This window comes from Mesoplodon bidens (genome assembly GCF_964165515.1).
Source record: "Mesoplodon bidens genome assembly, contig: HAP1_SCAFFOLD_152, whole genome shotgun sequence".
NCBI classification, from domain to species: Eukaryota; Metazoa; Chordata; class Mammalia; order Artiodactyla; family Ziphiidae; genus Mesoplodon; species Mesoplodon bidens.
In genome coordinates this window covers 624,606-696,694 of record NW_027672569.1, presented here as the reverse complement: position 1 = coordinate 696,694, position 72,089 = coordinate 624,606, and the positions used below count along the sequence as shown (strand labels likewise).

The window sequence follows — 72,089 nt, the reverse complement described above, 5'->3', positions numbered from 1 at the left end:
GCAGCCTGTGGGATCTTCCCGGACCAGGGCTCAAACCCGTGTCTCCTGCACTGGCAGACGGACTCTTAACCACTGCCCCACCAGTTATTGTTTTTTGAAAAAACTATTTCCTCTTTTGTTTTTATGTGATGATGCCTTTATTTATTTATTTTTATTATTGTTTATATTTGGCTGTGTTGGGTCTTTGTTGCTGCGCGCGGGCTTTCCCTGGTTGGGGCAAGTGGGGGCTACGCTCTGTTGTGGTGCGTGGACTGCTGATTGTTGTGGTTTCTCTTGTTGCGGAGCACGGGCTCTAAGTGTGCGGGCTTCAGTAATTGCAGCAGCTGGGCTCAGTAGTTGCGGCACACAGGCCCTAGAGTGAGTGGGCTTCAGTAGGTGCGGCGTGTGGCCTCAGCAGTTGTGGCTCGCGGGCTCTAGAGCGCAGGCTCAGTAGTTGTGACGTACCGGCTTAGTTGCTCTGCGGCATGTGGGATCTTCCCAGACCAGGGCTGGAACCCGTGTCCCCTGCATTGGCAGACGGATTCTTAACCACTGCACCACCAGGAAAGTCCCAGACTTTCCTTTTCTTAATGACAATTTTGAAGAGTCCTCGTTCACGTATTTCATAGACTGTCCCTCAGCTTGGGTTTGTGTGAGGTTCTCCTCGTGACTGGAAGGGAGTTAGGGTTTTGGGGAAGGAGATGTACATTTAATATTTTGTTTCATCTCTATCTCTTGGCTTTTTATATAAGATATTCAATGCATTTAGATATATATTTAAAAAAGCAGGCTTGTAGACTTTTATTTTATAATCTGCTTGCTATTTTGTAGTCTGCTTGGGATGATGGTGGTATGCTTTTTCTTTTTTCGGTACATGGGCCTCTCACTCTTGTGGCCTCTCCCGTTGTGGAGCACAGGCTCCGGACACGCAGGCTCAGCGGCCATGGCTCAGAGGCCTAGCCGCTCCGCGGCATGTGGGATCTTCCCGGACCGGGGCACGAAGCCGTGTCCCCTGCATCGGCAGGCAGGCTCTCAACCCCTGCTCCACCACGGAAGCACGGTACACTTTTGTTTTATTTATGCAGTTGGCTCTCTTGCATTGATTTACATTTTATTGATAAAGCTCAACTGCTTTGGATTATGATGTGTTTACAAGGCTACACAGATCATCTGGAAGGGAAAATGAAGAAATACAAATGACAGAAAATGTTTTATAATAATAAAATTTTCTTGGCAAGCAGCAACCTTTTCTCAAAGTCAGTGCTTTAATATAATTTGCTTGCTTCATAAATATGGTTTTTTTGTTTTTTCATATCTTTATTGATTAGTAAGCATGTTAAATGACTTGGGAGGAATCTCACTCTCTTCAAGAAATAATTTGGAATTCTTGATCTAGAATGCTGACAATTCTCAAAAATGGGTCAGGAAAATCAAAGTAATAGATGGAAAAAAATCTCAATTTAGCGTTGATATAACTTTTCTTAAATTTAGGGGATTTTTTTATAATTGAAGTTACTAAAACAGATGGTGGAAGGTCCATCAAGATATTTATTTTATGTAATGAAAGCATTTTACTTTGCTGTATTGAATTCCATTCATTCTGGAATTTAGAAGCATTTACCTCTTTATGAAAGAGATGATTCAAAGTACAAAATGATTGATGACCTTCGCCTCCAGTTTTCTTCTCAATAGACTTACTCTCTTCTTATGCTTCTTGCATACTCAGTAATTGTATAAGTTTTAGAGAAACTGCAGGTCTGGCTGTAAATTAAGCACAGTACGATAAATAAAGCTTTTTGACTTTGCAGAATATTTTACACGTGTGTCCCATAGATTCATCAGAGATTCTCGTTTTGGATAAAGGCAAGTACATTTCAAGACAATACAACATCCCTGTGTATGACATTGGCATTGAAACGAGAAGTGAATTTGGTTCAGGACGGTTCTTGGAATGCTTGGCATTTACGTTATTTTAGGTCAACTCTTTGGGAAATTCAATTAGAGTATTTATTGAATGGTTTTAGTGAGCTGAATGGTTTTCATGTCATGTCATAGATGGTCTAAAACATGACTCTTATTTCTAAAAGAGTTGTGTTGGTTAGATAAGGCATCTTACATGATGTATTGAATCCAAGATAATGATGGATGAGTAAGAGGCAGATCATTCTCGAGGAAGTAATTTTGGTTTTGAGAGAGGCATTCTTAGGGAAATAGGCCTTGGTGTGTTCATTTAGAGCTGGGCAGGATTGAGGTCCGAGAGAGGAGGGAAAGGATATTTGGGTAGAGGGAAGGGCATTGGCAGAGCCTCAGAGGCCTGACAGTTCCTGGGGCCTTTGTGGGAATGGTGGGAAAGTTGGGTTGCAGTCAGCCTGTGGGTAGCCTGGACGTTGGGTAATGAGCGTCGCCATCAGTTTATGGGTGCCCTCTCTAGAGTGGTCTGTAACTTGCTTCCTCCCTGAGGAAGTGTGACACGCTTCTGCTAGCTGCAGTGTCTTCCCCACAGCTGTGCTGTCCATTGAGGAGAAGGGGGCCTGCTCTGCCATGGCTTCCTTACTCCTCAGGGTATGGCGTGTGAGTTATTTTAATAATGTATCAACCTGCCTTTTCTTTCTTTTGTCACGATGCATTTGCTTTCTAAAGTGGTCTTGTTTTCAGGATAATAATTGGGTTTCCACAGGGAAAATCATAATGTATGAGGCAAATTACTGACTAAAGGCAAATTCCTGACTTAAAAAATGAATCTCTAACTTTTTTCTAGTAGTTCTTCTTTTGTTTCAATTTTTGTTTTGTTAGTTATGTAAAGAAACTTATGGATAGTAATTTCTGCTCAGGTGGATAGTGGTAGTGTTTAGCACAGCTCATTGGTCTTATGAAATTTTACAAATGCAGTCTGATTCATTCCAGCCAAGTTAATTATGAGGTACATAATTTTTTTCCCCAATGGAGACAAATGTAAAAGATAGAGATACAGAAATCATCTTCAGTTTAGATTGAAGAAATTTTAGTTACTACTGTTTGTTCCTGGTATTTGATCACAGTTTATTTTTATTTTTTGAAGCCTGTCTCTAATCAAATAAGATTTAATGTTTTAGAAGTAATAGAGGACCATGACTAAACTGATAAGAAAAGTTAATTTAAGGACAAGAATTGATTTTTAAAAATATAAAAGTACATTTCATGACTTGATTTCAAGATGATCTGGTACTGTTGCAGAAGGAAGTCCACAGTGGGACGAGAATGATGCTTATAAATCAGCACCCTTATTATCTATTACTGAACATGTCTTAGTCCAGGCCTGTCTGCCTACCACCTCTGTGGTACACTATTGATTTCATTTTTCTTCCAGTATTTACTTTTGATTCTGGACCAATTATCTAGCTGTGATGGGATTCTTCATAAGTATCCTACATTTTGTACTTAGTGAACTAGTGATTGTCCTGTTTGCAGACATTCTCTCTGAGGCTCCACTCTTCCCTCAAAAACCTACATTTGCTGAAAGGGAAATGTATAGGTTTTCCTTTTAAATGTATTTATTTTTATTTATTTTTTATTTATTTTTGGCTGTGTTGGGTCTCCGTTTCTGTGCGAGGGCCTTCTGTAGTTGCGGCGAGCGTGGGCCACTCTTCATCGTGGTGCGTGGGCCTGTCACTGCCGTGGACCCTGTTGTTGCAGAGCACAGCCTCCAGACACGCATGCTCAATGTTTGTGGTCCCGGCCCATGTTGCCCCGTGGCCCGTGGTATCCTTCCAGACCAGGTCTCGAACCCGTTTACCCCCCGTCGGCAGGCAGACTCTCAACCACTGCACCACCAGGGAAGCCCAGGTTTTCCTTTTATTAACAAACTTTTCCTTCGTTATTTCTTTCCAGTTTTTAATAACCGTGTCCATTGTGACATTGAGTTTCATATTTAAAAATAATTTTAAAATTTTATTCTTAAAATTATCGTACGGTAAAACTACCTTTTTTCTTTTTTTCTGTTAATTTAGCACGTGTAGTTTGTGCAACCATCACTTCAGTCAGAATACAGAATAATGTCACCCCGCAGAATTCCCTGATCCTATCCTTTTATAGTTAACTGTCCCCATCCTATAACCTCTGCAACCACTGACCTTTTCTCCATCCCTATATTTTTGTCTTTTTGGGAATGTTCTATAAATGGAATCATACATGTAACCTTTTGAGACTGGGTTCTTTTACTGTGTTTTTGAGATTCATCTACGTTATTGCATGTATTTTAAGTTTATTCCTTTTTATTACTGAGTAGTTTTCCATTGTCACTCCTTAAAGGACATATGGGTTGTTTCCTATTTTTAGCATTTAGGAATAGAGACGCTGTAAACACTTGTGTACAGACTTTTGTGCAAACATAGTTTTCATTTCTCTATATCTAGGGTAGCTGTCTCTGGGGAGAGGGGATTGCTGGGTGATATAGTGAGTATATTTTTAACTTTATGAGAAACTGTCAACCCTTTTTCCAGAGTGTCTGTACCATTTTTTATTCTCCCACTAGCAATGTATGAGAATTACACCTGTTCCACATCACTGACACTATCAGTGATTTTAATTTAGCCATTCTAATAGGTATGTGGTAATATCTTATCATGGTTTTAATTTGCATTTCTCTGATGACTAATGCCATTGGACATCTTTTCATGTGCTTATTTGCCATCATTAGGTCCTCTTAGTGAAGTGCCGTTGAAATCTTTTGTGCAGCTTTTAATTGGGTTGTTTTCCTACTGTTGAGTTTTGAGAATTCTTTATGTATTTGGATACAAATCCTTTTTCAGGTATGTGATTTGCAGTTGGTTTTTTCTCAGTCTTTAGCTTGGCTTCGTATCCTTCTAACATAATAATGTCTTTCAAAGAGGAAAAAGGTTTAATTTTGAGAAAGTCCAATGCATAAATTTTTTTCTTTTTTTGTATTATACTAAGATGGGTAGATTTTAAAATAAGTTTCTGTTCTATAAAAGTGGTGAAATGTAACTTAGTGATGGGAATGTCCTCATAAAGTTGACTTTGTGGAAGGTGCAAATGTTATTTTCTGGAAAGGTAATACTAATTAATATACCTCTTAGTCTTGGGAACATCTAGGACTTTTGTTTAACCAAAGGATGCAATTGGTTGAGGTTTGTGAGGGTTTTCACACTTTTTAAAAAAATGATAATCACTAATGTGGTTAAATATGTATACTTTCATAATGGAGAACTATGTAGGAATTAGTCCTTAAGACTCTTCCAGGGTTAAAATAGTGGTATATTACATTCCCATTTGATGCTTTGGGGAGTGCCTGAGTTTGAGTTTCTGCTTCACTGGAACAGCATTAGAACTCTGAGTGTAGGTTCAGATTCAGTGTCATGGCTAAAAGCACGAGCTGCATCAAAATGTCTGCATTTGAATCCTGCCTTTTATTTACAGTGTAACTGTTGGGTGAGTAAGTTAACTTGTCTGTGCTTCAGTTTCCTTATCTGTTAGTGGGAATGATAATAATAACATCCACCTTGTAAGGTCATTATGAGGACTCAAGCAGATTACATAATATAGTCATTTCAAGGGCCTCTGGCCCACAGGAAGCATTCAGCAAATGGCTCTTGTTATTATTCTTATTATTATTGCTGAAATAGCTTTATGATAAAATTGTTTAAACAAATGTTTTGGAATATTTTCAAGAGTCAGAATAACCACATATCACACTAAGTCATTCCTCTCCCATGCCCACTTTTTTCTCTTTGCACTTGTTATTATTAATCAATACCTGTGACCAGTGTTTTTAATAATCATGTATATATACACTGTTTTACAAGGCAGCTATCAGTTCATTGCATTTTTCACATCCTGTGAGGTACTAACCAGATATACACATATACATCAGTTTGCTTCAGCTGCCTGAAATATCAACCTAAATTGGCTTAAGCTGGAAAGAAATTTGAGTTAGGCTCACCTAACTGCAAAGTCAGGCACAGCTAGCTGGATTCAGGGCTCAAGTAAAGTCATCAGGACTCAGGTTCTCCCCACGAGTCAACTCTGCCTTTTCCTGTATGGACTTCAGTTGTAGGAACTGTATGTTAGAAAATTGGCTGTAGCATATTCACCCCCTGTAGCCTGTCAGCGTTTAGATTCAGCCGGAAAGAGCGCCTGTCTCTTTCGCAGAAGCCTCAGGAAAGGTCTCATGATGTCTCATTGGCTCTTATGGTGTCACATGTCTGACCTGGAGCCAATCGCTGTTTGAGGCTGTGAGACTGGGATTGGCCAGTTCTGGTCACGTGGCACCCGTGGCTCTTTGGCGGAGTCGATCCTACCGTAGCCACGCTGACTGAGAGGTGGGGAGAGGTGCCTACTCTGAGGAAATGTGTGGGCTTTTATTACCAGAAAAAGGGATGGATGCTGGCTGGTCAAACGACTAATGTGCTGTTAGGCTCTTTTTGTAGATCGGCAACGGATCACAGGGGTTAATGGATTTGAATTAGACCGGATTTGAATTAGAACCTTGGTTACTGATTCCAGCTTTTTTGTGTGTGGAGTTACATCCTCCAGTAATGCCGTTCCCCACAGGGGCAGGAGTTTGCAGAAAGTTAGTGTTGTGTATTCTTTTGGTGAAAGTTGGATAATTTTTAACAGGAAGAGAAAGAGTCAAGGCAAATAGGGGTGGCCTTCTCAATGGGTGGACGTGGTGCTTCTTCCCACACTGGTGGGTTTAAGCGACTCAGCGCCCTTCTCCGGGCCTTTCTGTCCCCATGGCAGAGGCTGTACAAGACCCAGCTTGGTCAGTGTCTGTCCGCCACATGGCAGGGTTGCGTGCTGTAGACACGGGTGTACCCGTGTATCCTGGCCAAGAGTGTCGGCTACATGGTGAGGTGTGTCTGGGAGCTGGTGTCGTGTAGAGGTAGTTTCTAGATCTCTGTGTTTTTTATAGTCCATTTTAGCGTGGCTTGAGACATTGTCTCACTTTGACTTCGGCTGGCAGTTTTTATTTTATGTTTTTCCAGAAGACGCTTGAAATTCTTCAGGAGTATGTGTAGCCAGGTCATGCTGTTTTCTGAAGAACCAGGGAAGACAGTTACCAGAGACCTGCCTTGTATGGAGAGCTACGCTACAGAAGTACCCGCAGTGAGGTTCAGGGAGACCGCAGTTAGAAATGAACTGTTGGGACCTGATTAATTGTGGTAGGCATCTTCATATCCAGTGCTGAGGTGGGCACCTGAGCCTACATATCAGAGACATTAACTCTTGAAATTAAGTCACTTCCCCCCATAGATCCTGGAGTTAGTAATTCTGTCCCTAATCTCTACTTCTGTGTTACTTTTATTGAGATGTCCCTGGCTAATATGTTTGGTGATTAATGCTGATGGTAGGCTTTGTGATCTCCCCTCAGAGCCAGTTTTAGGGGTTACCTTGTCTTTGTCAGCGACGTACAAGTACACTTGTTTCTCCAGTGGCTATTGGAGAGCATAATCATTATTATGATTGCATAATGATAACCATTATTATTTTACCGAGATGGTGAAAATGGGTGAAAATAATTCCTCTGTCAAGTAGATAAAGTAGTTACATAGCATGATATTTTATTTTCTAAAAATAGGGTGTTGTATGTTGAAATCTGTAAAGTGATTTCCACTTTGTATAAATTGAAAATATGGAATTTTAGTGAAATAACAATAGCTAACACTTACTGAGCACTTACTGTATGCCAGGCATTCCTTTAAGCACTTTACACATATTATTTCGCTTAATTCTTAAGTGAAAATAAATAACCATAGGAGGTAGGTATTAGTTGTCTCCTTGCCACTTTAGAGGTGAGCAAGTTGAGATACTTGAGGCTAAGTCATTTGCTCCAGGTCACACAGCTGGTGAGTGACACAGTTGGTGAGTGACAGCTGGTGAGTTCTGAATGTAAGTCCTCTGGCTCCAAGTCTGTGCTTTGGATCACTGTGCTGTGTTCTGTCCCTAGTAAAGATTTTAGCTCATGTGTTGTTAGTTTTTCTTTTCATTTTGCTTCCTTTTGTAATATTTTCTAGATGTGGGCTAGGAGTTGTATAGAGAAGATTTGCTAATTCTAGGACCTTTGGAATCCATGGATTTATCCATCTTCTGTTGCTGTTATTTGGCAAGCAAACACTATATGCTTGTTTATATCAGTAGGTGTCAACCAGGAATGATTTTGCCCCCCAGGGGACATTTGCTGATGTCTGGAGACAGACATCTTTAGTTGTCGTAAGTCAGGAGACGTGCTCCTGGCACCTAGTGGTCGGAGGCCGGGATGCTGCTGAAAGATTTATGAGGCACAGGACAGCCTTCCGCAACAAAGAACTGTTCAGCCCAAAGTGTCAATAGCATCAACTCTGGCCTATAGAATAAGTCACTGATGATCTTGTAATGCCATTCTGATCTCTAATGGGCAAAGTCACATTAGTAATGTAGAAATGATTACTTTTGATGTTTGTTTGATAATTGATTTCCCCAAATTAATGCATGTTTGTATAAGGGACATAAACACCAACCATAACTTAAATATTGAAGTTCCCTTAAAGTAAACTGGGAATTATAGCCCACTGAGGGAGAGCTGATGAAGTTTAAAGGGAGGCCATGTAATGCCTGAGGATACAATACTCTAAATATTTGTTGGATTACCTTGTGAATTACACAATTAGATTTCATTTTTTGTGTTGTGTTAACTTGTCAAATGTATAAACATTTTAAATATCCTGTAATTTTCAAAACCGTGTTTTGGTATATTTTTAATTAAAAATTTCATACTGAGAAAAGTGGAGAATATTACATTGTACCCCGTGTATGTACCACCCATATTTAACAAATGCTAACAAATACTGAAGTGCATTTTGAGCTCTTTCTCATCCCATCCCTTAGGTGTTTCGACATTTTTTGTTATACCAAACATCTCAAAAGTTGAAGGGGCCTGGAACTCTTCCGATGTCTGTCACCAGGCCTCACTCACTGCTGCTGCCTTTTGTCTGCCTGTCAGCTTCTCCCCTCATCTTTCACTGCAGTATATAGGCGGTAGAGGGCGGAGCCAGGTTGTCTTTTCAAAGCTGGAAAGGCCAGGCCGAGAGTGGATGCGTAGGCTGGAGGGAGGCGGGAGGACAATAAGTATGGGTTTCCCCTAATGACTGAAAGCAAAGCGTTCCCATGAAACCTTTCATAAGCCGAAGTGGTGTAAAGTGAAGAAGCAGTGACCATAGGACACATCTTGCTAACGGATGCACAAAATAAATTGAGCTAAAGTACAGAAGCTCAGTGACAGTTCAAAGCTATGGTGGCTTGACGCTGAGGTACTGAGTGTGGTTCCCGGGAAGGAGCTGGGTGGTGCCCCTTGCACCCGCTTTTGCAGCGCACAGTGCGAGTTGCCTCTGTATGGGCTGCTGCACAACACATGCCAGACACTGTCCTCATTTTCCCCCCTTTTTTGTGTAAATAGATACCTCTTTGGATTTCTTTTGGTTAGGAAAACAGGCGCTAATGTGGGTCATTCTTAAAAGCGAAGTGGCATAAATTGAGCTTTGGAAGGATGGAGGAGACCTGTACCTTGGGGCCGTTTGGTGAGGTAGAAAGTGGGGAGAGTGAGCGAGGGTGGGAACAGGCAAGAAGAGCAGTCTCGGAACCGACAGAGATGGTGGTGGGAGGTCTGCAAGCGTGGTCCGCCGGAGCAGTGTTGTGACTGTCAGGTCAGAGGATCTTAGGTCTTCTTTGCCCAGGATTGCTGCTCCCTGCATCATGAGTGGTATAGCTCAGGAGAGGCTGCGCTTGAATTCTCAATCTCTATTACTTGGACTGCTTAGTGGTCTGTTATTAATGGCAATGCCTGCTTATCACCAGTTGTTCACAGGAGTTCTACATGATAGGTTCCTTCTTTTTTTTTTTTTGACCACACCCTGTTGCCTGCGGGATCTTAGTTCCCCGACCAGGGATCAAACCCTCCCCCCACCCCTTTCCGCCATGGAGGAAGCGCGGAGTCCCAACCACTGGACTGCCCGATAGGTCCCTTCTTTATTTAAACACCTCCCATCATGCTCCATTGCTATGGAATAAATTCCTCACTTCTTTTGGCATTGGAGGGCATTCTTAGCTCCTTTCCCTCCTTCTCTGACACACCTGGAGTGTATCACGTGCTTTCTCTTGTCTTGGTGACTTCTTGTGCATTCTCTCTGAAAAACTCCCCTGTGCTCTCCCTATCATCTCTGCACAGTGAACTTGTGTTCTTCTGTTGAGGGCAGCTCATGCCTTTTGGCAGATGGAAGGTATTTCTTGTTATTTTTCACTAGTGCTTTGCCTGTCTTGCTAGAATCTGAGTTTCTTGAAAGCAGTGATGGCATGCTTCCTCTTTGAGTTTAGTGCTTCTAACACAGGGCCTGGCCTCAGGAAATGTTTGCTGAACTGAATTAATAGCCAGTTCGAACTTGCCCTTGAGGCAGTGTTTTGTACTGGTGGGAAAAATCCTACACGGTGTGGACTTTGATTCTCTGCAGTGTCAGTTATAGGATTGTAAGATGGAAGATAGGAGGCTGGGATAGGAAACAGTTTTGCACCTTCTGGGTTTTTTTTTTTTTTTTTTTTTTTTTTTTTGCAGTACGCGGGCCTCTCACTGTTGTGGCCTCTCCTGTTGCGGAGCACAGACTCCGGATGCTCAGGCACAGCAGCCATGTCTCACGGGCCCAGCTGCTCCGTGGCATGTGGGATCTTCCTGAACCAGGGCACGAACCCGTGTCCCCTGCATTGGCAGGCAGATTCTCAGGCACTGCGCCACCAGGGAAGACCTAGATTTCTTTATTTAATTTTCGAGCCTTAGTTTACTACCCACACCCCCGAAATTGTTACCTACTTTAATTATATGTTCTTTTTAAATTTTAAATTTGTTGCACCGGGTCTTAGTTGCAGCAGGCGGGCCGCTTTGGTGCGGCTCATGGGCTCCCCAGTTGCGGCATGTGGGCTCCCCAGTTGCAGCAGGCAGGCTCCTTTAGTTGTGGCTCTCAGGTTCCTTAACTGTGGCGTGAGAACTCTTAGTTGCAGCATGCATGTGAGACCTAGTTCCCTGACCAGGGATTGAACCTAGGCCCCCTGCATTGGGAGAATGGAGTCTTAACCACTGCACCAGCAGGGAAGTTCCAATTATGTGTTATTTTATTCATTGGCAGGTATACATACTTCTTATCTTTTTTCCCCTGTATTTTTTATAAATACAGAAAAGAGAATAACAACTTAAAATAAAATGAAGGAAAGGCCTAATGTATCTGAGTTTTTCTCAGTAGCACGAAGGGAAATGTTTGCCAGCAAGAACTGTGGCAAGGTTATCCCAGATGTCAACTGTCTCGTAGCAGGGGCTCAGAGCCCTTCTGAAGCTTCCTAATTGTCCGGGACAGCTCCATTATGACTCACCGTACAGGGCCTAGCCTCTCATGCGACACTCAACATTTAAAAATTAGTCTTCATTTCTCCTTCCCAGCAGGCAGCTTCAGTTGGAGAAAGTAATTTCATTTTCTTATGTACTCATTCATTCACTCAGTCAGCAGACCATCACTCGTCTCTTATATGCCAAGATCTATGCTTGCGTCTGGTAACAAGGAAAGAATAACATATGGTTCCTTCAAGCACTTAAGGGGCTCATAAACTAGTGACAGAGGAAGATGCACAAACCAATCAATAAAGAATTAACAATGCTTTGACTTTATTTGTATTATTTGAATTTTTATGACTATATTTATATACTACACCCTGTTCAAAGTGGAAATAGATATTTAAGAAAGAACTAGTGATGTAAAAAATCCACAGTAATATGTAAGTTATTTAGAGAGTTAAGACTGGAAATATTTGCACTCTCAAAGAAGCTTGTTAATGCAGATGAACCCCTAATTCTTTTGGTTGCTTTATTTACATTTATAGAGGTATAGGTATTCCCTCTTCTAACAGGGGTTAGTAACTTGGGGAGGGGGTGCTACAGAGTAAGGTCCTGATTCAGTGGCAGGTCCATCTTACCTCCTCTTCAGGTCATATTCTCAAGCAGGAGCTACAGGATGAGACGAGTAAAACAGTTCACTTCCTTTGCTTACCCCCAGCCCCATGATAGGCTTCTGCTGGGCTTCCTTGGTTGCTTTCATCATCACTTTCACCACCATAGGTAAGGGAACCTTCCAGTTAATCAGGGGACCTGGAAATGATGCAGAAAAGTCCTGACTTAAAAATAATAAATAACATTTATTTAGGGCTGACTGTGAGCTCATTGCTTAAAATGTCCTACTTAATCTTCACAACCACTCTATGAAATTGGTATTGATAAATCTCAGGTATATCCAAAATAAGTCTCTTATGTAGGATTGTGATGTTTTTCGGTCTTTTATGTCTTTAGGTTCGTCTCGGCACCAGACATAAGGCGGTTCAACATAATACGCTGGCCCTAAACAGCTCCAGATGCCAAGAATTGGCAAATCACTACTTTGGTTTCAGTGGGTGGTCAAAAAGGATCATCAAGGTAAACTCTGTAGATTTTCTTTGACTAACCAGACTCCTTTCAACATTGAACTCCTAGACTTTAGAGAGAAGAATAGAACAGGGCTATGGGGAGGAGGTGTGAGAGCCTTCCACATGGAAGTATCTGAGCATTGGCCTGCCACCTAGAATTAGTGATAATCTCAATGACTTGGATGGCGGTGTCCATAATTTTCTCCAGTATTTGTATGGTATATAATAAAAAATATTTGTCCATATCTAGTCATTCATTTGCAAGTCTCACTTGATTTTGAAGCTATTGCATACCTAAACTTTTACCTGGGATTGCTGGAGTTTAGTTTTTATTTCTAACAAGAGGATACTTTGAAGTCTAGCCTTTAATTCATAATCCTAACAGCTTCAGGATCTTTCTAACCTTAAAGAAAGGGAAAATGAAGATATTGTGACACCACTTCAGAAGCAAAGCCTGAAGTTCTTCTGTGCTTTAGAGGTGGTGTTGCCCTCCCACGAGTGCAGGAGTCCCAGAGTTGTCATGGCTGAGGAACCTTTGGATAAGTTGGAGGAAGGTCTGTTTTCCAGTATGTTTGTGTGTGGGGAGGTGAGGGAGTGGGATTTCTCTTTTTTCCTTTCTTTCTGAAACTCACCTTTTCAGATACATCATCACTTTTCTAAGCCACTAAAGCCCTGGGCAGATTTTTTTCTGCCTGACAATATAGATTTTTATCTTAGGCAATACCTGACAGCACCTTAAACTTTAGAATTTTAGAACTGACCGCCTGCCAAGAAGCTTAGGAGGAGGGAAAATGAGTTAGTTTTTTTTGTTGTTGTTGTTAATGATTTGTTATGTGCTAAAATATTCCTTCAAATACAGATGTCTTCTGGCCTTCAGTTATCCCAAGAAAATCATTGTCTAAAGATTGAAATAAACTCTTGTGTAAATATTCAGTCCTTTGCCTCCTATAGAAGGGCCTGAGCAGAAAAAGTAAATGTAGATCCCTGGAAAGGGGATTCCGATTGGTACTGAGTTTTTTCCTAGAATCCATGGCACTTGGGCTTAGGGTTTTAACTCAGAGGCAGGGCTGTTAGCGAATGGAGTGGAGGAGGCTCCACCATCCACCTGAGTGGGTGATGGTTGAGGAGAGGCCAGATCATCTGCACTACCGCCAAATCTATCTCACTGTATGAATCCAGCCCTTTACGCACAGGAGAGCAGGGTCTGTAGCAGTGCAGCCTCAGCTTGTCCATTTGAAATCTGTGAGTAGTATGAGATTTGTGCCACGTTCTTGGTTTGCATTTCCCATCGAGTGTTTTAGGAACTTCCAGAATAGATCTGAGTAGTAAAAATGTGCCATGCCAGGCTATACCTACAACAGAGACATTCACCCGTACCCCAGTGTTGTGCCTGCCCTTAATCACTAAGATAATGATCTAAGAATCACAGATGCATTTTTAGTTTTACACACATAACCTAGAAATCAGTTATGCAGACAGGCATTTTAAACTCATCTGTTTTGGTTGGATTTAGGGTCATTATCATTCCTTATGGAAAGGAAGGTAACCCAGAAGCTTGCTATTCAGAAGGCTATGACAGACGCATTCCAGAAACTGCTGATTGTGGCCTTAGGTAAGACCTTTTTGATTGTCCTTGAAGTACTTCAGTTTCAGTGAGCAAATAAAGTTACTTGAAAAGTTAATTGGATGAAAATAATGGTTGTCTAAAACATTACATATTCTTTCGTTCACCAGATGCTTTCACAGCAGCAGTCTTAAATGTGTTCTCTGTGGCATTTATGAGAAAAATGACAGCAAATATTATTGTCCCCAGTGTTTAGATGTAGAGTGACTTGCCACAGTTCATACAGAAAGTGTTTGATCCAGTTCTTCCCCAATTGCTTGCTTATCTTACAGAATAGTGCAGTGATTATAAGCCTTGGGCACCTGTGTTTGAGTCCTAACTTTGTCTCTTAGATTTTGTTGTTGTTGTTGTTGTTGCAATTTTAGGTTTTTCTAGCCAGAGACATTTGAAGGTATTTAATATCTCTAAGCTGCAATTTCTTTATCTGCAAATAGGATTAGTAATACAGCTTATCACCTAATGGAGGATATTGTAAGAGTAAATGAGATGATGAATGTAAAAAGCTTAGAACTATGCCTGAAACATAGTAAGCAGAGAAAATATACTGACTATTATTATTATCGTTTTTTTCTTGTTGAAGAGTTTATTAGATTATGTTTTTGAAATCAGTTTAATTTCAGTTTTCATTTCTGATATATTGGGTGAATATGATTCTTATATAATAATTGGCTACGTTTTTGTGGGCCTTGAAAGTGTTCATGCTATTGAATAGTGTTGATTGTGTTCCCTATCGAGTTATACAGCGGTGAGAATGTCACAGCCTGTGCCCAAAGGAAACTTCATGATGAGTAGATTCCCGGAACAGAATTGCTCCCCTGCTTCACAGCCCTTCAGGCTTAGAGAAAATCCGAGCTAAGTTGTCAGAGACCTTATTTGCTTGTAAGAGTTGACCCTGGATTGGTCTTGGCCTTCCAGCCTGGGCAGTCCTTCCAGTGAAGTTTGACTTCCCTGGTCATCAGGCAGAATCTCCATCAGCTGTCAACTCTGGGTAACAACCTTTAAGAACCAAACTAAATGTCTGGGTTGTTTGTTCCTAATAATGCCAAGGTATTCCTTATATGTACTCCAAACTCCTTAGACAAAAAGCCTGGTGGCTCTAGCTTGCCTTGAGGAAAGCTGTATTGTCCAAAAGGTACACGGGCCAGTTTCTGCCAGTAGAGTGTTCAAATGCTGTCTCTCTCTGTCTCTGTCTCCAAAGCTTTGTTCACTGTATCTGGTAGAAGTTTGGTCCCAAGGAGTAGGCCCTTGCCTTGCTTCTAATATGAAGTATCTATTATAGTCCAGTGGTATCTCTCCAGGTTTGAACTCATTTTGACCCCCACCTAATGCCTTCCTATTTCATTGTATTGTGATTGAACATTTTTGTTTCCACAGCTTTTAATTTCTATGTCATTATTCCTTAGTTCTTATTTCTAAGATCATAAAGGTTTTTGAACCAAAGTTGATACTTCTTATATATTTTTTCACAAATAATTATGATAAAAACTGGAGTGTCAGATGAGGGAACTTCTAGGAAAATGCTCTTATTTTCTGCTTTTAGAAATCAAAAGAATGTCTAATTATTGGGTGCTACCATTGTATACAGGAAGTTTTAGAACAAGAAAACTTCTGAATTGATCCTTGTTAACTTTATTTCAGAAAGTGGTAAAATAGCTGTGGCCTATAAACCCTGTGAAGAGGTCACAGATGCTAGAACTGAAGAGGAACTACAGGATTTAATTCAAGTATATGGAGATACAAACTCAACACAGCCAGTGTAGCCATAATTCAAAACAAGCAGCAGGATTTGGAAGACTTTGGCATGTCTACTCAGCTCTGTCTTCCTTAGGAAAATGTGAAACTCTGAAACTGCTTTTGAGGCAGGGAATTTCTAGGACTTTTCCAAGTCCCGAGCCTTGCCTCTGGCCCGTTATTTGAAGTTTGGAGAGCAGGATTGAGGGCCATCAGTGTACGTCTACAGTTGTGGACACAGGAGAAGACACAGGCCTTTTAGAACTCCCCTCAAATAGAATTGCAGGGATTTGGGAACAAAGTAACTATGGCCTTAAGTGTGATTATGCTACAGTGTTTTAAAACTATTCATGCCTTTCAAGTAAGGTATATTACCCAGATCTCAGCATATATCTTGTGTTAAATATTTTGCTGAAGAACCTTTCTGTAAACCAGTTATATGGATGCCTCGAATTAGGGATTAAGTTGTCAACTTAATTTCTAAAAGAAAACATTAATGTACTGTATATAGGATTTTTATTTAAAAGGAGCAAAAAAATGTGTTTCATGTCATTGAGAGCTTATTTTGGGGCTAGTTTTCTGATTATTTAACTCACCCCAACGTTGCAAAATTTGTTTTGAAGGGAAGAAAGTAGAGAAAGGAAAGGTGGTTATGTTCTGAAAAATGTAAAAATTTTGAAAGTTTTTCCTGTACGAAATAATTATTTTAATTCAATTTAAATCAGTCAAGGAAACTTCAAACGTATCCATGTTTTGGACTTTAAGAAGTCTAGCTTCCTGTGAAACGTGAGAGGAAAGGACTCCGTATTGATAGTAAAGATTTCGGAAACCTGATTATAACAACAGATCCATTCCTAAATGAGGCCAATCTTGGAATCAGTTCCATTGAGAAACCATTATGTGCTAGGCACTGGAAATAAGATGAAGCTCCTTCTCTCTTGGATTTTAGGTGTTACAGGTGTACCAGACAATTAAAAAGGACTAAAATTAAATAGAATATGAAAAGGACTGTGAAGAAAGTAAACTGGGTGCTAGTTATAGTATTTGAAGAAAATTACTTAACATGCTGACTTTAACATTCTAAGTGTCTTCTCCATGTCTGCACACAGGGTAGACCTCTGAAAAGTGACACAGTAGCTTTTTCTAGATTAATGGCTCTGTTGAGACAACGTGGGATGGGGGAAGTCTTCCCATGCTAATATAAAGGGCCATTCACTTGGTTTTAGACACTCTTTCCCAGGATGAATTGCTCACCTGCCCCAAACCCCTCCTATAGATGTTCTGGAGTCATCACTGATTCAGTGGTAACCTCTGATAACAGAGTGGTGAATTGATAATGAGACGTGAATACTGAGAGTTTGGAGGAAATGGCAACATTTTAGAATAATTGTAAGGTGTGTTCCCCTCCCGCCACCCTGACTGGTGCTCACTTTGCAGGTCAGCTACTTTTCTTGTCAGCCCTGTAGCCAAAGGGAGGAAGAATGTCTCTCAGACTTCAGCTTCGAGGAGGAAGAGTTCAGATTGCCAGAACTGGACTAGCACTTTTGAATTTCCCAGAATGCCACATCCTGTGGTTTCCTCGGGAAGCTCTGCATCCTTCCCAACTCCCCTCCACCCCTGGGCTGCTGGAGGTTGTGGCCACTGGGGTCTGCAGCCCAAATCCCGCCTCATTGTTTGGGCCCTGGGAGGGCAGGGCGGGGTTGGGAAGGGGGCCCGGAAGGAGGTAATTGTCACCTTTGCAAGGGGAAGGGTGGCTTGTGCCCTGGGGACTCTGGGAAAAAGGCTCACTCTGGTGGTGTGCATTGGATCTCCGCAGGAGCCTAATAAAGGTGGAGTAACTACAGATGTCATAAATAACGGGTGGGACATTAGGTGGGGGAGGGACACGCGGTTGCTAACGGTTGCTAACGGTGAGCCCTCGCGTTGCAGCGCTGGCATAACGGTTCAGTTCGGCTCTGAAGGACGATGTGGCTCTGGCTCCTCACTGGCCTGGGTCACTGTGCCTGGGAGCGGCCGTATGTTATGTCCTGGCTGTGCCTCTGTGTCCCTGCTGCGCCCCACGGCTCCTCCTCACATGGCAACGACTGTGGCTTCTAGTCCAGGCAGTTCAGCCTCTGGAGTGGGCCCTGGGCCCCATCCAGGTGACCCCCTACCCCCCGCGGCTCACCGAGTCTTGGTCTTCATACGCCTGACACAGCCCTACCAAAATGCCCAATGCCCTTACACCCCTGGCAGAAGGCGGGGGCTTTAATTACTTGACGTCCTCGTCTCCAGTCCAGATGTTGGCCCCACCTCATCAGGAGTTGACTGAGACTGAGGCTCCATACCCGGACATGGGTTCCGTTGGAGAGCTCCCTACAGGGCCAGATCAGTTTGCTGTTCCACATCAGTATCTGAATAACGAGCAAATCCAACATCAAAAGCTCCCAGAGGCGGTTCCAGTGCTAGAGTGGGATCAGAATCAGCCCTTGGTTCTGCCTCCTCGACACAAAAGTAAGACTAAACACATAGGTCTAGATCAGGCTGAAGGTCACTAATCATTTGAAATACTTGTTCCACCTCTAGGTAGTAAGAGCTCAAAACCAATGAGCTTTATTGTTTCACCCCCAAACCTGAAGAAAGATCTAGTTCAGCATCGACAGCTTGCCAAAGTTGTTGTTGGAACTATAGGCCAATTTGAAAAAAAACACTCAGGATCTAGAACAACAGTTGCAGGGTGATTATTTACATCCCAGTATGGATGCCTTTTATCCTGAGGAGAGCATACCTAGGGATTTTCTGGGGAGCCCAGATGAACCTCCAGAGTCCCCTGAGGAAGCTGAAATGTCTGCATCCCAGCAGGAGGCCCAAACTCGTCATCCAGAGCTCACTGAGGAGGCTGAATCTTTACCTCATCAAGAGGCCCCTGCTCAGCATCCACAGACCCCTGAGGACGTTGAATCTTTTTCACCCCAGGCAGAGGCCCAGGCTCAGCATGCAGAGCCCACTGAAGAGGTAGAACCACCTCCACTTCCGCAGGGGGCTCCATCTCAGCCTTCAGAGGCCCCTGAGGAACTAGAAACTTCCAGTCCTCAGGAGGCCCTCGCCCGGCCTTTGGAGACACTTAAGGAGGTTGTAGTTTGACCACGTGTTCATCATGGGGTAAATGAAGCTCAGCAGTCACACTTGTACAATGTCACTGTTAAATCTCTGGCTCTGGCACTTCCCATAAATCCACAGGTCACTAAAGAGGTTGAACGTTCTCCAGTCCAGCAGAAGCCCCCATCTCGGCCTCCAGAGCTCCTTACGGAAGTTGTAGCTCAGTCTCCATTGTATCCCGAGGTGACAGATCCAGCACAGAGCAGGACCATGCTGAGCATCCAACATCAGCCAGTATCAAGAGCAGTGGTTCTCACCCAGGGTGATTGTGCACACAGGTGACATTTGGTAGTGTCTGGAGACAGTTTTGCTTGTCAGAACTGTATATGCTACTGGCATCTAGTGGACAGAGACCAGAGATGCTACTAAACATCCAACAGTGTACAGGAGAGCCTCCCACAGCAAAGAATTATCCAGCCCAAAGTGTCAATAGTGCTGCCTAGCTAGAGAAATAAAGATCACTTAACACAAGTATTTAATGAGCATTTAGTATTTGGTATCTAATGCAGCACATGTATAATCATGAAAGTATAAATCATAATATCTCCCACAGTGAGATTTCTTTAGTGTATGGAGGGAGTAGTGATGTTATGTTTCATCATATATAAATTAGAATTATTGCCAAAGGATAAATGTTCTGAAAGAATATCTATGTTTCTAATTCTTTTGCTCGTGTCTTTTTTTTGTAGAAATCTTGGTTGCAATTTACTCCCAGAACTGAGCTTTGGGACGTTTCAGGCCTGGCATGGAATGCAGTTTTTACACAAGTTGTAAGTGAAATAGAAGATGAATACATGTAAACAACTGTGTGTAAAAACAATCATGCAGTTATTGGTTAGCTGGGTGTAAGTAAGCCGAGTATGAATTCTGGAAAGTATGTCTTGAGAGCCATTTATTTTTTTTTCAAATGAGGAAACTAAGGTACAAAGAGGCCAAGAGACTTGTTTAACTCATATATTTGAAAGGCTCTGCTTTCCATAGTACTGATCTTTGGCACGGTCAATAAAAGGCACCAAACAAAAACACTCAAGATTAGCATTGTCATGGAATCCCACTGATGCCTCTCCAATATGCGAATGGTCCAGGAAGTTCCACTTTTGAATTTCACTTTGATTCCTGCTCATGTGCAAAGTTCCTAACTTCTTAAAATGTATGCAACACAGAGCTGCAGAGAACTAAGTTTAGCAGGGTATGCTTCAGGGAGCAAAAGTGTGGGTGCTTCCCCAACCATTATTAGCTCTTTTAAATGGTAAAGCAGAAAGAATTCCTGAACACCCACCACAGGGCTCTCCCCAGCCACCCAGAATATTATTTTTCAAAAAAGCATATATTGCTGAAGTGAATTATCTGTGGCCAGTAGGAACCTTTGAGGTATGGAAAAAGATGTTGTTTGTGTTCAGCTGTAGTGTGAAAAATATAAAGAAAATACTTTGCTGTGGCCTAATTCAATATATTTTCTTTGCTGACTACTCTTCAATAAGAAGTGTGGGTTTTACACCCCTTCAACTCAAAACTTCTCTGATTTCTCATGACACAAGGAAATGATAGTGGGTACGTTCAACGGCCTGAAGGCGATTTTAGACTCAAGGTAAAGAGCTCTTCTACACCTGGCTTTGGAAAAGACTCTCTTACCTGTCTTGTGGTTCAGAAATCCAGTTTCACACAGTTCATACATTTTGGGTTAATGAAGGCATTGAGGCTGTGTCTGGAGCTGGATTAACAATTCCTGCAGATGCCTATCTTTAGCGGCCTCCTTCCTTTCCCTTGTTAGTTTGCTGATGCATACCTTGGGGAGAGAGCACCAAGGGTCGGTTTTTCTTTTGTTAGCACACCGGAGAGCAGGCTCGTGAGGTCCCTTCACCAGGAGGTTTTAGTAGCGTCAGTACAACGTCTTAAACTCACCACCTTTCCTAAACATCCTATAACACTAAGAGTTCCTTATAAGAATTAGAGTTTCACTATAGTTATGTAGGCAACACAGGAAAATACATTGTGGAAATAAATAAATCACAGTTTAAAAATTAATGAATTCATTCCAAAACATTCACTGAGTGCCATGCCCACTGTCTGTCAGCACTGTACTAAGTGCTGGGGATACAAAGACTCATAGGACAGAGACTTTGTCCCCAAGAAGCTTTCATACTGGAAGGAGAAATATGGATGTCGATGGGAAAACATATATGAGAGCCATTCTAGCATCTATGCAGCAGGGTAACAAGGTGAGGGAGGGGGTGATGAAGTAGAAAATGGGTGGTAGGTTAGAAAAGATTTGTAATGGAAGAGGCACCAAGTTGTTCCTTTGGAATTTGTGCTCCTCTTAAATGACAGAAAAAGGTAGTGAAAGAATCAGAACTACCTGGTGTTGTAAATAAATTAGTACTGTACTCCGAAAACTCATTCACAGTTACTTTCAAAAGATTGTCACAGTATAGTAAGTCTTTGTTTTGGACTAAGTCTTTCTAATAGACAAAGCTAATTTGCTTCAGGAAACATTTGCCATGGTGAGATATAAACTTTATTGCATCTCTTACCAAAGGCAAGCCACCAAGGGAAGATGCCACCCTGGAGTTAAATCATTTTACTACCTATAATGACATATTACTGGGGTGTTTATAAGTTGCCTGCATTAAATAAGTTTGGAAAAGGGCCCCAGCTGAGGTGGATTTATCATGAATTCAGTGAACCTTAGGCTTCAGGGCTCCTCACTTGCATAGGTCCCTTCCAAGGTCTTGAGAGGGGTCCTAGCGATTTTTCTATTTATAACTTTGCATGTTTTTATTAGATAGGATTTCCCAAAGTAGATGAGGTTCAGGCCCCACAAAACCTTGATTCATCACCAGGTGTCAGGTAATTATAAGTCAGTAGGTTTCTTGAATGAAGCCTCTGTGTTATTGAGAAATATCAGGTGAAGTAGTTAGCAGTGTGGTAGTCTATTTTAAATCCGAAATCTACCTCAAAGATGAGCCAAGAGCTTATTAATTAATAAAGTACCACTTTTTGAATGGTGGTAGTAATCATATCTCTTTCAGATAAAATCAGGAATGAAATATACTATGGAAAACCGGCAGTGGTTGATAATCCTAAATGTTAAGTATGCTTTTTTTTTTCTGACTGTAAAGTGTTTCCCCTTCATTCACCTATGCAGGTCCAGACTGATGGCTTATTTTTAAAAATTCCTTTAGTCACTTCATTGGATCTAACAATACAAGCTCCATGATTTTAGAAACTGAAGGACTCTACAATGTAGAAAGGCTATATAACTTAACCAGACAGAGCACATTCACATGCTGGCTTGTCCGTGGTATATCAATATTGTACCAAGAACATAAGCACGAAGAGAGAATAAGAGGAAAATCAAAGCCTTATCCCTATTGAATTATTTACCCCATTGTTGAGAATATCAGTGTGGGAGGTGTGGCCACACTATGAAGGCAAATTGAGCTGCAGTCACAGAGCCGCCCTAATGCTCCCCCAGTCAGCTAGCATTGGTTTCCTTTACATAGCTATGTACACACAAAAGCTTACACACTTGAGGGTGTTGTCCTCACTTTTTGCTATGTACTAGAATCCTGGCAGCTTCTCAGATTTAGAAAGGCATAAACACTAAAAGCAAAAATAACTTGGGTCTGCCCTTTGGGGTGATTCAGGGTGGCTGTTTCATTTGTAATAGTTTAAAATTTTGAGATTGTCACACCTAGCAACTACTATACTTTTCTTCTCCCAACTGCATCTTATTCTTCCCACCTGTAGTATTTTCTCCCATTCCATATGTTTATTCACTTTCTTGATAGTGTCCTTTGAAGCACAAACTTTTTAGTTTTTATAAAATCCAATTCATCTATTTTTCCTTTGGTTGTTTGTGCTTCTGGTATCATATCTAAGAAACTGTTGTCTAAAGCAAGGTCATAAAGATTTACTCCTGTGTTTTCTTCTAAGAGTTTTATAGCCTTAGCTCTTACATTTGGATATTTGATCCATTTGGAGTTAATTTTCATATACGGTGTGAAGTGTAGGAGTTCAGCTTCATTATTTTGTGTGTGGATGTACAGTTGTCCCAGCATCATTTGAAAAGACTGTTCTTTCCACATTGAATTGTTTTGGCACCCTTGTTGAAAATCAATAGACCATAAATATGAGGGTTTATTTCTACATTGTCATTTCTGTTCCATTGATTTCCATGTCTGTTCTTATTCCAGTACCACACTGTGATTGCAGTAGCTTTGAACTGAGTTTTGAAACCAGGATGTGTGAGTCCTCCCACTTTGTTCTTTACCAGTATTGTTTTGGTTATTCTGTTTCCTTGAATTGCCATATGAATTTTAGAAACAGCTCGGCAATTTCTGGAAAGAAGTCAGCTGGGATTCTGATAGGAATTGCAATGGAACCATAGGTCGATTTGGGAAGTAGTGAAATTTTAATAAGGTTATCTTCCAGTCCATGAATCCAGCATGTCTTTATACTTATTTAGATCTTCTTCAATTTCTTTCAACAGTTTTGTACTTTTCAGTGTGAATCTTGCACTTACTTGGTAAAATATTCCCCTAAGTATTATATTTGTTTTGATGCTGTTCCACATGGAATTGTTTTCTAAATTCCATTTTTCGATTACTCATTGCTGGTGTGTAGAAATAATATTGATCTTATATCCTACAACCTTGCTGAACTCATATATTAATGCTAACAGTTATTTTCCTAGATGCCCAGGAATATGTCTTATGGTCTTCCAGTTTCCCAGGAATACATTGGAACATTTCAAAGTCTCTGTGGACATCTCATTCCTCAGCTTTTCTTTTAAAGCTTTGCGGTTGGGTTGTTTTTTGCCCCAAACTGTTATCCATTGCCTCATGCCACCGCCATGTTAAAATATTTGCTTGAAAATGTTTTCCAGAAATGCCACCTGAGCAGAGGCTTTTCTCACTAGACAGCCCTCAGTCAGGTCAAAGGCAAGACTTTCAAGTGTGAGGTCTTCCAGGGGACCACCAGACATGTAAAACAATGACAGTTCTTTGGGAATGAGGCTTTGAAGGACCTCCCAGTCTATACTGCTCATTCTGGTACCAGGGATGTGGGCTGTTTTTCAACGCTACCACTGGCATGGAGACCAAAGGTCAAGGGCAAGTTAAAGCAACACAGATCTCATTGTTCTTACAGAAATTAATTTGTTTTCCTTGAATAAATAGCTCCCCCATTGACTGCCAGCATGTTGGTTAAATTTCCAGAGTTCAGAAGAAGTTGATTCTTACCATTTTTGCCAGTTTTGTTGTTGTTGTTATTGTTGCTTCTGTGCAGGGATGAATTTTCAGATATCCTTCCTCCATCATTTTTACTGATTTTCCTGCAATTTTTTAAAAAAATCTATAAAGTCTCAATGGCCATAGGCTAATTAAATATTTATCACGAGAGATGATTAAGGAAAAAATAAATAAAAAGAGAAATAAAGAAAGAAAGAAAGAAAATATAATTCACATAGAGGCTTTCCCAGATGGGTAGATGAAGTTTGAAAAGGTATTTCTATATTTAGTGCTGTCAAAATTAAGGTTAGGTGCTTCCCTGGTGAGGCAGTGGTTGAGAATCTGCCTGCCAATGCAGGGGACACGGGTTCGAGCCCTGGTCTGGGAAGATCCCACATGCCGCGGAGCAACTAGCCCCGTGAGCCACAATTACTGAGCCTGCGCGTTTGGAGCCTGTGCTCCGCAACAAGAAAGGCAGCGATAGTCAGAGGCCTGCGCACCGCGATGAGGAGGGGCCCCCACTTGCCGCAACTAGAGAAAGCCCTCGCACAGAAACGAAGAGTCAACACAGCCATAAATAAATAAATAAATAAATAATTTTTTAAAAAAAATTAAAGTAACAGATGTTTTAAACCCCTCCCCCTTTTTTTCATTCAGGTTAAACACAGGCTTTAGAGTCAGAACTGAGTTCAAATTCCAGCTCTGTTTCTTACGAGCTTGATGACTTAAGACAAGTTATGTAACTTCTCTGTGCCACAGTTTCCTCATTTGTACAATTCTGTAATATATATGTCACATAAGGTTACTGTGAAGATGAAATGTTAAATGCTGATCACATATGCATGGCAACTCAAAAGATATTAGTTTTGATAATTATCTTTATAATATTCTGCAAAAGTACACTAATAATTCTTGAGTAGAGTTAACCTAAAGTCAGATATTCTTTTCTTTCTTCCTGTTTCTTTTCAGGTTTTTCCCCCTTATTTGTTTTAAAGAACTAAGGGGAAAAAAAAGAAGGAAAGAAAGAACTATGAAGAAAATCTCTTCCAACATTTTGGAATAAAATTTTGTTCCCCAAAATTAATTTGTTTATTTTATTGATATATAAACAAAATGTTATTTATTTATTCAGCAAACATTTATTAAATGCCTAGTAAATATTAGGCACTATGTCAGGCACAGGAATAATAATGACAATAAAGTGTGGTCCCTGCTCTCAAGTTGCTGACAATCTAGGAGAGTGACAAGTAAACAGTTGATTACATACACAGTAACAAAGGCTATGGCACAAGAATACACACGGGACTATGTGATGGGAGTATGGCTTTCACCAGTTCCTCTTGGATTTATCTCTTCTTTGGCTCCAGAACCAAGGAATTAGCCTTATTTTTGTCTTTAGCTGGGTAGTTTAAATCATGAATTTTTTCAAAATTTGTAGAGATGAAAGAAAAACACCTTGAATTATGGAGGACACTAGAAATAGTACATTTTTACAGAGCAAGGGCTTCCTACCAGCATAGTCACTTCGAGGGTTTTTAACGTGAAAAGTACTCTGGCATATTTTTTCTTTGCTAGCCACTTTTTTTTCTATTTTATTGTTTGTTTGTTTGTTTCTCTTCTCCACTTTATCATCTAGAGACCTGGGTAGCTCCCAGTGAAAGAGTGTTTTACAGATTCTAAGGGTGATTTGTAGGTAAAGACAGAAAATGATTTTTTTAACCTTCAAGTTCCATACCAAAAAAATGACTATAAACTTTCATGGAAGTAATTGAAAATGCAGATAATTTTAATTCCATTCCATTTTTCAGAATTCTCAATCGTAATCCTTTGCCGACAGTTGAAGATTCTTGTCTTTTTAAAGTGCCAGCATTAAAATATTTGTAAGTATTGTAACAGTTTCATGGCTCATGAGATAATTTCTGCTCCTTTTTACTTTCGTCAAAAATTGAGTACTTTGGCTAAACAGTCATATTTTGGATTTTAACTGGGTTATTGAAAATAAGAGTTACTGGCAAAGAAAAGGATTAAGAAAGAATATATATGGGTAAGAGAGCCAGCAGAGGATGAGAACAGTGTCGAAGAACACATATAGATAGGGAACATGAAGATGCATATAGGAATAGTATTTATCCAAGAAAGCAAAAAGGAATAAGGGGTACATTATTCTTTTTAAAAAGAGTGATCAAAAGAGGTAGATGCAATTAAAAATGAGAAGTGAGGATAATAGAAAATGATTGTACTGTTCAGCACCAAGGTCATTAATTTGATGATGCAAATTTAAATTTCTTCAAAAAGAGCTCTTTGGAATTATCATCTATGGCAAGTAAGAAGCCAAAGTGGAAGTAATCACATGTTAAGTATCTTTTTCAGTTTAGAAATTTTGTCTTTGGGTTTTATATCATGCATGTTTGGGCTTCTCCTTCAGAGACATGGGAACAGCACAAGTGTCACAGCAATTGAAAGCATCCTCATGATGACCCTTGAATTGGAAACACTGTAAGTTGATTTTTCTTACATTGATTTTCACTCAAATGTATTTTTAGGTTTGTTTGATTATATTCTTAAGTCAGGTTTATTTATGTATAATTTTCATTTAACAAAATTCACTCTTTTCAAATATACAGTGTGATGTGTTTTGACAAACGTATAGTTCTATAGCCACCACCACATTTGAGGTAAAGAAAACTTCTGCACTCCCAAAAGACCCCTCCTGTCCCTCTGTAGTCAATCCATCCTCCTGTCACTACCAGCCCCTGGCAACCACCAATCTGATTTTTGTCCATATAATGTTGCCTTTTCCAGAATATTTGATAAATGAAATCATGTGGTATGTAGCTTTTTGTTTTTGGCTTCTTTCACTTAGCCAGTCTCTTTGGAGATTCATCTGTTTTGTTGCACCTGTCAGTAGTAGCTCATTCCTTTTGAGCGCTGAGCAGTATTCTAGTTGTGTGGATACACAGTTTGTTTACGCATTCATCATTTGATGAACATTTGAGTTTCTTCTAGTTTTTTGGCTGTCATGAACAAAGCCTCTGAAAACCCTCACATGTGTGTGTGAACATATGTCTTGTGTGAGCATATGTTTTCATTTCTTTGGGGTAAAATACCTCAGGGTGGGATTGCTTCATCATATGCTAAGTGCCTATTGAACTTTTTAAGAAACTGCTGAACTGTTTTCTAAAGTGCCTGTGCCATGTTGCTTTCCCACAAGCAGTCTATGAGAGTTGCAGATGCTCTACATCTTCACCTGATCCTTATATTTGTTTTTTAAAAAACATTTTAGCCTTTCTAGTAGGTGTGTAGTTGAATCTCGTGGTTTTTGCCACATTTTGCATTTCGGTAATAGCTGATGATGTTGAGTGTCTATTCATGTGCAAATATCTTTTTAAATGAAGTGTCTGTTCAAATCCATTTTTAGTTGGATATTTATATTGAGATTTAAGAGTGCTTTATATAAAAAGCAATGGAAAAAGTCCTTGCTCTCAGATATGTGTTTAGTAAATATCTTCTCCCAGATTGTGACTTACCTTCATTATATTAAAGTGTCTCTGAAAACTAGAAGTGTTAAATTTTTGATGAACTCTAATTTAGCAATTTTTCTTAATTTTTCATATTTATTTAATTTATTTATTTGGTTGTGCTGGGTCTTAGTTGTGGCAGATGGGCCCCTTAGTTGCGGCTCATGGGCTTCTTAGATGTGGCATGCAAACTCATAGTTGAGGCATGCATGTGGGACCTAGTTCCCTGACCAGGGATCGAACCCGGGCCCCCAGCATTGGTAACTCGGTGTCTTAACCACCAGGGGAGTCCCTTAGCAATTTTTCTTAGATGGTTTCTGCTTTTTTTGTGTCTTAATCTAAGAAATCTTTCTCTGAGACCCCACTGTCTAACCCCAAATCACAAAGATTTTCTCCTACGTTTTCTTCCAGATGTTGTATATCTACATTTAGGTCTATGATTCATTTTGAGTTAATTTTCATATATGTTGTGAGGGAAGGGTCAAGCTTTATTTTTTGCAGTTTAAAAAACTATTTCTGTAGGACCCTATTGTGACAGTTTATTACACAACTTACTGCACCTTAAATTGTGCCATCCCCCCTCCAATATGGCAAGCTAATAGAAACTTTCTGTTACGCCAAGGCTAGTTGAGGGGATTGCGTGAGATTAGTATGCGGAAACGGCCCTGCATTTAGCAGTCTGTTCCAACCGTCTTTGTCAGGTCACCTGACAAATGACTGTCTTCACCGTGCCGTCACGCATTGGTCACTGCTCTAGCCTCATCTTCCTCAGCGTCCCACAGCATCTGCCACAATTGCGATCCCTCTCTTGTCAGCTAGATGCCCTCCTCTCTGGATATTAAAAATTATTTCCCTGTGTAACGATGATACTGTTAATACACAGTATTGAAGAAATTAAATTCCTACACAATAATATTACCTAATAAAGTGTTGCTATTCAAATTTCCCCAATTGTCTCTCTTATTAATATCATTTCTTTTAACAGCATTTTGAGGTATAATTGACATGCAATAATCTGTGTTCACACACACACATACATACACACCATGAAGACATCACGGAAATCAAAATGTCCATCACCTCAGAAAGTTTCTTAATGTCTCTTTGTAATTCTTCCTTCCCATCGTTCCTTGCACTTCCCAATCGCCATGCAACCATTGATCTGCTTTCTGTTTGCATTTTCTAGAATTTTATGTAAATGGAATCATACAGTGTATACTTTTTTCTAACTGGCTTCTAACTCAGCATGATTATTTTAATCTTCATCCATATTGTTGTATATATCAGTAATTCATTTCTGTTTATTGCTGAATAGCATTCCTTTATATGGATGTACCACCATTTATGTATTGACCATTGATGGACATTTGAGTTGTTTCAGTCTTTGTCTATTACAGATAAAGTTGCTATGAATATTTGTGTACAAGTCTTGTATGGATGTATACTTCCATTTCTCCTGGGTAAATGCCTGCCTGTAGAATGGCTGCATCATTGGTAAGTGTATGTTTAAGTTTTTAAGAAATACCTATTTTCCCTAGTGGTTTGATCATTTTACATCTCTACCAGCAGTGTATGAGAGCTGCATTTTCTTCACGTTGCGGCCAACATTTGCTATGCTCAGTATTTTTAAGTTTAGATAGTTTAATAGGTGTGTAGTTGTATCTCACTGTAGCATCCCTAATGATTAATCATGTCAAACATCTTTTCATATGCTTATTTTCCATCTGTATATCTTTGAATCGTTTATGTATATTTTTCTGGAGTTTTGAGAGTTCTTTATATATTCTGGAAATTAGTCCTTTATCCAATATGTAAGTTGCTAAGTATTTTCTCCCATTCTGTGACTCATCTTTTCGTTCTCTCAGGAGTGTCTTTTGCAGGGCAGAAATTCTTAATTTCGATAGTGTCTAATTTATCTATTTTTTTCTTTTATGCATTATGCTTTTGGTGTTGTATCTAAGAAATCTTGCCGAACTCAAGGTCATAAAATTTTTCACCTGTTTTGTTCTAGACGTTTTATAGTTTTATGTTTTACATTTAGATCTTTGAACCAATTTGAGTTCATTTCTGTATATGGTTTAGATGGAAGTTCTTTTTTTTTTCTTTTTGCACCTGGATATTCAGTTGTTCCAGCATCATTTGTTGAAAAGACTATCATTTCTCCACTGAAATGCCTTTGAACCTGAAAGTCAGTTCTCCACATCTCTGTACTTCAGAACTTTGTATTCTGTTCCTTTGGTCTTTTTGCCTATCTTTACACTACTATCACAATGCCTTGAAGGTGTAGCTTCATAATCCTTGAAATCAGTTACTGTTAGTTCTTCAACTTTGTTCTTTCTCAAAGTTGTTTTAGTTATTCTAAATTTTATTTCCATATGAATTTTAGAATTAGCTTGTCAATGTCTATAGAAAAGCCTACTGGGGTTTTGATGTATAAATCGATTTGAGGAGAACTGATGTCTCAACAATATTGAATCTTCTGATCCATGAATACTTTATATCTCTCCATTTATTTAGGTCTTTCTTAATTTCCCCTGACAATATTTTACAGTTTTCAGTGTGCAAGTCTTTTGTCAGATTTATTCTAAGTATTTTATATATTTGACTCTTTTATAAGTAGCATTTTAAAACTTTGATCTCTGATTGTTTGTTGAGACAAATTCATCTTTTTGTATGTTGATCTTGTACCCTGCAAACTTGATAAACTCATTTATTAGTTGCAGTAGCATTTTCGTAGCTTCTATCAGGTTTTCTACATAATCATGTTATCTGCAAATAAAGATAGTTTTACTTCTTCCTTTCCATTCTGAATATGTCTTTTCTTTTTGTTGCCCTATTGCACTGGCTAGAACCTTCAGTGCAATGTCAAATAGAAGCAATGAGAGCAGATATCCTTGCCTTGTTCCTGATCCTGGTGAGAAAGTACTTTGTCCTTCACCATTAAGTATGATGTTAGGTTTTTTGTAGAAGTCATTTATCAAGTTGAGGAAGTCTCCTTCCATTCCTAGTCTACTGAGGGCTGTTTTTTTTTCTTTAATCAGGAATGTATGTTAGATGTTTTCATTCTTTTCCTGCATCTATTGCAATGATTATATGCTTTTTCCCTTCTTTTCTTAATTTGTTTATTTATTTTTGGTTGAATTGGGTCTTCATTGTTGTATGTATCCAGTATTCTTAACCTTTTATATAGATCCATATTCCTAATCCGGTGTCCTTTTCCTTCTGCTTAAAAATACTTCTTTTAACATTTCTTATTGTGAAAGTCTACTAGTAATGAATTCTTTCAGCTTCTGTATGTCTGAGATAGTCTTTATTTTGCTTTTGTTTTGACAGATCTGGGTATAAAATTATAGCTTGATAGAATTCAATTCCCTACTTTAAAGATGTTATTCCACTGAGTTCTCATTTACGATTGTTCAAGCAAGAATTCTGCTGTCATTGTTATCTTTGTTCCTCTGTAGGTAGTGTATAATTTTTTCCTCTGGCTCCTTTTAAATTCTTCTCTTTATTGCTGGTTTTGAGCAATTCGATTATTTTCTGTGCCTTGGTGTAGTTTTGTCCATGTTTCTTCTGCTTAAAGTTCATTGATCTTCTTGACTTTGTGGGTTTATAGTGTTTACCAATTTGGAAAAATTTTGGCTATTATTTCTTCAAATTTTTATATTTCTCCTCTCCTTCATGGACTCTAAGTACACATGTATTATGCCACTTGAAGTTATTGCACAAGTCACTGAGGCTCTATTCATTTTGTTGTTGTTTTGTTACTCCTTTTGTTTCATTTTGGATAGTTTCTGTTGCTATGCCTTAATGTTCACTGACCTTCTGCCGTGTCTAATTAGCCTTTAACCTCCTGCAATATCTTTTTCATTTAGACATTGTTTTTAATCTCTAGAAGCTCAATTTAGGTCTGTTTTACATTTTCCATGCCTGTACTTAACATTTTCAGTGTTTAGTCTGGGTGTTTCAACATATGAAATAACAGTTATAATAGCTTTTCTTCATGTATAATAACTTTTTAAAAGTTCTTTTCTGCCAATTCTAACATCTGTATAGATTATGGGTTATTGTTGATTGATTGCCTTTTCTCCTCAGTATGGGTCATATTGTCCTACTTCTTTGCATGCTTGCATGCAATTTTTCATATGATCCCAGATATTGTGAGTTTTAGTTTATTGTGTGCTATGTATATTTATATTCCTGTAAAATGCCTGGGCTTTGTTTTGGGTGAAATTAGGTTACTCAAAACAATTTTATTCTTTTAGGTCTAGCTTTTAAGGTTCGTTGGGTAGGAGTCCAAGTAGCCTTTAGTCTGGAGCTCATTATTTGCAACTACTGAGACAAGTCCTTTCTGAGTATCATGAGGTTTTCCAGTCTGACTTGTAGGAACAGGTACTATTCCTACAACCCTGTGTGATATCCAGTTATTCTTCTTATTAATCCTTTCATGTGGTTCTTCTCCTGGCATCAAGTTATTCCTCACACAAATGTACTGACCAATACTTTGTTGAATTCTCAAGAGATCCCTCTGCATATCTCCAGAGTTCTTTGTCTGTGCACTTCTTTTCTCTCTGATACTCTGCTTTGTGAACTCTAGTTACCTTGGTTTTCCCAGACTCTTATCTCCATTTTGTCTGTCAGGGAGCCCACTAGTCTCTGTCTGGACTTCTCTTCCCTGTACCATTGCGTGGATACTCTCTCAGAGAAGTAAGGGCAATTATAGGGATCACTTCATTTATTTCCCATCTCCTCGGGAATCACTGAAATTTATTGCGTGAGGTTCAGTTTCTTGAAAACTGTTGTTTCATATGTTCCATCTGATTTTTTCCTTGTTTCAGGTGGGAGGTTAAGTTGGCCCTTGTACTTCATCTTGGCCAGAAGCCAATAACATTCTTTAAGTCTGTTTTGTTTTGATACAGGATCCAATTAAAGATTAGGCATTGCATGTCATGTCTGTGTTTCCATTAATCTAGAATTTCTCCCTACTATATTTTTTGGTCTTTTATGACATTGGCTTTTTTGAAGAGTCTAAGCCAGTTGTCTTGTAAATTGCCCCACAATCTGTATTTGTCTGTTTCCTCATTAGATTCAAAGTAAACATTTTGGGGAAGAATACTATATAGGTGATGTATTCTTCATACATCATCACTTCAGGTGGCCCAGTGCTAAGTTTGATCACTTGATTAAGGTGGTCTATTCCATATCTCTCCATTGTAAAGTTATTTTTCCCCTTGGCAATTGATAAAAAATATGTGGGGTGATCCTTGGGATCAGTGAAGATCCTACTTTCAAACAACTCTTCACCCAACTGTGCATCAATGATAATCCTTGTCTGAATCGATTATTACATTGATAGTTGCAAAATAACACTTTCCTAATTCTATCCTTCCTTTTGCATTTATTAGCTGACATTATTCTATAAAGAAGAGCTCCCCCACTTTTCATTTGGAGTATCATTATGAACTCACATTCTTTTTTTTCAATTAACTATGTTATACCTTATTATAATGATAATGTTATTCTTTGGAATGTTCCTTTTGTTCAGATTTGGTCAATGCGATCTCTGTTATTGTTTAGGCACATGATTCTTTTTTATTACTAGAATAATTTCTAATATATTACTCCTCACAAATAGGAACTGAGAAAGTGACTCCAGAATGTGCAGTCTTATTCACACTCTTCTTAGAAGTCTGCCTTCTTCCTGTGTACTCTCAACCCAAAGTGAGGCTTTCAGGTTGGAAGGAGATACTTCTGAATTAAACTACAGATCAATGTCACCCAATTCTAATCCCTATTCCCTTTTTTCTAGGCATATCATACCTACTGCCATCCAAATCCTTCTGTTGGGCACCTCTCTCCTCCTCTATATTTATTTCCAACAGTCAAGGGCAGCAATTGGCCAACCGGCCCCTATCCAGTTCTATAGTCCATATGCCCCAAGAACTCCTTTTTGCACTGGTCTGTGGTGACCTTGGCCTACCTCTTCTACCTACTCAGGTAACTCTTTTACCACGAATTTAATTACCTGTGTTTCCATTTATAGGATCTTACCCAGCCATAGGGCCTGCTGCCTCTGCCAATTTAAAAATACTATTGAGGTTGTCTGTGAGACAGTCAAGCTGCGTTGTGACAGTGAACGCCTGAGGGACGTCACACGTTGTGGTGAGTCTCAATTGCGGGATAATACATTTTTAATTTTTAATTTAATTTTTTATTTTTAATCAAGGATTATACATTTTAAAACTAATGATGTAATTACATTATTTTATTTTTTTTATTTTTTTATTTTTTTGCGGTACACGGGACTCTCACTGTTGTGGCCTCTCCCGTTGCAGAGCACAGGCTCCAGACGCACAGGCTCAGCGGCCATGGCTCACGGGCCCAGCCGCTCCGTAGCATGTGGGATCTTCCCGGACCGGGGCACGAACCCGTGTCCCCTGCATTGGCAGGTGGACGCTCAATCACTGTGCCATCAGGGAAGCCCTACATTATTTTAATACATTCATTCAGAGTTCCAGCTCCCTAAATTTCTAAGAATTACCCCCTTGCTAAAAATCAGATTCTTGGTTACATTATTAATCTAAGAATAGCTCAGTTACATTATTAGCTTCATAATGTAACTGATGTGCATATATAAAGGAACAAGAGAAAGGAATGGAAGGGGGAAGGGAATTCACATTAATGGCCACATATCCTATGCTGTGCTCTCTGCAAACGAGAACTTATTCACATAGTACATCACAGTTTGTAAACTGATTTTATATACATTAGGTCTCAAGTACCCTTTGTCTTATAAGACAGGTGTAAATATATTTTTGTTTATTTTGTTTGTTTCTGCAATTTTATAAAGAGTACAAGTGATGCTGTTTTATGTCCTATCTGGAGCCTGAGAGTTTCTGGTTCCATAACCAGAAGCTGCTACCAAGCCCTTCTAATGCATGGGAGAGCTAGTTATTTCTCTGACTGTCCAGCTCTGAACTTGCTCTGAATTGCAAGTTTTTCTATCCACAAAACACTCAGGGCCTTTCAACTATTTTTCTATATATTAGATTTCTGGGCACTAACTTGATGACTTCCAAAATGTGCTTTCATGCCCAGGTAGCTTGAATACAGGTCTCTTTCACTGATCTAGAGCACATCATAAATAATAACACTTTGCCACTTATATAAAGACAATATTGCTGATTTTTCAACACAGTTTTTTTTTCCTTTGGCCACAAAGCTGGTGGGATCTTAGTTCCCCCACCAGGGATTGAACCCGGGCCACAGCAGGGAAAGTGCCGGGTCCTAACCACTAGACCACCTGGGAACTCCCCCAAACATTTTTTTTTACTAATTATATTACTCCCTTCTCCCCCAGAAGTGGGCAGAAAAGGCATTTTTACTCTCCTTTTACAGGTGAGGAAAAACAAGATCAGAGGTGTTAAGTGCTATGACCCTAGTGCCCCGATCTCCTGTCCCCAGTTTGGGGCTCTCTGCTAGCCTCTGCTCCTCCTTTCTCATGACCCTTCCCTCCTCCTTTGACCCTCACCAAAAATACTTTTAATCCTTTTGGAAGACAAGCCCAGCTACACAATGGTACACATTACCTTCACACAGTCAGAAGATTTGGGTGGTTCCCCAAGTAGAGCTGGAAATATTAGAAGTAAAATGAATTGAAAGCAAAGTAGCCATCTGACAGAAGTTGCTTTTTCTCATCTACATTTTAGGGCCTCAAGTATTATTCCATTGATTTGTTGAACATTCCAATGGGCATACAATCTGGCAAATCTCTAAACTTATACCCGAGATTCCTGCCCAAATTTTAGCAAAGAGCCAGGGCGGACATAGTGTTTTTTTCTGTATAGAGCCTTCTGTTATGGGGACTGGGATATATAGAAGCAGGGACTAAGCAATGGACTGAGTGGGTAGTTGGAGAAGGACATGTCCAGATGACGACCTGTTAGCGGTGGTGGTTGTCGTGGAGATCTGTGATAGCAGCAAGAACACAAGCACACTGAAGAGGTGGAGAGAGGAAGCCTCACACTCCTGTGCTTCTGAGGCAGGACAGGATGGGGTATATGAATGTGAGGAGTCACAGTAGATCTGCAGAGAGTCCAGCTGATTAGGAGAATATTTGTCTTGCAGCCTTGGCTTTTCTTGAGTACTGGCCCCTGGGAACCAGTGGAGTAATCCTGAATATAGTTCCTATATTTCACGCTACAGAATTTTCTGAGTAGATAGCCCCTTTTTCAAGAGAGACCTTTCTCACATTTTGTTGTTGCCAGTCATAGGCTTAAGTGTGGGTTTCTTTTTCTCCTAAGTGGCACTCAAACTTTGACTGATTCCTAATTTCTTTGGCTGTGGACTGACAAAAGGCTGTCCCATCAGTCTTCAATGATGAAAAACAGTCCCTTCTCTTTTGACAGATGAAGAAACATCTATAGAGAATGCAGGAGGATCGTTGATGAAGGTGTTACAAGCCCAGAAGAAGAACAACAGCACCGAGCGGACTATTGCGTCAGAGAGGATGTCCTCACCTAACAGTGCTGTCAGCTTGTCAGGCTTCATGAATGAGCAGCTGGACTCTAATAATAAAAGTGATATTATCAGTGCACTAAGTTACATACTGCCTTATATCTCAGAGGGAAATCTAGGAGATGTGGAATCAACATTATTACCATTCATTCAACTTCTTTTTTCAAATACACAAGATGGAGATATGCCGCTGGGCCTTTTGAAAAACAATACAAGGAGCCCTTCTGTTAAACCTGTACCCAACAATTCAACTAATAAAAACAAATTGAGGGAACTCCATTTTGTGGAAAATTTGTTAGATGCAGAAACTCAAGAAAAAATTGATGAGGTTAAAAAGGAAGAAAAACCTGCCACGTGTACGCTTTCCAACCTTTTAAGTGCCATGATTACACGCTACATCTTTCAAAATAAATTAGAAGCTGCCCAACCACAGAAAGACAGCCTAGCAAAGATTGAGAGTACAGAGGAAAAGCTGCTGAGAGTGAACAAGGTCCTCAAGGGGCATACAGAAAATGCACCTCAAAGCAGTGGGAGATGAGAGCGTCAGGAGGAAACAGAATGCCCAGCCATCTGTGGCGAACACTGCCAAAGAATGAAAGCTCAGGAGGCCATCCCTAAGAAAGCTGAAACAGCTTCTCATGGTGCAGAGGCCCAGGAAGCTGGTGGGAAAGTCCTCCAATGCAGAGTCTTCATTCATAAAGGAACACAAGGCCGCAGGCTTCTCTTCCCTGAAACCGTACTTCAAGGGCAGGCCTTGTGCCTCCATCCCGCCAAAATCCCCATCTGAGGTTAAAAGCAAATCAAAAGACTTATCCAATGCTATACATGTTTCCGAAGATGCAAAGGCAAGAGTTAGAAATATTAAGGACTTCGCATTAATCTCACATTCTGGAAAAAAAATGCATCTTCCATAAAATTAGGTCTCATCAGGTCCACAGAAAACCCAAAGTTAAAAGGAGTCGAGGGGCTTCCCTGGTGGCACAGTGGTTGGGAGTCTGCCTGCCGATGCAGGAGACACGGGTTCGTGTCCTGGTCCGGGAAGATCCCACATGCTGTGGGGCGGCTGGGCCCTTGAGCCATGGCTGCTGAGCCTGCGCGTCCGGAGCCTGTGCTCCGCAACGGGAGAGGCCACAAAGGTGAGAGGCCTGTGTACCGCAAAAAAAAAAAAAAAAGGAGTCGAAAGTTCAGAAAGAAAAGTTCACTTGATAGAATGATGCTTGCAAGCCCTCCGTTCTCTGTCGTGAGGAGTCTCATAAATTCCCCTCCATGAGAGGCTGTTTCGTCTTCAGGAGAAGTGACTTCTCAGGAAAATCCTTTTCCAGAATTATTTTCTCTTTCAGACCCTTCTGCAGAAAACACTACTTCAGAAAACAATACTGCAGAAAATGTTTCTGAAGCAATTATTTCTACAGGAAACGCTACTCTGCCAGGAGGAACCGGCCCTGGAAACACTAGCCATAGGAACGTCTTCACTGCACATTCTACTGTTGCTGCAGACAACAGTATGCCAGCTGTTCAACACAGCAACAAAACACAATGGGAGCACCACAACATGGTCACTGAATTATCCTCTAAGCCCACAGGCTTCACTTTCCCAGGGCTCGCATCCCCGGGTGATCAAGTTGAAACTCAGCTAAACCAGCAGCTCTGGTCCCTCATCCCCAACAATGACATGCAAAGGCTCATTTCTCATGTTATCCAGACTTTGAAAATAGACTGCTCGGACACCCACGTGCAGCTGGCCTGTGCCAACCTCATCTCTAGAACAGGCCTCCTGATGAAGCTTCTCAGCAAGCAGCAAGAAGTAAATGTGTCCAAAGCGGAATGGGATATGGACCAGTGGAAAGCTGACAACTATATCAGTGAGAGCACAGAAGCCCAGAGTGAGCAGAAAGAGCAGGAGTCAAGTGAGGTGAGGATAACCCCTGACACATGGGACTTGGACTTTTACTCAGTTTAGGACATGCCATTAACGTGCCCAAGCGGGAATACCACGGGCTCCTAGTCAGTATCTTATCTTCAGCCATGAAACGTGCTAAGACAGTGATCTCCAACTTTGCTCATTCAGAGAGTGTGTCACTATTCCTAGGGTAGACGCAAAAAGGACATAACACAAGATAAATAAGTTGTAAATAAATTGTAGAAGAAAATGCTAATAATATGATTAATAAAATTAAATTTGTTTTGTTCTTATAGAAGCTACTCACCTGAAAGGATTGGGTTTCATAGTAGTTTAAGAATAGTTAGCTATCGTGTAGAATAGGCTTAAGAATCGTCAGTTTTCATCCCTTCTATCTCCTTGTTTTTAAAAATTGTTATATATTTTTTTAGCTCACAAAAGAAGTTCCAGGGTATGGCTATAACAACAAACTCATCGTGGCAGTATCTGTACCTGTAGTAGTGATGATTTGTGTTACAATTCTCTGTCTCATTGAGGTAAGGACAATAATTAATTCAGATTCAGAACCCAGAAACTGAGAATCAAATCCACCTTTCCACCTACTACTACTTCATTCTTCCCTTTAGCCATGAGGACTGACATACACTTTGTTCTTTTACTGAAAAGTATATTCCCAGGATGTTTTTTTGTGTTTTTTTTGTTTGTTTGTTTGGCTGTGTTGGGTCTTCATTGCGTTTCACGGGCTTCTTATTGAGGTGGAATCTCTTTTTGTGGAGTACGGGCTCTAGACGCGCGGGCTCAGGAGTTGTGGCACACTGATTTAGTTGCTCCGCGGCATGTGGGACCTCCCCAGACCAGGGATCGAACCTGTGTGCCCTGTGCTGGCAGGCTGATCCTTAACCATTGCACCACCAGGGAAGTCCCCACAGGACTTTTAAAAGGAACTTCACTCCCAGGAGATCCCTATGGAATTGGATCCCTGATAACAAGCTATTGGACTCCTTTGACAAGTGAAGTTTATAAGAAGGCCAGAGTTGACATGATAATAAATTTTCTTCAACTCAACAAAGTATGCTGATTTGAGGTCCTCACCAGTCACTCTCATTCTACCGTTGATTCCTTTCCTTCTTGGCTGAAGTGATGAGAGATATAGGATCTCCATACTCAAGGAGCTATCAGTCACCCTGGGAGGGCTAAAAGGACATGCCTAAAAGACACAAGTGTGATCTCGTCAATTCCTCAGGTTTACTTAGCAGCTTTCTTCTCCGGTGTATTAGGAATTGTGTAGATAGGTTCCATTAAAACACTGCAAGTAAAATCTTGCAGCAGGCTACCCTCAAATATTTATAGTAGCCCATTCCTGGAGCTAGCCTGTTTACCTTTTGTTCAGTTACATAGTGGTTGATTACTTTTCCCAGCAGGCAGTTGCTAACATTAAAAGAGTGATTTTAATAGGCTGACAGTCTTGATTCTACCCTACCACTCCACATTACTTTAGTTATCTTTTCTCCTGTAATGGCAGCCCCCCATTCCAGCCAAAGCAGCTCCTCACTATACGCTAGTTACACCATACCCATTCCTACTTTTTTTATTTTTATTTTTTTTAGCGGTTTGCGGGCCTCTCACTGCTGTGGCCTCTCCCGCTGCGGAGCGCAGGTTCCGGACGCACAGGCTCAGCGGCCATGGCTCACGGGCCCAGCCACTCCGCGGCATGTGGGATCCTCCCGGACCGGGGCACGAACCCGTGTCCCCTGCATCGGCAGGCGGAATCCCAAACACTGCGCCACCAGGGAAGCCCCCATTCCTACTTTTGTCTGTGCCTTTGCCCATCTAAAATTCCTTTATTTTGCTTTGCCTGTGGAGCTCCTATGAATCTCTGAAAAGCCAACTCAAGTTCAGATATCTTTCTTCGTAAAGCCTTCCCTGAATACTCCAGCCCTCCTGATCCTAGTCCTGTGAGGTTTGTCACCATTTCTTAGGGGCCATAGCAAAGCAGTCCCCTCCCCTCAGAACTCACAAAAGTGGTAAGCAGTGTTTTGAAAGGCAGCCCCCCAGGAGAGAGCCACCAAGGTTAGCACATCATGGAGCTGAGCAGAGACGTGTAAGGGCCAATGGCTTCCTGGCCTATCACACTTGAATCAAACCTGGCATGATGTACTAACTTCTAAAGAGAAATGTGTCTATCTGCAGGAGGGTTGGTCACTAGTGAAAGCATAGAAAAGGTGAGGAGAGACCAACATGGGCAGTGCCCATCCTCACATTGCCCAAGAGTAGAGATGGCACCTTAGGCAGCATAACTGAAGAGTCAGGCCCACTAGCCAGGCTGCCTGTTGAGGAGATGGATGGATCCAGTTACCTCAGGCCTTCCCATTAAATTCTGGATTCAGCTGATTCCTTTTCTAATTCTGTTGTCACCAAGTAGCCTTCGATTCTGTGATTGTGCTTCAGTGTGCCACAGAGGCCTGTGCCCACGGAAGGTAATTCTCTGATTGTGTAGACACAGATGCCCTGTGTGTAGAACAGATGTATTTCTCATTGTCAAGTAATAATTTGGCATTCTGATGTTTGATCAATCCTGTGATATTGATAAAGTGAGACTGCCACAACAGGAAGACGTGAGTTCTCTCTTGGTGAGGAAGAGTACGATTTCTGAGCCTAGGAGGCTGGGGACTAGCTTGCTAGTCATTGGCCATTGCCCAGACTGTACCCTCTACATCTCAGGTGGCATATGGCCTTTGGCATTTTTAGAATTTCTGTAAAGTCCCCTTTTTATTGTTTTTAACTTCTTGCATTTGTTTTGTTTTGTTTTGTTTTGTTTGGGCCTGTGTGATCTTAGTTTCCCAAGCAGGGATTGGACCTGTTCCCTCGGCAGTGAAAGCGAGGAGTCCTAACCGTTATTTCCTCTCCCCACATATACTTTTGGAGGACAGGGGCCATGCAGTGTTCTTCCTATGGTAGACAATAATGGTGTTCAACGGAAGAGAGATGAGGCGTTATGTCAATTCCACAGTGAAGAATAATGCAACCGAATATTTATTTGAAGTAGGATAGAGTCCAGCAATAGACCCCTGTGTTCTTAAGACTTTTAAGACTTTTGAAATGTCATGTTTTAATATTGCAATCAGGGGAAGAAAATGAATAAATGGTGATAGAATAGCTGCCTAAGTATTTGGGGGGTAAATAGCAGATCCCCATGTTTCATGTTAAATAAACATATATCCATAAATGTGAAAAAAGACCACATAAAGGTATTAGAAGAAAATAAAAGCAATATTTCTATAATCTTCTGGTGGGAAAGAGCCTGCAGAGGCTGATGCCACAAGCAGAGCCTTTGATATATTCCACCATCTTGTCTGTGACACCGGCTTAGCACTGATTCATGCCAAGCGTAAGATGAAGAGTTTTCCATATATTGTCTGATTTAAAGCCCACAGTCCTGTGAGGATGATATTACTATCCCTCCCTCATAGATGAAGGAGATCAGTGTAAGGCCCCAGCGGCCAAACCAAAAGCAGAAGGCAGTTTCACCCGACTGCAAAGCTGGTGCTCCCTCCTCCACTCTTTTGTCTTGTCTCCTTACAGACAAAAACACTGGAAATATTCAAAACACTGAAATTCAATGAAAGCCAGTATTTCTTTACCATAAAGAGTTTTTGTTTGTTTGTTTCGAAGTGGTGGGGTTTGGCCATGCTGTGCAGCTTGCAGGATCTTAGTCCCTTGACAAGGGATTGAACCTCGGGCCACAGCAGTGAAAGAGCCACGCCCTAACCACTGGACCACCAGGGAACTCCCAAGAGTTTTATAAGTCAACAAGAAGAAGACAAACAGTCCAGGGGAAAAGGGGGCAAGGGCTGTGAAGAGTAGGAGGTGTGTTGACAGTCTGCCACCATATCTGCCTGTCGTCTCCTCATGGCTCATGTGGGGTGGGTTTTGTTAGCCAGGCCTTTGTCACCTCGTGACGTAAAAATCATCTCTAATATTTTCTTCAAGTACTTATATAATCTGTCCAGAATTTGTTGTATTTGTTTGTTCGTGTGGTTGAGGTAGGGGATCTAACTTTTTCCCCCTACATGAAGATCTGATTCTTTTCAAATCTTTCACTGAATGGTTTATTCTTTCTTCCCTGGTCTAATATGCTATCTTCATCTGGATGCTGTTCTGTGATCCACTTATCTTGTCCTGTACCAGTACTAATATCACACTGCTTAATTCCAGTTGCTCTATAACATATTTTATATCTGGTAGGGCAAGGTCCTGCTCTTTGACCTTCTTTTGCATACATTTCATAACTATTCTTACATATATTCTCTACCAAATGTCAGCTGGCCAGGTTTTATTTAAAAATTATTTTGGCTATAAATGGATTGCATTGAATTTTTAGTTTCATTTGAGGAGAATTGACCTCTTTACAAGATTCTAGGAGGATGGTATCTCATGCCATGTAAGTACTTCTTAATGTCCTTCAGAAACGTTTTAATATTTTCATCACATAGGTCTTACAAATTTGTGTTTAAATTTATTCCTAGGTACCTTATGCATTTTTATTGATATAGTAAATGGGATGTTTCTTCTGTTTCTTAGTTAGTTAGTTGTGTTATATGGGAAAGCTATTGAGGCTAATATGTTGATCTCTTGATTTTGTATGGAGCCATCTTACTCATGTTACTTCCAATAAAATTTCAGTTGACTGTTTTGGTCTTTTTAGGTCCTTGTTTCATATGCAGATATGTTTGTCTCTTCTTTCCAATACTTCGTTTTTCTTATCGTGCTGATTAAGACCTCCTCCACAATGCTCTATAGTAGCAGTAATGATTGGGCATCCTACTCTTGTTCTTGACTTTAAAACCATGTTTAGGTTTCTGCCAGATACTTTTATTTTCTTTTCCTACTTCTAAGAGTTTTTATTAGGAATTATCTGTTGAACATTATCTGAAACAGTCAATAAAATATATCACCAGCTGCATGCAATACCCTAAGTTAGGCACTGTGGAGGAGTCAAAGGATTATTAAACAGTGTAGAATTCCTTTCCTTGAAAGAGTTATCATCTTACTGGATAGATAAGATTTTTTAAAATTCATTTATTTATTTAGGGCTGTGTTGGGTCTTCATTTCTGAGCGAGGGCTTTCTCTAGTTGTGGCAAGTGGGGGCCACTCTTCATCGCGGTGCATGGGCCTCTCACTATCGCGGCCTCTCCTGTTGCGGAGCACAGGCTCCAGACGCGCAGGCTCAGTAGTTGTGGCTCACGGGCCCAGTCGCTCCGCAGCATGCGGGTTCCTCCCAGACCAGGGCTCGAACCTGTGTCCCCTGCATTAGCAGGCAGATTCTCAACCACTGCACCACCAGGGAAGCCCTGGATAGATAAGATTTAAAGTAAAAAGGAATGAATAAGTATTTGGAAATAGTTGTAATGGATAATCATGATCATGATTTCTTTCAAAACAGATTTATTCTCATAGAATTGCAAAAGAGGTAGATAGAAAAAGAAGCAGAAGGTAAATATTGGTCTTTGAAAGCAGAATTTTACAACTAGAGGAGAACTTAGAGCTCATCTATTTCAATTTCCTCATGTTTAATTACCCTAATGGTTTACCCTAATTTATGTATCAGCAGAATTAGCTCCCCAGCCCAAGCTGAGTTAGAACAGGACTGGCACACATTCATCTGCTTTCACTAGTCTTTTCAGGAAAGAGGGTGGATGGGCAGAGGTTTTGGTTGTACCTTTTCCTGCTGGGCTGATGCCTGGTTCCTAGGCATCAGGCCAGGCCAGAGGCCTTCTAGGAGGCTCTGGGGTAGGGAGGGCCACATGGTTGGGGATTTAGGGGCTGGCCTCACTCAAAGCTGATGAAAGGTAGAACATATGAGTCCCTTCTGGAAAGTGGCAAGAAAACTTCCCTTCTCATCCTACTGTTTTTCAGGCCCCTACTCTCTATTCCCTTTCTCCAAACCTCATAGAATTTTAACCGGGAGAAACTTTAGACAGTAGTTTGTCTCTTCCTTTTGTAATAAGGAACTGGAGAAAGAGAAAGGAAAACTATCTTGCCCCATGGTCATACTGCTAGTGATTACCAAGAAGAAGTTGATCCCTTTCCACTGAGGACTTCTCTGCTGATCACACTGTGCTTGGGCTGTGAGCTACGTTTATGTCACAGTTCAGTAGACACACATATATGGACATAAGTAGTTTCTGAAACAAACTTATTGTGCACTCTGATTTTTTTCTATTCTATTTGTATTCCAAAAGAGTATTTTGTGCTTCCCTGCTGGTCATGGCCTTTAAACGGATTCCACAATTCACTGACACCTGAGTGACAGCCTGCAGAGTGAAAGTCAGAGAGCTATAGGTGACTTTGCTCATTGGGTTCAGGTGTTTACTTGGTGTGATTCAACTTATAGGATAGAGCAGCCAGGAAAATAAAATCACCTTCTCCCCACACCCACACCCCCAGCAAATGCTGCATGTGCGACTAAGTCCGAAGCGGACTGGTGTGAAGCGCGTCTAAGAGAGTAACAAGTTTCTGCCCAGTGCCGTTGTGCAGTGTTTGCACTGCACGAGGGCAGTTGGCCATGGGTAAAGAAAGGTGAACGGGGCCGTAAATCCTGCCTATGCTCCATGCTAAGCCACATACAAACATCTCCCCAGAGACACTTGGGGTCCATTTTGGACAGACACAGAGAACTTCTGGAAGGCCAGCATGCATGCAATGCTTTTCATGATCCCGGGTCTGTGGTGATTTTGCTCATTGTGATTATGGACTGAGGTCCCCATTTAGTCCTAATGAAAGCAGAGAGAACACATTGTGAGAGAGATGAAAAGTGACATGTAACACTAACTGTGTGTGTTTTCATCCAAAGGGCTTTTTGCGATTTCTGCTGCATAAGAGAAGCTCAGGGGAAAGTGAGAGTCAGGTAGATGTGAGGAGGATAAAGTGCTGTGGCCAGAGAAAGCAGGGGAGAAGCAGAATTAATATTTCCCTTTCTGTGTTCTAGGAGGGCTTTTTCGGGAGAAGGCGGCCACTTTGGCTTAGGGATATGTATAGGCCTCTCAGCGCCACACACAAGGAAAACATGGCCCAAAAGCTACACGACAGGGAGTCTTCTGATGAGGATGAGATATTTCTGCATCCCAGCAGGAGGCCCAAACTCATCATCCAGAGCTCACTGAGGAGGCTGAATCTTTACCTCATCAAGAGGCCCCTGCTCAGCATCCACAGACCCCTGAGGACGTTGAATCTTTTTCACCCCAGGCAGAGGCCCAGGCTCAGCATCCAGAGCCCTCTGAAGTGGTAGAACCACCTCCACTTCCGCAGGAGGATCCATCTCAGCCTTCAGAGGCCCCTGAGGAACTAGAAACTTCAAGTCCTCAGGAGGCCCTCGCCCGGCCTTTGGAGACACTTAAGGATGTTGTAGTTCTACTAGAAGCACATCATGGGGTAAATGAAGCTCAGCAGTCAAACTTGTACAATGGCACTGTTAAATCTCTGGCTCTGGCACTTCCCATAAATCCACAGGTCACTAAAGAGGTTGAACCTTCTCCAGTCCAGGAGGAGACCCCATCTCAGCCTCCAGAGTGCCCTGAGGAGATTGAACCTTCTCTATTCCAACAATAGGGCCCAACTCAGGCTCCAGAGAGCCCCGAGGAGGTTGAACCTTCTCCCGTCCAGCAGGAGGCCCCATCTCAGCCTCCAGAGCACCCTGAGGAGATTGGTCCTTCTCTACTCCACCAAGAGGCCCCAAGTGCGGCTCCAGCTTTCCCTACTGAGTATGTACTTCAAATTCCAGTGACTGATGAGGTAGCGTCTCTACCTGGCGTTCAGCGTCACGCTCCTTCAAACTTGCCCCGTGTTCCACTGCAACCTCTGGATTTGGAATTTACCATGAATCCAGAGGCCACTACGGAAGCTGAGTTTCCTACAGCTCAGCAGGAGGCCCTGGCTCCACCTCTTGAGCATCCTGAGGAAACAGAATCTTCTACAACCCAACAAGAGACCACAGCTAGGCCTCCAGAGCCTCCTGGAGAGGATGAGACTTCAAGGGAGCAGTAGCAGCCAGCTCAGCCTTCTGAGCCTCCTGGGGAAGTTGAACCTTCTCCAACCCAGCAGGAGCCCACAGGTCAGCCTCCAGAGCCTCTTGTGGAAGCTGAGCCTTCTCCAAGGGAACAGGAACAACCGACTCAGCCTTCTGAGCCTACAGAGCCTCCTGAGAAGGTGAAAGCAGCAACCCAGCAGGAGACCCCAGCTCAGCTTTCAGAGTCTTTTGGAGAAGCTGACACTTCTGCAACCAAGGAGGAAGCCTCAGCCCCGTCTCTAGAGCCTCCTAATGAGGCAGAATCTTCTCCAACCCAGCAGGAGATCCCAGCTCTGTCTCCTCTGGAGATAGGACCTTCTGCAACCCTGCAGGAGCAACCAGCTCAGCCTCCAGAGCCTTCTTCAGGGGAGGTGGAACCTTCTCCAACTCAACAGGAACAGCCAGCTCAAGCTCCAGAGCATCAGAAAATGACAGTTTCACCTCCAAGTCACCCTCATGCTCAGCATTCAAAGTTATCCAGTGTCGCTGTCAAACCTGCAGATGTGGAGCTTACCATCACAGAAGAACCCACTCCAGAGGTGGGACCTTGTCCAAATCAGCACAAGCCTTCAGCTCAGCCCTCAGTGCCCCTTACTAATGCAGAATTTTCTACAACCCAGCATGAGGCCCGCACGCTGCCTTCACAGCCATCTGAGGAGGTTGAACCTTTGCCAGTTCAACAGGAGGCTCCAGCCCAAACTCCAGAAGCCGGTTCACGTAATAAACCTTCAGTAAAAGAGGAGACCCCAGCTCAGTATCCAGAGCATCCTGGAGAAGAAGTTATACCTGCCACAAGCAAGCAGGAGACCCCAGCTCAGCTTTCAGAGACTTTTGGAGAAGCTGAAACTTCTGCAACCATGGAGGAAGCCTCAGGTGGAGCAAGACACTCCCCCGCAGGAGTGCAAGCAAGGGCACGGGGCCATCCCCCCTTCCTGGTCAAAGTGGTTCTAGCAAGCACTGCGTCCCTCCCAGTTAAGCCTCAGCTGTAGCTACACTCACTACATTAGTCTGTCTGTCCTCTTTCCTTCTGGAGCTTGGCTGCCCCAACCCCTAACCCCCAGATCCCCAACTCCCCGCTACTCTCAGCCTCAAGATGGGCTCAAAGATTAGGGACACATACCCTCTGCCCCACCTCTAGGGATGAAGCCAGAAGATCCCAGAGGCCTTAGAAAATCTCCTGGCTCCACCCGGCACCCCGGCCTCCTTTCTGTCTCCTCTCTCTTCGCCCCTCCGCCTAGCTCCTCCTCACAGACTGCCGGCCCCAGCCCCAGGGAAGCTCTGCCGGGAGAGGCCTCTAGGGTGTTAATTTGCAGTCACCTAATCAGCATTTGTTGTACCTGGGAACTTTCTCTGGATAGAAACCTGGGGAGGAGAGCGGGAGAGAGAGAAGCTTCGAAGCTAAGATGTTCTGGTGCGTGCCCTGTACTGATGTTTCCAGCTTGGCCAGGACACCTCCAAGCCACATCTCTCATAGTGCAGGGCCCTTAGCGTGTCTCTGGGGCAGGGAAGAAGTGGATCAATGAAACACTGTGTGTATGGGGGCCTGGGGAGCGGAGGCAGCAATTTTGGTCCTGGGCCCCAATTCTCAGCCTCCTGGACTAGAATCTGAGGATGGCCTGGGCTGGGGGCCGTGTGGCCTGGTGGGGTGACCTGGCCCAGCCCCTGCCTGGGCGGTAGGGTGTCCATGGGCCTGCACTGGCGGGGAGGGGGGCAGTCTGGGCCCAGACTTTGGTGCTGTCTGGAGGTGGGGCAGGGCCTGGATTCTTACAAGAAGGCACACAGGCTGGCCCAGTCATGCAGGTCAGAGGCCAGTGTGGCATCCCCGGCCTCAAAGAGGGGCTTGGGGGGCAGGGAGCTATGGGTGCTCTCGTCCCAGGGGTGCTGCAGGAAGGCTGTGGCCAGGAAGGTCTCATCAAAGTCCAGGCTGTTGGTAGCCTGCTCCACTGGAGGCCCCCAGGTAACAGGGCACTCGATGTGGTGGCCATGGATGGTGAGGTCCACGTCCCCGTGTGAGGCAGGGCTCAGCGGTGGGCTCAGCTGCGAGGTCTCCAGCGTGCCCAGCTCCCCGTCCAGCGTGCCAGCGTCCAAGATGGCCTCCCAGTCAAACTTGCCCTTGAGGGGTTCTAGCTCACCCTGCTCCTCCTGGGTCCGCAGCAGGGGGCTGGAGGGCCGCGGGACCTTGGCCACCTGCTTGGGCAGTGACTGTTTACGCTTACGCCCCAGCCTGCCCTCGCCTGCAACCCAGCCCGGCTCCCCAGTGGCCTCCTTGAACTCCCGCAGCAGCTGCTGGGCCTCAGTGTTCACGGTCAGTGGCCCAGCCCATGGGGCGGCGCTGGGCTCCGGCGCGGCCTGGCGGGCAAAGGCCGGGTGGATGTGAACTGGGGGCAGCTGCCGCTTCTTGAAGGCCCCACTCAGCAGCCGCTCGGCGTACTGGGGGTCGATGTGCCAGAAGCCCCCCCTTGCCTAGCTCGTCCTTCTCCTGAGGCACCTTGATAAAGCCCTTGTTCAGGGACAGGTTGTGGCGGATGGAGTTCTGGACACAGGGAGATAGGAGAGAAGGAAGACAGCTGGGTGAGTGGGTGGGGTCAGTGATGTGGGGTTCCTAGCACCACCACCACCTTCTCTCTGATGGGGGCAGGGAGACAGAGGCGCTGCTCCAACCGGGAGGCTCAGGGACACCAGCCACGGGGCACCAGGGGCTGGGAGTGCTGTCGGGGGCTTTTGTTCCCTTTTGCCAGAATATCTGCCTGCTCAGTCATCCGAGCCCTGAGCCGCAGGGTGGCTCTCAGTGCCACCCTGTCCTGCCCTCCCTCCCTTACCCCACCGCTTGCAGCCTCTGACCAAAGGCCTTGGCTCCCCTAGGGCCTAGACGGCCATCTCCCTCTGCCTGGGCCTGGCTGGCCTTCTCTGTGAAATGAGTGAGTGTGTGTGAGGGGGTTTGTGGGGGCGGATGAAGTGTGGGAGGATCTGATGACTTTCCTTGTTTGTAGAGCCGCCTGCTGGCCTGGGCGCTCACCCACCATGTGCCCCTCCTCCCACCACAGGCTCTGAGGCCTCAGTTGATTATTACCCAGCCAAGAGCAGAGCGCTCATTCCTGGGGCCTCTCAGGCTTCGGGTAGGGTGGAGGGTGGTGGAGGGTCTCTGCTTTCTCACCAAGGTTACAAATGGTACCTGCCCCAGGTTGAGGGCCCAAGCAAACGTGGAATAGCTGTGATCACAGCAACTGTGATCCTGTGACCTGTGCCACAGGGAAGGATCTGTGCGTCCTCACGGTCTCTGTCCCCAAGTAGCCCCTGATCCTGATGGTCAAAGATGCTCAGGGCAGTGTGTGCCCAGCCTGAACAACCATGCTGCTTTGTTCATGCCTGGGTGCACAGTCCAAACCACGCTGGGGCACAGGTGTCTGGGGCCTGGTGGGTGGGGCCGGCAGGTGAGTAGTGCCCCCTGGCAAGACTGGGATGTTTACATGCTGGCCTGGGCCCCTTGGCTGCTCTGTGCCAGGTTCCGGAGACTTGGAACATGAAGCCAGTGTGGGAGGAAAGAGCCCCTGTGGAAAGCACGTGGCTGAGGTAATTGTCCCCCCAGGGAGTTTGATGAGAAGATGGGGAGGAGTGTAGGCAGGAAACTAGGGAGGGCTTGGGGTGGGGGCTGGCACAGCAGCTTTCGGAAGGCCCCGGAGCCCTTCCACTGGGACACAGGTGGCGTTCACACCCCGCAGCATGCCCCTCTCCCCTCCCAGAACCCCTCCAGCCAACTGAAAGCAGGCGGGATGCAGAGCCTGGCAGCAACGATGCTCTGCCTCCAGTCAGGCCCTGACAAACTGACCTTGAGGAGGGTAGTGTCGAGGAATTCCAGGACTTGGGACAAAAATGTGTCCCTCAGTCCATCAACCTACCCTGGGGGGCTGTGTCCACGCATAGTTCAGCCCTGGTCTTTGGGCTGAGCCTGCCGGATGAGTGACAAGTTCTTTCCACTTGAACCTCTATGTCGGCACCCCTACAGCCCTCTGAACATCCTCCCTCCTCCGTCTCTGAAGTCAAAGGGGCAGCACTCCAAGCACTGGGCTCCTTTGAGGTCCTTCCTGGACGGCCTTCCTCTCTCGGGCACCTGGCCGTACCGCGCCTACTTGGCCTGCGGATCTGGGATGTGAGTCGAGTCTGCGCGGGCATGCGGAGGGCGGGAGGGAGTGACTCCCTACCTGCCAGGTGGGATCAGCGTGGCGGAAGTAGCAGAAGTTGTCCGTGATCCACTTGTAGATGGCCGACAGGGTGATCTTGGTGGCCTTGCTGGCCTGCATGGCCATGCAGATGAGCGTGGCATACGAGTAGGGCGGCTTCACGTGCAGGTTGGTGGCGTAGTCCACGTCGTCGGGAGGCGAGGCCTGCAGCCCCGAGGGGGCGCTCCGCGGCGTGCACGAGGACATGGGCTTGCCGGGCATGTGCGGCTGCCCCAGGCAGGCGGGGTCCGCCGCCAGGGGAGACCCCGGCTCGGCCGAGCCTGACAGCTCGTGGTAGCCGTGGGGGTCGGTGTCCCCCGAAGGCAGGGCGGGGACCTCGGCGTCGAGAATGGAGAATTCCTGCAGCCACTGCAGGCTGGTCAGGCTGTCATTCAGGGCGTTGGACTCCTCCAGGCCGCCTTCTGGTCCGGCCTCCTCCACTGCCCCTGCTCCCGAGACGCGTAGCCAGCTCTCCACCATATCTGCGGGCACTCTGCGAGGGGGCTGTCAACATCCACGAGCCGAGCCGAGGGTGGCCGCCGAGCTCTCCGGCCCGCTGACTCCCGCGGCTTCAGTTACGCAGCCTCCCGGAAGCGGGCTTCCATCCCGCGATCCGGGGGTAGCCTCCTCCAAAGGGAATGTGGTGCCTGCGGGGACCAGAGCGGGAACTGAGCCCTCTTTCCCCACCCCCGAGGGGAGAGTGTGGGCGAGGGGGGAGGCTCTTACTAAAATCCTTCCTGCAGCTGGGGAGGATCTTTTACTGCCGAGGTCTGGGAAACAGAAGGTGTGCCCGGTGGTCCGACCTACACGGGGTTCGCCTCGCTCTTTTCCTCTTGGATCTTTTAGAGGAGACTTAATTAGCCAAACGAGGGAATAGTGTAGGGGCATGCGAGGCCACCCCTTTCTCCCTCAAAGCGGGGAATTAACCCCCCTCTCTCCGTCCACAACCAATGGAAATGGGGCGAGAGAGTCCAGGAGGGCAGTACGAGGGGTCGGGGGGCGGGGGAGGTCGTCTGATCTTTGAAAACGGATATTAGGATGGGGATCAAGGGGAAGGAAGGAAACAATACAGAGAGTTATAAGGGGGCGGGAAGTGAGTGTCCCCCAAACGCCTCTGATGTCAGTCCCCGGGCCCACCACTTCCGTCGGGGACCGATGGGAGAGCGGGCTGCTACTGACGCCCTCCCTTCCCACGGCCTGCAGCCCTCCCCGTCCCTTACCTGGCTCAGAGCGCAGCCCGGGCCAAAGGAAGGTTCTCAAAGAAATTCCTCCCACCGCCCACCCTCACCGCGGCTCTCTGCTCCCAGCTCGAGGGCCCAGCCAGCAATCCTCGTCGCCACTCGCGCCTGATGGAGCCTCTCTGAAAGCCAGCGGCCCGGGGACCCGCACTCAGTAGTCGCTCGCAAGGCGTCTCCTGCTGCCACGGCGACGCCCCGCCCATATAAACAGCTTCCGCTTCTGCCATTGGCCAGGGCATCTCCAAAGAGACCGCGGGCTCTTAACCGCTCTCTCACGCGGTAACTCTCTTCAAACACCCTCCTGCTGCTCTCTCCAGTGCGACCCAGCCCCCTACCCGCAGAGGAGAGGCGTGCGGCTCGGGGCCCTCAGCGAGCAGTTCGCCATGGGAACCGTACTCCGCCCGACCCCCTTCCCATCTGGCCTGCTCAGAGGCGCGGGGGCCAGGCCTGGGTGCATGCTTGGGGATTTCCTTTCCTCTGGGCTGCGAGTGGCACTTCCTCACGTTTCTGTGGCCTGTCCCTGTCTCCCGACCGAGTGTCATCTTGGTGCCCGCAAGCAGGTCTGACTCTCCGATGCCACCTGTCCCTCAGGTCCGCAGAAACCGCAGCCCTGGTTGCAGACACCCCAAGGTGGCTAGGGTAATCCAGTGTTTCCCAGTAAGCGCTCCCTCCCCGCCGCGTCCTTAGCAAAATTCCCAGAAGCTGACATTCCAGAGGCTTCTTCGGAAGGGCTCTCCATCCTGTCCAGATAGCCGAGGAAACAGAGCCGGTGGGTGAAACCCAGGAAAGCCGTGGACTTGCCAAATTCTTCTACTGGGGTCATTAATTTCACCAACATTTAAGTGAGGGACTAACGGTGGACTGTGGTCCTTCCTTCTCCTTTCCCCCAGCCTCCCTCCAGTCACCAGCTTTCCTGCTCTTCAGTTACTGAGGAGCTGCAGTTGGAAGTTCTCTGGTTGAAAGGGGTGGGTGGAGGTGAGGGCTCCTTATCAGGCCTCTGCGCAGGAGCTGTGCCCGGGGAATGGTACACCAGCTCCCACCCAGAAACGTCTTTCCATCTACCCCTTGCCCTCTCTCACTCCTCCATGTCCAGCTTGTCTTGAGTCAAATTATTAAAAGCGTGCTGGGGAAAGTTGGACAGAAACTTTCACAAATAAGCCAACTGCGCAGTTAACAGCTCTCCTTCCTTTGTGAACAGTTTTATTCATTTCTAAGAATCATGCAGCAATCCACAAATTTTGCATCCTTGATGTCCCCACAGTAGTGTGCCCATGAGTGTACGTGAGGGAGTGAGGGGTACACAGATGGCACAACAGTACACACATACACACACTAGGGGTGAAGATCCTGAAGCAAAGTGACCAACCAGCATGCCAAGGTCAGGTGAACAGGACACAAACTCTCCCCAGGTGAGATGGCTTAACGTGTGTGGATCCGTGCCCAGGAGATGCCCCAGCGTGGGCATAACCTCTGGTGGGATGGGACTGGGGAGGAGAAGGAAAAAGGGCTCTGTGAGAAGGCTGGGATCACCACACAACCCGGAAGTGAGCTCATAGGTGAGCTACGACCTGAGTGTGGTAGGAAGGAGCCCCAGGCCTCCGGTGAGTCTGTGTCCTTGTGTGAGAAACCAGGCCCCGTCATATTCTCTGGGTCAACTGCTAACAACATGACCATCTCCAGATGATGACTCGGGCAGCTGCCCTGTCCCCCGACCAGGCTCTGTGCCCTGTTCCCTGATCCCAGCCCTTTTGGATGGGATATTTCTGCTCACCAAAGAGCTAAATGAGGGCAAAGAGGTGAGGGGATGGGGGAGAGAGCAGGAACTGAGAAACAGGAGTGAAGGGCCACTTCTCACCCGGGTATGTCTTGGTTATGGAATCAAAGCCTTGAGGAATCTCTCTGAGCCTCTTCCTGGGAGAAGACAGACCCTCCAGAAAGGGTGAAGACAATGGCTTCTTCTTAGGGTTCCTGGCCACTGTGGCGACTATTTACCTGCATCTCCTTCATCTCAGGTAACACCACACTGTGAATACTACCTGCTGGGAGAGGAGGTGGATCTGTATGCCACCACCCCAGGCTAAGGGAGTGCCCCCTTCCCTAGTGCTTCTCGGGCTCAGACATCAAGGAAATCAGGAAGTGTGGTTATTGCTCGAATCTTCAATATGAAAGGGGCTGTAAGAATGTTTCGGGAAAAGGAAGGACATTAAATGGGGCCTGAAACAGCAGAGCCCACTGCAGGATTTCAGAGCGGGTGGACACGGGAACTCAAGGCAGAAGCTGAGATTCAGGCTTGGCTCATGTAGTGTCTGTCAGGACCACAGGCCTCCCCCTGCCCACCCCCAGGACAGGATGTGAACCACAACCACCAGGCAGTGAGGGTCACCACGCACCTGGCGGCGCAAAGAAGCCACACAGGAGGTGCAAAAGATCCCCCGGCACTGGACTCTCATTGAGGCCTTGGGAAGGACCCTGAAAAGCTCTTCTAGGGCAACAATTCCAACTACTAATTCAGGCCATCATGGTGGGCATAGCCTAGGGCTCTGTCATATCTCAGCCTCACAAAATGTTGGATCCCACTTTGCTTCTCAATCTCAGGCTCCACTAAACAACCACCTCTTCCAAAAGCCAGCAGACAATGCATCTATCAGAGAGCTATGAGGAATCCATTGATAACACTAGTGTTGAGAGACGAACAGCCAACAGCTTATGGTCTTGCTGTTTCAGGCTGTTATTTACATGACCTACCCTGGACTGAGGTGGGGTGGACATGTGATTTGAACAATAAATCTCTGATGAGCCTATGGAAGGCAGTACCTCCCCCTCCCCCCATCAGGCTCAGCTGATCTGGAGGACAGGGGAGGAAAACCAGTGGGATGTGGAGCCTCCCAGACCACAACTGACCCCAGCTCAGCCCTTCCCCCAACCTCCTTTGGGGTTCCTGGGCACCAAATGAGAACGACATGTCCACCCCTCTCTCAGCCTATTGAACTATTTCAGAAAAGCGGGGTGGAGACGGGGGCAGCAGGGATAAGAATGCCACCCGACAGGGCGGTAGTGATGAAACGTGATAATATACGACAGTCCCTAACAAGTGTCTGGTACATAGAGGGGGTCAAAAATGCCTTTGCAGTGTCACCTTAGGTTGTAGCCCCAGGCCTTCCTGAGTGCACCTGATCATAAATAACTCCCCGGTACGTCATCATTTAACTGAGGGGTTCTCAAGATTCAAGGCCTCCTTCCTAAGCAGACACACGAGGCATAGCCTCTGCTACCAGAAGCAAGAACTGTTTTCCCAACCAACCTTCTGGTGGTTGCCGCTGCTTCTTGTCCTTGAGAAAGGAGCTCCTAATGCATTTTGAGGGAAACCCCACTTGCAGTGCAATATGGCTTTCCCTTCTCACAGGGGTCATCCCCCAACGCCACCCCAAACTGCAGGTTTCAGATTGGTTATGATGTCCCAGAGACTAGAAAATGCCAGATGGGTGTTTGTAATGAAGTCACCCAAACTCTTGAGTCTTCTTGGTCTACCTCCCAAGGAGAAAAGAAAAGATGCACAAGAAATAACCAATCTGTAGACCACAGCTCCACCTGAAGATCAAGATAGAGTGGAAACATTCCAGAGACTCTGCAAAGGGTCTCACGAGCTGCAGTTCGAGTGGCTTTAGCCCACAAGGAGAAAAGAGGTTTCCAGTCCCTTCTGAGAGGGGAAGGATCACGGTTGCAGAAGAAGATGAATCTGGGATAAGGGTCAGGTGCCCTCAGCATCCAGCTTTCACGTGGGTCTAAAAAGTCTCCGTGTGTCTTGCTGAGGATGCCCAGGAGGTCAGTGGTGCCATGAGGCCAGGATGGGATGTGAGAAAGGGAGGAGAGCCCTCGTACAGGGGCTAAGGCTCTCAGATGACCAAGGGACCCCACACGCAGTGCCTGTTCTCGGGGTCCTCCAGGCTGCCAGAAGATAAGCGTCGGCGCTGCGTGTTCCGACGACTGACCACGTAGTCGTCAGCCTGCCAGGCACCTGAGAAGAAGAAGGTTACTGGACCTTTGGTTTGGTGCAGATGGTGTCTCTGGCAGGACAGTCCGGGAGTTTGGCATGAAAACTGGCAAGATGTGCATTACCTGGAACTCCCACAGGGTACAAACCACAGCACGTGAAACTTGGGAGCAGTGGCACCCACTGGGATAGGGACAGTCTTGGCCACTGTGGCCCACTGATGGAGGGACATGCAGGATTGTCCTTGTTTAGTGAGCTTGCCCTAGGATCCACTTTTGTATCTTTATTTGGTCTTGAAATTTGCCTAAGTGTTACAGTGGATCAGGAAAAGAAACTGAGTCTGGCTGAGACTTCATGAGAGCAGGAGGAGGTGAAGGGGAGGGAGAAGAGTGTGTTAATTAGGGCTCAGAGTTAGTGTTTGCTGTGGGGGCCAGGGTGGGGCAGGAAGGGACTGGCTGCCCAGCAGGGTGCCAGGGACCAAATGGCATGGCAGAGAACAGAGTGACAGCTGTTCCTCTCCTTCTGCACCTGAACAGCCCACCGAGAGTTGCTATCAGCTGGTGCCACCAACCCCAGGAGACATTACTCCAGAGCCTTGGGGTTCCCCGGGTACCATCCACGAAACTCATCAACTTCCCCCCTTGTACTGCAGTTCCTGCACAAGAAGCACCCGCTGCCCATGCTGGAAACCCACTCTTGGTGCTTCTCTCTCCTTTGTGCTCTGTATCCAATCCATCATGACCTCCTGCTTGTTCAAGCTCTAGTAAGGTCTAAATGTGTAGTCAGAAAACTGGGGTACAGCCCCAGCTTGTAACGTACTGACTGTGTGACCTTGGGCAGGTCACTGTACTTGGAGCCCTGGTTTTCCCATCCATCAAATGGGAGACGATTACTTACCCCCCAGGGATGCTGTGAGGCTAAGCGAGGCGACATGGGAGAGTGGTGAGCAGGGCGCCTGACTCACAGAATGTGTGCGACAACCAGCCGCCCCCCAGGCCTTGTTTGGGCTACACTCATCTCCCCCAAGTCGTCCTCCCATCCCACAGACTTGCTCCATCTGATTCATTCCCCCCAGTGAAGCGAGATGCCCCTTCTGAAGGGAGAGGATGAAGCCCTAACCCCCTGAGTTTGGGGAAAGCCTTCCATTCTCTGGCCGTGGACTGCTGAGCTGCCTCTTCCAGCACCTGCCCCCAGAAGGACCCCCTGAAGCCAGATGGGGTCCAGCGTGCTCCGAAGTGCTCCCCCACTGGCCCGTACCACCTCCCCATTTCTCGTGCTGTGTGGAAATTACTGGATACTCCAGCACACGGTGATCTCCTCCAGGGCAGAGCTGAGAGCCATGCCCATCAGAGTGCTCAGTTCGTGGATGGAGCCGGCTGACCCTGGAGGGTGGGCATGAGGCTCACTGTGTCACGTTTGAGGGAGGCCACTCACAAATGTCTGGGGTCAGCTTCAGGTTAGGCCAGCAAAGACACGAAACCCTTTAATTGCAGAAACACTAGGATTAAGCAGGTATAAACTGTGTATACCCATATATGTCCTGGTGTGTTAATCCGCCCTAAGGCTCTAATAATAATCTTGTGGAGGTGGACCCCAGGGGAAGGGGAGTGAGTGGGACAGGAAATGTTTAGGTATCTCTCACAGCCAGACGGAATGCGGGGATCTGTACTCCCTGGGGTAACTGGAATCTGGCACATGGGTCCACAGTGCTTTTCCCCTCTAAGGGTGACAGGATGAAGAGCAGGCAAGATTGCCCTTTTAAGTTAGGAAGCCCCAGATGAAATAAGTTGTTCCTTCATTTTATATAATTTGGTAGATCTCATACTTATTCCTCTGTGTTTATGGGGCTGGACTCGGGAACTGCGGCTGTTTGGTAGGAAAGACCAAAAGCAAATGGTAAACGGGAGAGATGAGACACACACACAAACACACACACACACATGCATGCACACACACACACAAAGTCAAATCAAAACACTGCCGCAGCCTCGCTGCCACCACCACTGGCTGCCAGGCTGCCTGGCTCTAAATTCTTGAGTCCTTGCTACAAACACCACTGGTCCAGATTCTGAGCCATGGCTTAAAACTGGCTCCTTCTGAAACAGCCTCAAGACTCAGACCTGAAGTCTCTGTTCTCCCCGGCTTCTTGGTACAGTCGGTGGTGCTCTTTTCTCTAAAAATGCTCTGCCAGATCCTCGGTGAAACCCTGCTGCTCCGTGCATCCTGGATGCAGAAGGTAAGCCTGGAAGGCGCAGGAGGACTTCCTGAGCGAGTGCTACCATTCTGTCCAGCCCTCAGCCAGAAAAGGGAGCCTGGAGATTCAAAATCCTTCACAGGAGGTAGAGAAGGTGGTTCCCACTTAATTCCATCCTCAGGCTCAGAAACGGGGGAGTGAAGAGACCTCTAGAGGCAGATTTGGGGAGCACATCGAGGGGGATTCCACACACCTCCTTCCTGCCTCTACTGAGCCACTAATTAAATTTAAGGTCTGTAACAGTTCCACCATCTTCTAGAGTTTCTCTCCAGGAAAAGAGAAAATTAATTCAGATTTTTGCTTAGTATCTGAGAAGCATAGCCCTTCCTAGTGGCGTCTAAGTCTTGGGTTATTTCAGATCTCCATAGGTACTTTTGTTTTTGGCTGTGCAGTGGCTTGGAGGATCTTAGTTCTCCGACCAGGGATTGAACCAGGCCACTGCAGTGAAAGTGCTGAGTCCTAACCACTGGACTGCCAGGGAATTCCCTCCATAAGTACTTTTAGATTTCATCAGTATGCCCACTCCTGTCCAATGTCATCATTTAAAAACATCTGTATTGGGCTTGCCTGATGGCACAGTGGTTGAGAGTCTGTCTGACGATGCAGGGGACACGGGTTCATGCCCCGGTCTGGGAAAATCCCTAATGTCACGGAGCAGCTGGGCCCGTGAACCATGGCCGCTGAGCCTGCGCGTCCGGAGCCTGTGCTCCGCAACGGGAGAGGCCACAACAGTGAGAGGCCCGCGTACCACACACACAAAAAAAATTGTATTTCCACTAATAAACTCAAATTTTCTTTGCTCTTTCCCATCACACTCCCCAGAGCCTTTTCACAGAATTGTCACTGGTCCCCTGACCACTATCCTGCCACCTGTGTGATACTCCATCAGATTATTTGGAGCCCCGTCGACCTAGCACGGCCTCGCGATTCTAATCGGCTCACCACCTACAATGGTCAACTCAGATTTCCTCCCTTTGAGAACCTTGCAGAACAATCTCAGAACATACCACCTACCCCATCCCTTGGTTTTGGGGCCAAAGAAGACCCAGAGGCTTCTTAAGGGAAGAGGTGCTGGAATGACACAGGTACTTTCTCAGCATCACTCCCACAAGGGTGATGAGAGCAGCGAGGATGGGAACCTGAGCCATCCTTGCCAGCAGCTGGGGCTCCTGGCAAAGCACCTGTGGGCCTGGGGAGGGTGGACCATGGGATGCTCCCCGGGCTCCCTCCTTGTGGGTGCTCCATGAGGGGAGTGGATTCCGTGTGGGGAGGGAAACAGCGTGGAGAGGGGGACCAAGTGCCTGAGAAGCTGTCCTGACGGCCAAGCCAGCCTGAGGCACCTCAGTCATAGGATGGAACTTTGAACTTACAGCTGAGCGTGCTGAGGCCTGTTGATTCCACGGGACCTACCACAGTGGATGCTCCTGTCATTAACCCGACATTAACCCGACAGATGCTTCCGGAGAGTTCCCCAGCTCTTTACTACCAGTGTGACGCTAACAGCAGAACCCGAGAAACATTTTACCCAGAGAGCAGATGCACTTTCCTTCTCCCGTAAGAGCCCTTGAGACCTCGGGGTGAGGCTACGATGCGACCCTCAACTCCCTCTCCCGGCAGCCGCCACTGTCATTCGGTTTCATGTCTGGCCTGAACGGTGAAGCCAGTTTAATCTGAGAATGGCTGGCTCTCGAGATCACCATAAAGAAGCCCAGGCATTGTTTTCCTTCCAGGTCTCACTCCCCTGCCGCAATCCCAGAGTGGAATAAACATCTACCAGCAGGTTGGCCGGAAGGAGTTAGGGAGAGGAGGAAGCAGAAGGCCTGGGGTCAGTTTCCACCAGCATGGGTGGCTGAAACAATTCCCAGGAGCTCTCTCTGCCTAACACGGGTGTTGGTGGGGAGCCACTGCGGGGAGGCAGGAGCCTAGATTCCTCTCTTGAAACCCAGTGAGCGGCTGGCCGGCACAGCTGCCACAGACTCAGGGCGGAGTGAGGGCAGAGATGTTATCTTCCCCAACTAGTGACCATAACAAATCCTTCCTGTAACCTTTGCCACAGAAGCATCCCCGCTTTTGTGAACAGGGATTAATCTAGTCTCAGAAATATGTTTTTTTCCTGGAAAATCTCAGCATATTTAATACAGGCTCTTGCCAGTTAGGAATGGAAGCCTCAGCGAGGGCCCCTCGGATGTGCGCGTGCCCAGCAAGCTTGGGGTTGGGTGTGGGTGAACATGAACTTTCACACGAAGTCTGGATAACCTAAATGAGTTTCAAAATAAACAAACTGGACAGACAGACGTACATTTGGCAAAAAGACATGAGAAACAAATGGACAGGCAGAAGCCAGGTAAAGAGTGGGAAGGCAGGAAGGGAAGTGTACCCTGGACCTCAGCCGCTCTGGCCCAGGCCTGGCTGGGTCAATGCTAAGTGGGAAGGGACCGGAGAGCCCCTGGGAAGGCCGTGGTAGGAGTCTCTGGGGATTATGGCTTCTTCCACCACAAGCCTGCATGGGGCCAGAGGGGTGAGGACCTGGGTCTTTTGCAATCTGATGGAGAGTGGCAACCACAGGAGTTTGTGTCTCTGCAGCACCGGTAGCCACATCACCAAGAGAGTAAAGCACTGGACCTATGACGGGACGTGGCTGTCCTGAAGCTTAAACATGTCCAGGGCATGTTTAAGAGATTACAAACCATGCAACATGAAGGCAGTCTCTGCCGTGAACCCAGGAGGGGCAATATCGACCTAGTCCACCGGGCAAGACGTGGCTTTAGAGCCATGGTTGGTGAAGCCCTTGGTGAGCACGGAGCAGAGAGACATCAGTGCCCAGAGTGTGACTGACAGGTGGGCTCCTCCTGAGAACTCATCCCGGATTCAGTTTAGTGTCATGAGAAGGAATAAGGGGCACGTTGATGGCCCTGATTGAATTTATAGAGTTAGGGCTCCAGGGAGAAGAGTCACCCTCGACCCCTGATCGTTCCTTTGGGATCCAAATCTAGGGAGCACAAGGCAACTGGTGGTAGCCCAGGGCTCACTGGGTCACAGAGCTTGTCTAAAATGCTGGCTTTGAAATTCCTCTCTGATCCTAACTAAACAGTCTCCTCTGAGGGGCTACAGGTTCCCTTTTCAAGGGCTCAGGTTCTCTTTCCAAGACCTTATCACAGAGGCCGTGTCTGCCTTAAACTGCCTGTTGATGGAAACAAGACCAGGCCCCCTGCCATGGGATCTGCAAGATCATGATGGAGGGGGCACGGTCAGGACAAATCGGAAGGCTTTGGGGGTATTTTTGCGCCTTTCTCCATGCCCAAATAGATTCGTTTAGAGCAGAGTCGCTCTTTGCCGAAGGACTCTCCCGTGGCCGCCTCACTTCCTTTCAGCAACTGACTCCCAGCACCTTAGCAAAGCCCATGCCTTCTTGCAGGAACTGCAGGGCAGGAGATGGGTGTCCCAGGGTGAGAGCAGGGGTGTGAGCAGGGGAGCGTCTCCCACCAAGATCATGTTCAGCAGACTGCCACTCACCGGGTAAGCAGACCGCAGAGCACAGCTTATTGTCCAGTGCTTTCATGCTGGCGATGTCAAAGTCATTGTTATTGTCACACACCATACGTAGAAATGCGAATGTCCTATGGCCTGTAACGGAGTTAAGGCAGTTAGAGAGGGCCTGGCTGTGTTTTTCTCTGCTTTGCTGTACTTAAAATAAAAATCTTAAGGATGGAGACAGAAAACATCAAATCATATGTTAAAAAAAAGACAATAATTAAGTGTGTAGAGCGGACAATAAAGGAAATTGTGTGGGTACGTTTGTGTTCTCGCTCTGTTCTGCTCTGTTTCCTTAACTGGCCCCTTTCCAGCCTTCGTTCCTGGGAAATCAGACCCTGGGGAGGTCTGTGGGATTCGGACACGCAGACCTGGGCCCAGAGCAGAGCTAAGCCAGCCTGGAAGAGCTAGGAGAGCCACGGGGGAAGTGACCCCGGGCTGCGGCCTGTGTCTGTCAGTGCACGTGGGGTGTGTTTATGACCACAAGGCTCTACGAAATGTCTAATACATAAAATGGCAATTCAAGCTCTTCAGTCCCGTAATTTTGAACCTCAAATCAAAGAATCGCTTCATTCACAAAATTATGATTTATTTTCTTTGAGAGTTAATTTGCTATTCTGAGTATGTTTTAAGGGGCTGACCAGAAATCTACAGTCGTGTAAGATGGGAAGGGCACAGTTTTAGATGTTATCTTTTCAAACCCCGCACCCGGCTTTTTTTTCCTTGGTGAAAGGGAGAGGAAGAAACATACATCTACTGCGTATGGCATGTCAGGTGGAAACCACATATGGAATGTCAGGCGGAAACCATGTACTGCCCTGTGCCTTTTATAAGCAAATATTCTACTGGGGACAACAATCACAATGGAGAACTCGGAGTCTTGCGCCCTGAAGACATCAACCGGAGGGAGGTAGCGCCCAACCCCGGCTTGGTTCGTGTGTGCGTGCGGCAGAGGCACAGCCTGGGCGACCACCCATCCTCCGGCACTACTTGGCCAGGAGAGAGTGGTCAAGTGCACATGCGCACCCCCTGCACACCACACCGCCCCCCAAGCAACTGCCATGGCCAAAGCAGAAGCGACTAGCATGACATCTGAATCCAGGCTGGGATCCAGGTTTGCTCTGAAGGTTGCCCTTCTGTGGAGGCACCTCAGAGGAGCAGAGGGAAGAGACACCGGTTCCTGGGCCGCCTGGTCCTACACTCCCAGGTGGGATTCCCAGGTCACCTACCCCCGCACTTCCTTGCTCTATATGTAGGTCCTTCCTTCGCTTCTCGGCTTACTAGAAACAAAATTCTTCCGACTGAAGATATAATTGACCTTATTTACAAAACAGAAATAGAGTCACAGGTGTAGAAAACAAACTTATGGTTATGGCGGGGGGCAAGGGAGGGGAGGGATAAATTGGGAGATTGGGATTGACATATACACACTACTATATATAAAATAGATAACTAATAAGGACCTGCTGAAGAACACAGGGGACTCTACTCAATAACCTATAATGGCCTATATGGGAAAAGAATCTAAAAACAGAGTGGATATATGTATATGTATAATTGATTCACGTGGCTGTACAGCAGAAACTAACACAACATGGTAAACCATCTATTCCAAATTTAAAAAAATATCTACTTGAGGCCTGAACGATGGTAAAGAGACTCGTTCCAATAGCCTACAAACACTAGTGCACGCTGAGCTGCTAACGTCTCTTCACCTCACCTTTGCTGTGCCGCCAGGGCTGTGATCCTTCTGCTACTGTAACATCAGCCGTTTTCTTCACTAAAGCAGGAAAACCTACTGCCTAACAGTCGGTTCCCCCAAGGGGAGGAAGCTGTTCTCCTGCTGCAGATGAACTTTGGGGCTGCTAGAGCAGTTCTGTGAGACTCAGCTGAGAAGCTGAAGCAGGAAGGAAGGTGATGGCAGTTGCCCAAGAAGCTTCAGGATCTACTCAACGTAGATGGAGAACTCCATGTATCTTCTGCAGCCTTGGCTCAGAGGCCCAGAAAGAGCCAGGAAGGCTGCTGAGGTCCTCAGATACCCTGCTTGCTTTGATATTCCATCAAGAAGACAACCTTTTCCCAAAGCCACACCCTTGAGCAGTGCCACCAAGTCACACCAGTGCCCCTTTCTGTACCCTTTAGAGAATACCCGTGAAAGAAATATAATAAAAGGGAGCAAAAGACCAGGTCTTTTACCATCTTCTTGTGTGGGTGATCCGTCCTCTTTTTCTAGAACATCATTTCCCTCGGACAGAAGGAAGGCACTGTGAATCCATAAAGCAGTGAAATGAGTCTACTGATTGTCAGAAGACAGAACTAATCACCCTCATGGTAACCATACGTTTCCAGTCCGTGTGAGATGGCTGGGAGGCCCAGCAGAGGCAGATTTTGCTTGGCGAGGCAGGATCGGCCCGTAGGGACCAGGTCTGAGGCACGTTCCAGAGGGACCAGGTCTGAGGCACCTTACAGAGGGACCGTGGGACTGTCAGGAATAGCCTTGGTAATAGTTTAGCTCACACTGTTTCTCTCAGATGGAAATAAAAGTTGTCAAATGAGAAAGCAAACCGTGAGATCATAAAACTTTCAGAAACCCTTTACGATCCCCACCCCCATCCAGATACTCCTTTGAGAATATCTGGCTCAAGAGGAAGTTGTAGAGTCCCCACTGGGAGCTGGGCATTCCATATACTTCGGCCACATCTCCGTCAGAGCACTTCTCACGCTGAGTTATAACTCTGATTCCTCCATCAGACAGAGCTCCGGGATGGGTGGGATGGGTGGATTGGGGGCGTGGGCAGGCAAAAGCCATGTCACTCTGTCTTTGTGTCCCCCAGTGCCAGGAAGATGTGAGATGCCTGTGCCAGGTAAATACTCAGTGAATTGGAGGACAAACATCCTCTCAAGGTTCTGGCCTGGAAGACTTCCCTCTCGAATTCACTCCACGCCTGTTACGCTGAGACCAGCGCCCTCTGCTAATCGGACAGTCCCTCTGCTCTGCACCCTTCCTCTAACAGATCCAAGTGCACCACCTTGGAAGGCTTCTTCCAGAACAACCCCCATCCTATTTGCATCCTCTGCCAGCGCCAGCAGTCCCTCTGACCGCGGAGGGGGCACCAGCGTCCATCTTGCTCTTACCTCTGCATCCTGCTCTTCGGCGGCGGTGGCGAGGCCTGCAAAGTTGCAGTCCGGAGACGCCACTGGTGTCACCTGCAAAGGAGCAACAAAAGTCAAGGTGCAGATGCCACTGGCTCTCCTACCCAGCTCGCCTGGCAGCAAACCCAAACCAAGTCCTCAGGACCGAAGTGGTGCCACACGGAAGATCACATCTCAGGGATTCTTGGATTCAAAGACAAGTTACCCTGTTTTTCAGGGCTCCCCTGTCGAGCACTGGGGGGCTTTGCCAATCTCCCTTGCATGCCCTGGACTGAGCTCCTTGGGACTCGAGTAGAGAGCATAGCAGAGCAGTGAGGGCGATCCCATGCTCCTCTCTTACCTCTGCTTCTTCTGAGGGTGTCCTGCTGGTGGCCCGGGGCCAGGGGAGAGCCTCCCCATCCTCTTCCGTGCCAGGGGCAATGTAGGAACCGGACATGTAGTAGGCGGTGTCGGTGCTGATCTGGGAGGACACCATGGACATGACCGACTGGGCCAGACTGCTGCTGGCAGGGTCTTTGGAGACAGGAGTTGGAGGAAGGACATGGAGGTCAGGCCCAGCTGCTGTGAGTGCACTGGGAGCAGAGCTCTCTCGCTGCACCCGGGCAGTGAGGACACCAGCGGCCTGGCCTTGCCCTCACCAAATAGGGTTTAGATGGAAGGTTTTCCAAGGTTTGGCTCCTTTATGTTTTAGAGCTCCAAACTCAACCTCAAGGATGAGGGATTTGCTTTTCCCTGTCATAATGTTAAAGAAACCCTTACGACAGCAGGACTGGGAGTGAGATACCTACTTCTCCCCCAGCTCAGCCGCTAGACCACCCTCTCATTGCAAGGGAGCGAGTCTCACTTCCTCTCAAGCTGGGGCCTATTTTGTCTGCCACTTAGGTATTAGTTTGCTGCTCCCTAGTCCATCTGGGAGGAAATATTAGCAGCACTATGGACTCGGCTGACGGGGAAGGACCTGCAGTTGTTCCCATCCACCATCATGTACCTTCTGGGGAGGAAACTGTGGAGGAGAGAGGCGTCCCTGTGCAGGACGACTGGTCAATAGCTCCTTTTGGTGACAAGGTCAGGTTCTCACTTTCTGGGGTGATGCCACATTCCTGGGAGGGAAAGAAGTAAGCGCCAGTCAAACATGTTAGAGGGGAGGAGTCAGGGCAGGGCACCCGTGCGAGGAGGAGGAAAGGGGATCTGGGAAGGGAGGCAGGAGGCGACATGCAGAGGGAGGGCTGGTCTCTCCTCTCATCACTCCTGTGCACCCCTGACCCGGACTGGCTGTCTCCCGGGGGGAGGTGTCAGCACATCCTGCCCAAGGCCCAGCAGCTGCTGGAGCCACACAAAGACCGCAGCTCAGGTGACACAGGTCACCCAACAGCTGTGACACGGGAACACCCCAGGTTTCCCCAGGATTACACACATCTCTCCTTTTTTTGTGTGGTACGCGGACAAATAGCTCTTCTTCTGAAGGGAGAGAACACAGAACCAGCGGAGGCCCCAGTACCTGCTGGGCTTCTCCTCTGGGATGGAGGGTTAGTTCCAGCTTGATGGATCTAATACAAACACCGCCTGTCCCCCAGCCCACGCCCGACACCCCCATCAGTCACCTGGGCTCGCAACCTCGGTGCACCCCAGGGCAGATGCAAAGGCCTACTGATTCTCTTTCTACAGCCTGTGTTCTCTCTTCCAGGTCTTCTTTTCTTAAAACCTTGGTTCATGGGCTTCCCTGGTGGCGCAGTGTTTAAGAATCCGCCTACCAATGCAGGGGATACGGGTTCAAGCCCTGGTCTGGGAAGATCCCACATGCCACGGAGCAACTATGCCCATGAGCCACAACTACTGAGCCCGTGTGCCACAAATACTGAGCCCGCATGCCACAACTACTGAAACCGCGTGCCACAACTACTGAAGCCTGCGTGCCCAGAGCCCGTGCTCTGCAACAAAAGAAGCCGCCGCAATGAGAAGCCCACACGCCACGATCAAGAGTAGCCCCCGCTCGCCACAACTAGAGAAAGCCCGCGTGCAGCAACAGAGACCCAGCGCAGCGAATAAAAAAAAAATAAAATAAAAATAAAGGTTGTATTAGTCCAGTCAGGAAAACAAACCACACCAGGTATTTTAACAGAGAATTTAATCGAACTGGTTAAACAGACACCGGAGAACAAAAACACAAAAAGGAGACACTGAGCTGACACAGAGTCACCTCAGGAAGCGGCTACAACCCCTGGGGCTGAGGGAATCAAGGGGAGAGGTGGGGGCTATCAGCCTAGAGGCCCCCTGGGGGTGGGACTCTGGTCTCTGGGTACCACCCTTTCTCTTCCTTCAGCCCTGCAGACCCTCTGGCGCCCTCCACTGGCAGAGCCTGGAAGTGGAGAAACCTGGCCGAAGTGTCCCTGCCCCAGAATTACCCAGCCCAGGTTAGAGGGTGGTTTGGGGCTGGGAGACAACAGCTGAACTGTTAACTGTGAAACAACTTTGTAGACTGTAAATGTTACCCACTAGTACTTATTATTTTCATTACTTCTAATAAGAGCCTGAGATAACTCTCCCTCTTTTTTTTGCCACGCCACGCATCTTGCAGGGATCTTAGTTCCCCGACCAGGGGGTCGAACCCCTGCCCCCTGCAGTGGAAGCACGGAGTCTTACCCACTGGACCCCCAGGGAAGTCCTCTCCCCTTCTTTCTTTTAAAAATATTTAACAGTATGGATTAATAGAGGATATGCACCTTTGGTGTTAAAAGCATTTAAATTTTTAAGAAATGGAAAACATGGGACTATGTTCTATTCTATAATTATAGCAACCATTACAGCAAAGCTCACTTTGTCAGAGCTGTCTTCTAAAGATAAAGCATATGTCTGATTCATTTCTGTAATAGTCAGGGCTACTATTTTAGTTGAGTGAAATAAGTGTGTTGCTCAGGGATGCTATTTACATGTAACCAGGCTATATGACCCAGAAGTCTTTGACTTTTATAGACTTTTGTAAAAACACTTTCATTACAATTTAAGGCCATTATGCATCTCTTTAAAAGCTGAAAATAGTTAACCAAATTTTTCTTTGAAATGCAACACCAATACATATAGTTTCCCGTAAGCTGGGGCGGACCCTGACAACAGGAAACAGAGGTGAGAGTGTGCACACTTAGTTTCAGTAGGTTTCAAAGAAATGTCGAGCAACTTCCTACAACACAGATGCTTTAGTTTCACTGTTGAAAACCGCAGCAGTTCTTTGTGCCCTGGTTTGTAAAGAAACACAGCCTTAAACAACAAACCAAAAGTTCAAGCATTTAGTGGCACTTTCCAAGTCAGCAAAACTTATGACACAAAGCAAAGTTCCTTTCTAAGAGCTTCTGGAAGATCTGTCTACACTTCATTTGTCACTTCCCTCCTTGTGTGTATATAGTGTCTGAGCTTCCTGCGAGATTATAAACTTGAGGGCAAAGTCTAGGTTAGAGATATCTTTGTATCACCCAGAGTGATTAGACCAGCACACATAAAAGATAAAAATAGGTATGTGTAGAATGAATATATGAATAAGGTCTTCAGAAGAGCACAGCATGTGCCCATGGTGACCATCTGGATTGTGGATATTTGCCCTAAATGGCAGGTTGACACAATTAATACTCACAAAATAACTAAAAAACAGATCGCCATGTGTTTTTTGGTTTTTATCTTATTACCTTTTTATTGAAGTGTAGTTGATTTACAATGCTGTGCCAATCTCTGTACAGCAAAGTGACTCCGATTTATGCAAATAGACAACCGTTTTTTAATATTCTTTTCAATTATAGTTTTTCCCTGCTGCTGGGGTACTAGGATTAACCCCTCTGGCTGAGGGCTGCTGATGCAGAAGCAATGCTGACCCGCCCCCTGCCCCTCCCCACTGCCACATGCACACATGGCATCTGGGCCACACGTCCACTGCCTCTTGTTGTTACATGGCCATAAGCAGGGGCTCCCTGGGCCACATGGACACCAGGCCACAGAGAGCACTGGCATGTCTGTGAACCACTCCTTCTTTCCAAGACATTCCTTTTTTTAAAAAAGTCACATTTATCGAGGTGTATTTTACATCCAGTAAAATTCACCCATTTTAGTGTACAGTTCTATGAATTTTGACAAATGCATACAGCTCTGTAACCACCATTGTAATCAACGTACAGCACCCTCCCATGCCCCCACAATGTTCCTTCATTCCCTTCAGCAGCCAACCCCTCCCTGCACCCCCAGTGTCTAGCAACCATTCGTCTGTTTCCCATTCCCACAGTTTTGTCCTTTCCAGAATGACAAGACACATTCTTTCCATGCTTAAATAAAATAGCCAAAGGCCTCACTGAACTCTGCACAGATCACCATATGTTCAGCTGCCCTAGGAGCCTCTCGTGTATGTCTGGAAGGGAGAACAAAGGGGCTGGTGGGTGTGAAGGGCAGCACCATTCACTGTGGTGTGGATGATGTCACAAGCTCTACAGGGAGCAGGACGCGTCCTCGTGAGCTGTGAAGCAGCTCTTCTCCATCCAAAGACAAAGACCTCTTATTTTAAAGTGCCTCTCTATGAAATATCCGGGTTCCTTCTTCCATGGTCATGTGGTACAAGACACACCCAGATTTCCTTCTGGTTTGGTTGAGCTTTTGGTATTAAAAGAAAACATAAATTACTGTAGCTGAAATAGAATATACATTAATAAGAAAATTCTGTTAAGTTAAAAAGCTTGAGTTCCAGTAGAATGTTCTTCCAGCCTATCAGATTTGGCTTGACCGCACAGTGGGTTATTTTGTGCCTAGCAAAATACTGAACTTTTACTGAATTCTTTAAGAATCACTCTAGAGCTTCCTACACAACTTCAGGCTAACATGAAGCAGAGTACAAAGAACGTATAAATGCAAAAAAAGGGACAATGATGAGCTCCCTGGCAAATCGAGACTGAGGGAAATTGCAAATTACCTTCTAGCACAATACAAGGTCACATTACAGCTTTTTTTTTAATTTAAAATTTTTACATAGAAAACCCTTACCCTGTAATTTCAAAGCCCCAATTATATTGCTTACTCATTCGCTTTCTACTCTATGTAATAAATTATTTTATATTATATCTTATATTTCATATTAGATATATAAGGGGTTAGCTATAACATTGTGAGATGTATGGGGCTTCCCTCATGGCACATTGGTTAAGAATCGCCTGCCAATGCAGGGGACGCAGGTTCGAGCCGGGGCCCTGGAAGATCCCACGTGCTGTGGAGCAACTAAACCCGTGCGCCACAACTACTGAGCCTGTGCTCTAGAGCTTGAGCGCCACAACTACTGAGCCTGCATTCCACAAATACTGAAGCCCATGTGCCTAGAGCCCTTGCTGTGCAACAAGAGAAGCCACCACAATGAGAAGCCCACGCACTGCAACGAAGAGTAGCTCCCACTCGCTGCAACTAGAGAAAGCCCACATGCAGCAATAAAGACCAAATGCGGCCTAAAACAAAAATAAAAAATAAATAAATTTATAAAAAAAATGTGAGATGTAGTTTGAAGAAATGATAGGGAATTTAAAGTCAAACAGTGCTTCCCAGCTCCCATCAGCACAGATTAGAAAATTTGAAGAAATGAAGGCAAAAGTTTAGGATAGGCCTCCCAGTGCCCACAACAGATTCAATACTTGTACTGACTTCTGTTCCCTTCTGAATTCCCACTGAAATGACAGCAAAGCGCTTGAAAAAGAAGAAAAAAAGTGTAAAACCACAAGAACAGAGAGAATGGGAGAGGAAATAAACAATTGGAAGCTGTATCACACACAGACAAGTGGAAACTGATTTAGGAGAACAGAAAAAGGCTGAAATTCGAAATGGCAGAAACATATTTATGCCCAGAGTCCCAGAAAGGCTTAGAGATTGGAGGCAACAGGTCGTCCTAAAAGCGGGGTACACAGAGGTTTGAAAGAGGAGACTGGGAAGGTCTGAATGAAGAGCATTTCGACTCTGAGATCTTTTCCCAGATGCCACGTGGCCAGGAGGCCACCTGTCCCCTCTCTAAGAGAAGACGTTTACCAATCAGAGGATTTGACAATCCCAGGGACACAGGGCACAGCCAAGGGCAAGGGAGCTCTTTGAAAACACAGGGCTAACTCAAGGTCTCCACACGGAGGCTTGCTGAGACCACACAGCCCCTTCCCCGCTCATCTCCTGGAACCTGGCCGTCAGACTTTCAACCCCTTCCCCTCTGTCCCCCAGCCCCAGGCTGGACATGAGTGGATTCTTCACTGGAGAAACTAGTTACCGTCACTTGATTTATGACAAAGGCGATCCTGCAGTGCCATGAGAAAGGATGGATGGTCTTTTCCACAGTCGGTGCTGGGTCAATTTAAACAAAAGGAAAAGGAGGAAAAGAACCTTGGCCCCTACTTCACAGCACACCCCAAAATCAATTCCAGATGGAGGACAAGCCTAAGTGTGAAAGGTTAAACAAAGCTATTAGAGGAAAACCAGAGCATCTTCATGATTTGGGTATTTGAAAGATTTCTTAAATAGGATACAAAAAGTGCTACCATATAAGCAAAAAACAGATAAATTGGACTATATTAACATTTAGAACTTCTGTTCAACTAAAGATACTGGGAAGAGAGTGAAAAGGCATAAGCTTCAAAGTTGCTAAGAGACTAGATCTTAAATGTTCTCAGCACAAAAAAGAAATAATAATTACGGGCCCTGATGCTGGTGTTAGCTAACACATTGGTGGTAATCATATTGCAATATATAAATATATCAAATCAACACATTGTACACCTCACACTAACACAATGTTCTATGTCAATTATATCTCAATAAAAATAAATTAATTCTTATTTATTTTTTTATTTTTGGCTACACTGTGTGGCTTGTGGGATCTCAGCTCCCCAACCAGGGATTGAACCTGGGCCACGGCAGTGAAAGCACTGAGTCCTAACCACTGGTCCGCCAGGGAACTCCATAAATAAATTATTTTTAAAAAGAGAGCATTAAGAGGAGTTGTGAAGATGGTAACTGAGGCTAGAGTGATGTAGTTTGAAGACAGAGGAAGGGACCATGAGTCAAGGAACGCAGGGAACCTCTAGGAAAGGAAAATTAAAGGAAATGGATTCTCTTCTAAAGCCTCCAGAAGGTCCTGCCAACACCTTAATTTTAGACCTCTAGAACTATAAGAAAATAAATTCATGTTCTTTTAAGCTACTAAGTTTATAACAATTTGTTAGAGCAGCATTTGAAAACTAATAAATTACGGTTGTTAAATAGAACTTCTCACACTTTTACCTCTGGGCAAGATTTACCAAAAGTTTGTTTTAAGCAAAAACAAACAAACCGACATACTGAATACAAAAATAAAAACAAAATAAAAAGAGAGAGTGAAAAGCAAGCAGAGACTAGGAGAAGATATTTGCAATATATTTATCTGAGAAAGGGCTCATGTTCTTCTTATTATTTCCTTATAAGAAAGAAAAAGCAGCTCAGCTAAGAGAAGAGATTTGAAGTGACCCTTCACAAAGGAGGGATCCAAACGGCCAGTAAATATATGTCAAG

At 45.1% G+C, this 72,089-nt stretch overlaps 1 protein-coding gene across 1 annotated transcript; it reads left to right on the top strand.

The window, feature by feature from the left end:
* Positions 1-18,535: 18,535 nt before the first annotated feature.
* On the top strand, positions 18,536-38,735 carry LOC308609990 (leucine-rich repeat-containing protein 37A3-like; the record flags this gene model as incomplete). The annotated part of the gene is made up of 8 exons (XM_081259259.1): positions 18,536-18,910; positions 19,019-19,215; positions 19,627-19,707; positions 25,977-26,048; positions 33,655-33,845; positions 36,092-36,727; positions 37,541-38,112; positions 38,532-38,735. 8 exons carry the CDS (start codon positions 18,536-18,538, stop codon positions 38,676-38,678), a joined length of 2,271 nt encoding a protein of 756 aa, XP_081115385.1. The 3' UTR covers positions 38,679-38,735.
* Between the last annotated feature and the right edge of the window lie 33,354 nt (positions 38,736-72,089).